The 72,089-nt window shown below is 37.6% G+C and overlaps 1 protein-coding gene and 1 non-coding gene across 5 annotated transcripts; both read right to left on the bottom strand.

Annotated features, from left to right (window-relative positions):
* Positions 1-14,576: 14,576 nt before the first annotated feature.
* On the bottom strand, positions 14,577-14,682 carry LOC114913194 (small nucleolar RNA R71). Its single transcript, XR_003799241.1, has one exon. It is a non-coding gene; the product is annotated as a small nucleolar RNA R71 (small nucleolar RNA).
* A 16,857-nt stretch (positions 14,683-31,539) lies between these two features.
* Positions 31,540-61,846, bottom strand: LOC105035150 (probable sugar phosphate/phosphate translocator At3g14410). 4 transcript variants are annotated; one of them, XM_073257934.1, is made up of 8 exons: positions 61,425-61,846; positions 58,829-58,936; positions 58,631-58,665; positions 33,716-33,828; positions 33,337-33,598; positions 33,181-33,254; positions 32,057-32,231; positions 31,540-31,973 (listed from the first exon to the last, which is right to left on the bottom strand). In XM_073257934.1, exons 1-7 carry the CDS (start codon positions 61,563-61,565, stop codon positions 32,080-32,082), a joined length of 885 nt encoding a protein of 294 aa, XP_073114035.1. In that variant the 5' UTR covers positions 61,566-61,846; the 3' UTR covers positions 31,540-31,973; positions 32,057-32,079. The 4 variants fall into 4 exon arrangements, with proteins under 4 accessions (XP_073114035.1, XP_010908893.1, XP_010908892.1 ...); XM_010910591.2 differs by having other exon boundaries at positions 31,540-31,895; positions 32,991-33,259; positions 61,425-61,845; XM_010910590.2 differs by having other exon boundaries at positions 32,991-33,259; positions 61,425-61,844.
* Positions 61,847-72,089: the final 10,243 nt, after the last annotated feature.

The following is a 72,089-nucleotide window of genomic DNA, read 5'->3' as shown; positions in this document are numbered from 1 at the left end:
ATAAGTATGTGATCGGATCACATATTCAATTTCAGCATAAATTCAGCATGTGTTCAATTTCAGCATATGAAGTAGACTCTAGTATTCTATATTTTATGCATGCATGATGTAGATTAAAAAGATATTTTAATCTTCTATTCTGGTGTATTATTCAAAAAAAAAAATTTGAAACATACAAGCATGCCCCGAAACCAAATTCCAACACTACCTTCCTAATGAACAAATGGTGTTCATGGGTCCTGAGACATTCCTTTTGGAAAAAGAGTTTCTTAGGAAAGAAATTGACGCCACTAAAGTTGAGCTTGATGAAGTTCAACAGATAGAAGAATCGACATGGATAAGTGAAAATACAGAACTAAATTTGATTAAATCAAATCTGAAGCCCATTGTAGAGGTATATTTGAGGAGATCTGATAGAGTACCATATCAGCTGGATAGATATTATGATTTTTTGATCTAAAATGGTGATCCTATTAAACTTGATGAAAATAATAAAGATTCGATCACCTATATAGATGCCATCAAAAATCTGACTTTGATAAGTTGCTTGAAGCCATAAAGTCTGAAATAGAGCTCATGAAGATTAACGATATATGGATACTCATTGATCCACCTGAAAGGATAAAATCCATCGGGTGTAAATGGTTTCAAAAGAAAAAAGAGGTGAAGATAGAAAGGTGGAGACCTATAAAGCCTGTTTGATTGCCAAGGGGTATCGTCAACATTATAACATTGACTATGACGAGATGTTTTCTCCTGTGGCAATGCTCTCGAGGTTGAAACATAGATTTTGATAAGATGATCAAAATGTATGGCTTTGTTAGAAATAGAAAAAAATCTTGTATCTATAAGTGGACTAATGGTTCTATAATTATTTTACTTATACTTAATATGGATGACATTCTCTTAATTGGGAATGACAACCCAGCTTTACAAAATGTAAAGCTATGGCTGTCGTCTCAGTTCTCCATGAAGAATTTGAAAGAAGTATCCTACAACTTAGGGATGAAGATCTATAGAGATAGATCTAAGAGATTGTTTGGATTGTCTCAATTCACGTGCATAGACACCGTGCTGAAATGGTTCAACAAGAAAAATTTTTAGAAAAGCTATCTTTCGATAGATCAAAAAATTACTCTCTCTAAAAAAGATTGTCCGATAACTTCTCAAGAGAGAGAGAATATAAGTGGAATCCCATATGCTTTGACAATAGAATCTATCATGTATGCTATGAAATATATAAGATCGGATGTGGTCTACTCACTAGAGGTAGAGAGTAGATACCAGTTTGATCCAGATGAGAATCATTGGAAGATTGTAAAAATTATTCTTAAGTATTTAAGAAATATTAAGGATCAATAGATTATTTATGTAGAATCGACTTAAAACTTATGGGATATACTGATTTCAGCTTTCAGTCAGATCAAGATGACAGTAAATGTGTGTCAAAATATATTTTTACCCTAAATAGAAGAGTGATCTATTGAAAAAATTCTAAATAGCATACTGTAGCTGATTCAGCTTGAGAGACGGAGTACATTGTCACATCTGATGCTGCAAAGAAAGCAGTTTGGTTGTGAAAGTTCATCAGTGAGCTTGGAGTGGCACCCTTCATCAATGGTCCAGTCTTACTGTATTGTGACAGCACTGAAGCCATAGCTCAGACTAGTAAACTATAGTTTTACTAGAGAATCAAACATATTCTGCATCGCTATCACCTTATACGAGAGATCATGGATTGAGATGATGTCGAGCTTCAGAAGATCGATGAAAAAGAGAACTTGGCTGACCCATTTATTAAAGCCCTCAAAATCGAGTTCGATGAATGCAAATGAAAAATAAGTATTCAATACCATTTTGATTGGCTTTAGTCCAGATAGGAGTTGTTGAAAAATATGTCTCAAAGTCAATCAGCTGGATGATTGTGCTACTAGTAATTTGTATATGAATTATAAAATAATAAAATTATTTGGTAAATTCATAATAAATTGTGCATCTTCCTTAGTGAACTCTCATATTATGATGAAGTCCTTAGAACTACTCTCTATCGATAAAAGAAGATTTATCATGTAGTTCTTAAACTTATTCACAATCAAATAATACGTTATTAACAAGGACAATAACATTTATCGAGTATAGGTTATTGTATGCCATATAGGTTGGTTGTCTTCTAAATCAAAAAGTGTGAAAACACTGGTATGGTATACAGGTGAGATATAGGAGTATATCATCACTGAATAGTGATCAAATTGTAGAGTACTTTGCTATTAAGAGTAGCTCGCGAAGGATATGGATATAAGTGTCGCTCAGATCTGAGATCACCACGGTGACTTGCAACCAACTCACTATACTTTGATATCATATTATCTGTATTTCTAATACAGTGATGGAAGACTACTGAGTACAGTCAAGTACTTATGAAGTTGGTGTGTGAGTCAAGGTGGGATTGATCCCTCTGGATTATAAGAATTAATGCATCACTATGTTTCAATTGAGCAAACCCTTGGCCAGAATAATTCTTGTGAGGAGTCACAGGATTTATGAGGTTGAAATACAATGTGGATGAACTGATTCAAGGTTGACAGTTTATCCTAAGTCATCTTGAGCAATGAGGATCAAGAGGATGAATTATACGGTAATCATATTCCATATTCTTGAATATTACTTTGCAACTATTCGACACTATCCAGACGTCGGGTGTCATTGCTATATGGTCACTTTGATTAGTATAAAAATTTATTTCTATGCTACCGACTTAGTTTTCAAATCTATAAGGTCACACATAATAAAAATTTTGGTCTGATCTGATGGCTGGTTGATGATTATGAATCTTTGAATAGTATAATCGTCAATATGATTGATGATTAACCTTGTGCAAAAGTTATAATTAATAATTTGCTAAGTGTTAGTAAATTATAAGAAGATTAATTAATAATTAGATTGTTAATTAGCTCAATTTGATTGAGCAATGAGGATTGGATCATGTCTAATTGAATTTGATTCAATTAGGTTCGATCCAATTAAGTTATTAAATAACCTAATCACTATGGGAGATTAGTTTCTAAATTGATTAGGACTTGGGTTCAATTAATTCTTGATTTGATTAGGATTTAATTGAGATGGTTTAGTACCTAATTGGATTAGGTTCACACATATATTTGGGTCTAACCAAATTGGACTTGGTTTAAGACCAAAGTTGGAAACTACCTAGACTCCAAAAGCATTGGACTTCTCCCCATGTGCCACCCTCCTTAATGCGCCAACTCCTCTCAATGCCCATCTGATTTTCACGTATGTTTTTCTCATGATGCAAATATGATTTAAAATCAAACTCAAACTAATTTTCAATTTTTCTTTGGATGCCACCTTTTATTGGATGTCTTTTTTGTGCGACAAAAAAGAGGAGGAATAACAGTGAATTGCATAAAAAAATCCTAGAAAAAAGAGAGAGGGGTGTGAGGTGCTTGGGTGTGGGTCCTTCTTCCTTGGTGCTAGAGTTTTTGGATGAAAGAAAATCAAGAGAGAAGGAGTTCTTCCTTGCCTTCTTCCACCAATCTTTTTCTCCTCCATTGATCAAGCATCAAGAGTCTCTACAAGGAACTAGAACTCCATGAAGATCGATCTGATCAGGCTTCGTGTGGATACTTGTAAAGGCCGTATGCGTGTGCAATTAGGAGAACCTGAAGTCCATGGATAACAGCTGTGGTGATCTTCGACCCATGCTCAGGTATAGAGATCCGATCTTTATCAAGTTTTCGATTAGATCTAATTATTTTAGATATTTTTTTTTCAAATTATGTATGCATGTTTAATATCATAAGATCCTAGCTTAGGCAGTTTTAGATTAGATCTAGTGTATGGTAGATTAAATAGTTTAATCAAATTTGCTTCTACTGCATGAAAATTTTTGAAAACCATGCATGAACTGCCCTAGCTTTCTTTCAGAATCCACACCATGAGACTGATCCACCATGTCAAGTGGAGTACTTTACTCCTTCAGCCTACACCTACTCCCCATGCATTCAAGTGCCTCTCGTGGAGGTGGTCCAATACAAAATCAAGTCTAGTGTAATCCAAATGCTCCCATCCTTCTATGGACTCACTAATAAGGACCCATATAAACATCTTGATGAGTTTCTTGAGATTTGCTCTACAGTAAAGATCCAAAATTTCTCTGATAATGCCCTTAGGCTAAAATTGTTTCCTTTTTTCCTTAAGGATAAGGCTAAGTATTGACTATAAAGGAAATATGCGATAGTGCAATACATGCAATTTTAAAATTTTATGCAGCAAAAATAATAGATTAAATAATTTAATCCTAACCATATGTATAAGATCCTATCGTAGACTACCACATCATGATCTTCGATATGAAAATATATACTTTAGATCTAAAAATAAAAATCATATCGATCTCATCGATGCTGAAATTCTAAATTTAACTATTAGATCTACTATAGGAATCAAAATAAGTTAGAGATCGTTATCAAAAAAATTTAATCTTGATCTTCTCTAGTCCAATGGTTGAAGAAGATGCTCTTCAAGTTACTCACAGTCGCACAGAGTCGTATGGCCTCTACAGGAAGATCTATGCGAAGACAGGCACAAATCAGGGACTTAGAGATGCTAGCCTGCAAGCAATTTCGACAGCTGATTTGTTCCTCCTTCTTCAAGTACCTTGAAAACTCCAAAGCAAGAGAGGATCAAGCGGAGGAATAGAGGAGGAGGAGAAGGGGCTCTGGAAATAAAAAACACCAAGGGAATGATCATCAGACATCCAAGAGAGAGGACCCCTTTTTATAGACTTGGAATTAGGGTTTTCCAAGGAAGGGCACCAAGAGTCAATGCCAAAACCTCCTTTTGGCATCCCAAAAATTTTTAAAAAAATTATTAAAATATGGAGAAGGATTTTAAAATCTCACACACCAAAGAATTCTCCAAGAAAGATAAGAAAGAAAATAATATGGTGCCAACAATTTTCCATATACGAAAAATCTCTTTCCTAGTTTACCTCTTATCTATAATTCGGATCGTATTAGAATTAGGCAAGAGATAATATTATGACTCATCAGCTATAGCCACCCACCCTTATTTGATCCTCTATTATGATGCCAAAAATCACAACTCAAATCCAATTAGATGTCGAGAAATTGGAATGGATCCAGGTGTGGCGCAAAAGATAAGGATAGAGTCCTAGTTGACAAGGACTCTTCATTTTCAATTCTGATTCTAATCCAAATCAAATTTGAATTGAATCTACTGATAGAAATAAATATAATCCAATTAAGAATCAAATATCTCATCAAATTTTTAACTCGATTAGAAATTAGCCGAGTCAAAATCCTGATCGAATTAGGATTAAATTTTTCTTGTAATCGGGCTCGATCATATCAAATCCAATCAGAGTCGAACTGAATATAATTCAATTAGACTTGTTCCAAAGATCTTTGCTTAATCAAATTGAGTCAATTAATAATCTAATTACTAATTAATTTTTTAAAAATAGTAGAGTCTCAGTCCCAATGGGACTCTCTCCTAGAGTCCTAGTCAGAGTAGGACTCTTCACCAGAGTCACAATCTAATTGGACTCTTCAGCCTTCTGATCTGATCAAATCTTCTAATGCGTTTGATCCCATAGGTTCAAACCTAAGTTGATAGTATAAAAATAACTTTTTATACTAATTAATGTAATCATCTAGCAATGATGACCCAACAACCAGATAGGTCGAAGTATTACAAAGCAACCTTCTAGAATCTACTAGCATATGGTTACCATATAATACATCCCTTTGACTCAAATGCTCAAGGTGACCTAGGGTTTAACTATCAATCCTAATTTAGTCGATCACATTGTATTTCAACCTTTCAAATCCATCACATGGATTATCCTGATCAAGCTTTTACTAAATTGAAATACACTGATGCATATCTCCTACTAAATCAGGGGAGTCAATTCTATCTTGACTAACACACCGACTTGATAAGTATTTGACTGCACCCAGTAGTCTTCCGACATTGAGTTAAAAACTCAGATGGTTTGGTACTAAAGTATAGTGAGTTGCTTACAAGTCACCATGGTGGTCTCAGATCGGAGGGACACTTATACCCATACCCTTCACGAGCTACTCTTGATAGTAGAGTGCTCGGCACATGATCATGTTCGATGCAAATATACTCCTACATTCTATCTGCATGCTATAACAATGTCTCCACACAACTTGATTAAGAAGACAACCAACTCATATGGCACACAATGACTTACACTTGATATCGCTATCATCCTAGTAATAGCGTATCGTTTGGTCGCGAATATTTTTAAGAACTTAACGACAAATCCTCTTTTATTGATTAATCATAGTCCTAAAGACTTTATTACAATACAAGAGTTCAAAGATAGATAATTTATAATAAAATATCAAATATTTTTATTAATAAAAATTTATATATAATTTACAAGATGAGTACAATCATCTAATGATTGACTTTGGGACACATTTCTCAATAACTTTCACTTGGACTAAAGCTAATCAGTATAGTATCGAATACCCATCTTCGACTTATGGTCATCGAACTTTTTAGTTTTGAGAGCTTTAGTAAATGGGTCGATCAAATTTTTCTTTCCATTGATCTTCTCAAAGTCGACGTCACCTCAATCCACAATCTCCCGGATAAGGTGATAGCAGTGCAGAATATATTTGGTGTGCTGATGTGATCCTGATTCCTTGGCTTGAGCAATGGCTCTAGTATTGTTGTAGTATAACATGACAGGGCCATCAATGGAGGGTGCCACTTCAAGCTCACCGATGAACTTCTGCAACCATATAGCTTCTTTCATAGCATCGGATGTCGTGATATACTTCGCTTCGCAAACAGAGTTTGCTACAGTGTACTGCTTGAAATTTTTTCAGCAGATCGATTCACCATTTAGAGTAAAAAAATAATCTGACACACTCTTACTATCATCATGGTCTGACTGAAAGCTAGAGTCAATGAACCCCACCAGTTTCAAGTCAATTTCACCATACACAAGCCACTGATTTTTAGTATTTCTCAAATACTTAAGAATGATCTTTACAACCTTCTAGTGATTTTCTCTTGGATCAGACTGGTATCTGCTCACTACCCCTAGTGAGTATGTCATATTTGATCTCATACATGTTATGACATACATAATAGAAACTACTACCGAAGTATATGAAACTCTACTCATACGCTCTCTCTCTTGAGTTGTTGGACAATCTCCTTTCGAAAGAAAAATTTATTGACCTATTGGAAGATAGCTTTTCTTGAAATTCTCCATGCTGAACCGTTTCAGTATGGTATCTATATATATGGATTGTGAGAGACCAAGCAGCCTCTTAGATCTATCCTTATAGATCTTTATCCCTAGGATGTAGGCTGCTTCTCACAGATCCTTCATAGAGAATTGTGATGACAGCCATACTTTTATTCCTTTAATGCAAGGACATCATTTTTGATTAAGAGAATATCATCCATATGACAACACAAAAAATATAATTATTGAACCATTTGTCCACTTATATATATAGGATTTCTCTCCATTCCTAATGAAGCCATATGTTCTGATCACCTTATCAAAACATATGTTCCAACTCTGAGATACTTCAATCCATAAATAGATCTTTAAAGCTTGCATACTTTGGACTCATCTGTGGATGTGAACCCTTCAGATTGTATCACATACACCTCTTCATTCAGCTCTCTATTTAGGAAAGTTATCTTCACATCCATCTACTAGACTTCATAGTTCAGGTATGCTGCTATCGCAAGCATGATCCGAATGGATTTGAAAATTACCACAGAAAAAAATATCTTATCATAGTCAATACCATAATACTGACGATAATTTTTGACAAGCAAATAGGCTTTATAGATCTCTATCTTCCCGTCTGTGCCCCTCTTCCTCTTGAAGACCCACTTATACCCTATGGGTTTAACCCCTTTAGGTGGGTCAACCAATGTCCATACATCATTGACCTTCATGGACTTCATTTCAGATTTCATAGCTTCAAGTCATTTGTCGGAGTCAGACCTCTGTATTGCATCCATGTAGATGATCGAATCGTCATTGTTCTCATCGAGTTCAACAGAATCTCCATCTCGGACTAAGAAACCTAAGTATCTGTCCAGTTGATACGGTACTCTACAGGATCGCCTTAAGAATGTTTGTATGTTGGGCTCCAGATTTGATCTCATCAAATCTAGTTCAGATTCAATCATTGTTGTCGGTTCTTCTACCTGTCGAACTTCATCAAGTTCGATTTTAGGGGCACTTATTCCTTCACTAAGAAATTTTTTTTTCAAAAAATATGCCCTACTGCTGACAAACATCTTTTGTTCAGTGGGCAAGTAAAAGTAATATCCCCTCGTTTCCTTGGGGTACCCTACGAAATTATATTTATCAGACCTAGGGCTGAGCTTGTCAGTTTGTAATCGTTTAACATAAGCCGGACATCCCCAGATCCTAAAGTAAGAGAGGTTCGGCCTACGCCCTGATCATATCTCATATGGTGCTTACTAACTGACTTGCTCGAAATATTATTGAGCACAAGACAGGCTGTTTCAAGTACATATCTCTAAAAGAAGATCGGCAAAGTTGCAAACCCCATCATGGACTGAACCATGTCCAACAGGGTTTGATTCCTCCTTTTTGAGATGTCATTATGCTGTGGTGTCTCTGGAGGGGTCCATTGGGAGATAATCCCATTCTCTCTTAGATATGTCAGAAATTTATTGGAGAGGTATTCACCTCCTCGATCAGATCAAAGAGTTTTAATATTTTTTTCAGTTTATTTCTCTACTTCATTACGGAATAATTTGAACATTTCAGATGATTCGAACTTGTGTTTCATCAAATAGATGTATCCATATCTAGATAGGTCATCTGTGAACGTAATGAAATAGCTATACCCTCCTCTGGCACATATGCTCATGGGTCCACATACATCAATATGTATCAGACCCAGCATATCACTGGCTCGTTCATCTTTTTCAATAAAAGGTGACTTGGTCATCTTTTCAAGCAAACAAGACTCACAAGTAGGTAACGATTCATAATCATTTTTATCAAGAATTTTTTTCTTGAGCTAACCTCTATTCATCCTATTTTTATTGATATGACCTAGCCTACAATGCCAAAGGTAGGCATCCATAACATCATCTATTTCTAGGATGTTTATTTGAAATGTACATTACATTAGGTCTAGATACAATATAGATACCATTGTTTAACTATCCACATAAAATTATAACACCATTCAAAATGATATCACAAAAAAAAAAATTTATTGATATTTCACAATTGGAATTGGCCAAAAGGCCTACATAAATAATATTTAATAAAAACTAAGACAATAATGACACTCATCAAAAATAATGTACTGAGACTCGAATACAAGCTTGATGATTCCTAAAGCTAGAAGTGGAACTGATCTTCCATCTCTAACATTCAGGAATCTTTCACTATCTCCAATTCTCTTAGTGATCTGAAGATCCTGCAATGAATTATAAATGTGAATAGGGCTGTCAGTATCCAATATCCAGGTCATTGTATTAAAATGAGAGAAGTTACAAGGTGTTATCACATAAGTACCTTATCCAGCAACTAATTGCTTCTTCTTTGGTCTGTTCGGATTAAGAAAAGCGATATACTGAGGATAAGTCCTCTTTCAGTGATCCTGCTTCTTGCAAAAGAAGCACTCTACCTAACTTTGATCAGTCTTGAACTTAGGTTTCTGGGACTGACTCCCAACACCAGGCACCTTCTTATTCTTCTTCTTTTTTTCTTTCTTAAAGGGACGATGACTATCTGAAGAAGATCCTCCCACTAGATTCACTGTCTTCTTATGGAGCTGATAATCTTTCTCAAAAATTTGTAGCAACCCCAACAGATCATGGTAGTTGACTACAGGTTTCATCATTCTGAAATGACTGAGGAACGTAGGTAGGACTTGGGTAGGAAGTTCAAGATCGCATCCTTCCCCAGCTGTTCATGCAAGAAAAAATCGAGTTTGCTCAATTTTTCAATATGCTTGATCATGTAACAGATGCACCCTCCCTCATCTGGATATTGAAAATGATACAACTAGTCTTGTGCCACTCAATGTCGTCAGAAGTACCAAAAGAATCCCTCAACACTTGAAGCATTTTCTCTGGTTAAGCTTTTTCAAATTTTTGACTGAACTCATCATTCATAGAGGCCCACATAATACAATGAACCGTGGTGCGATTATTAAGCCACTTCAAATAAGTGTCTCAGACCGTGCCTCGGGCATTGGAAGCAGGCTCCTCAGGTGCCGGATCTATTATAACATAAAAGATCCTCTCATGCTCCAGGATTATTTTTAATTTTTTATATCAATTATCAAAATTTGATGTGATAAGCTTCTCACTATCTAACAGTGATCAGAGCGACAAGTTTGAGGTCATATCTGCACACACAAGAAAAACACAAAACTTAATTAGTATATAAATTTGTTGATCCTAAAGACATCAATTTTAGTATAAAGGTTCTCTCACTATTTTATATGAATTGGTAGCCTCTACCTCTAATTCAAATAATTACCTTAAATTCTTAGCAGGTACTAGAATCCACACAGACTATATATAGGCTCGAGGATGGCTTGGTCAATCCATATGCACCTATAGGTAGATTCTCAACCAATTATTTCTCCAAATAACTTTTAGTATTTAATTTAGCCTTAGATTTTATTTTAGTAGGTGATGGGCCTCCACTGAAAGTTTTGATTAGGTCAAACCATTAACATGAACCTACTCAGTGATTCTACCTAATGAGTGATCAGGTCCGAGGATGGCTCGATCAACCCAACCATCATCAGATAGTTCAAAAAATCATCATATGATGAATGATAATTTTATTATTTAGAGTGAACATCAGACGGATGGCACCTGCAATATCAATCATAAATAATGGACCCATTACCATTCACCTTAATGGGAGGCTATGATTTAGTTATCACCATAACTAGCTCATTTTAGGAACCTAATAATTTAAAAAATTTAGTCAGTTTAGAGAGGAAGAGAAAAGAAAAGATCAATCAGTAGATCATAATCCTCCCACTAACTTCATCAAGTCACTGAATAGGATTAGATCATGCTGATTGAACTGGCACCTAGATCAGTCATACTGATCAACCTTAATGTCATGGACTAACTCGAATCACTTAGTGATCTAATCAAAATCTAGTTCAACAAATTGGTCAGGTAAGTGAGATCGGTGGGAGGGTCTGCTAAGCTTGCCTTAGACACCATCGAAATGATGAGGTAAGCCGCTCCCAATTAAAAATCATCAGTCAAAATACCAAACTTACTTTAGACACCAATTGGTTAACTAGTTTCAATTTGACCAACCTAAAAATTTAGATTCAACCACTGAGCCACAATCAAGGTCTATTTGGTCTAATCAAAGATATGAACTTGACCATCTACAACTATTATATTAGAGAAATCCTAATTAATCTATTTTAATATTTGGTTAGACTTAATCAATTTCTCTATTTGGTCAATTAATTTTTTGATTTTAACCTTAGGTCTAACCCAATTAAAGAGAAGGACCTAATTTAAGCTAACCTATGTCCCATATTTTATGCAATGTCATTAGATCTAAATCACAATTCTAGATTTATTGGGTTTAACACTTAATTCTTAATTAGGTTTTGCATCAACATGGGTAAAATTTTAAAAATAATTTTTTTATATAAATTTTTACATCAAATCATAAAATTTTTTAGATCAAATCTAAATTTTTATGATTTTAAATCAAAATAATTTTGATTAATCAAGATTAGATGTAACCAACCATCTTCACAACTTGCATCACATACAACAACACCTAGGAGTTTCAAGATCTAAGATTTTGTAAGCAAAAAAAAATTCTCTTTTTATTTTTTTCTTCATGGGACCTCATAGTGGCACCCCCTACACATTATGAAGAGAATCCCATTGAATGGGAGGAGAGGGTCATGAAACCCTACTTGCTCTTATGATCAGACGGCCTGGTAATTACCCAATCCGAGTACTTTGCTACTCAGAATATCTAATCTAAATAAATAATAATCAAATTTAAAAATAAACTAATTTAAATTTAATCTAAAAAATAAATAATTAGATCAAATAATAAAAAAATAGATCTAAAGTCATATTAATTCATATCAAAACAACCTAGCTCTGATACCAGTTGAAGAAAATATGCGATAGTGCAGTACATGCAAGTTTAAAATTTTATGCTGTAAAAATAATAGATTAAATAATTTAATCCTAATTATATATATAAGATCCTATCTTATACTACCATATCATAATTTTTGATATGAAAATATATACTTTAGATCTAAAAATAAAAATTGCATCGATCTCATCGATGCTGAAATTCTAGATCTAACTATTAGATCTATCATAGGAATCAAAATAAGTTAAAGATTGTTACTAAACAAATTTGATCTTGATCTCCTCTAGTCCAATAGTTATAGAAGGTATTCTTCACGTCGCTCATAGTCACACGAAGTCGTATAGCCTCTACAGGAAGATCCACACGAAGACAGGCGCAGATGAGGGACTTGGAGGTGCTAGCCTGCAAGAGACTTCGACAGCTGATTTGTTCCTCCTTCTTCAAGTACCTTGGATACTCCAAAGCAAGAGAAGATCAAGAGAAGGAATAGAAGATGAGGAGAAGAGGATTTGAAAATAAAAAATGCCAAGGAAATAATCATCAGACGTCCAAGAGAGAGGACTCCTTTTTACAAACTAGGAATTAGGGTTTTCTAAGAAAAGGCACCAAGAGTCACGCCAAAATCTCCTTTTGACATCCCAAAAAATTTCAAAAAAATTATTAGAATATGGAGAAGGATTCTAGAGTCTCATACACTAAAGGATTCTCCAAAAAAGATAAGGAAAAAAAATAATATGGTGCCAACAATATTCTATATACAAAAAATTTCTTTTCTAATTTATCTCTTATCTCTAATTCAGATCGTATTCGAATTAGGCAAGAGATAATATTATGACTCATCAGCTATAGCCACCCACCCTTATTGGATCCTCTATCATGATGCCAAAAATCACAATCAAAATCTAATTAGGCATGGAGAAATTGGCAGGGATCCAGGTGTGATGCAAAAGACAAGGATAGAGTCCTAGTTGACAAGGACTCTTCATTTTCAATTCTGATTCTAATCCAAATCAAATTTGGATTGAATCCACTGATAGAAATGAACCTAATCCAATTAGAAACTTAAATATCTGATCAAATTTCTAACCCAAGTAGGAATTAGCTGAGTCAAAATTTTGATCGAATCAGGATCAAATTTTTTTTGTAATCAGGCTCGATCATATCAAACCCAATCAGAGTCGAACTGAATTTAATTCAATTAGACTTGTTCCAAAGCTTTTTGCTCAGTAAAATTGAGTCAATTACCAATCTAATTACTAACTAATTCTTCAAAAATAATAGAGTTTCAGTCCCAATGGGACTCTCCCCCCAGAGTCCTAGTTGGAGTTGGACTCTTCACCAGAGTCACAATCCAATTGGACTCCTCAGCTATCTGATCTGACCAAATCTTCTAATGCGTGTGACCCCATAGGTTCAAACCTAATCTGATAGTATAAGAATAACTTTCGATACCAATCGATGTAACCATCTAGTAATAATGATCCGACGATCGGATAGGTCAAAGTATTGCAAAGCAACCTTCTAGAACCTACTGGCATATGGTTACCGTATAATTCATCCCTTTGACCTAAATGCTCAAGGTGACCTAGAGCTTAACTGTCAATCTTAATTTAGTTGACCATATTGTATTTTAATCTTTCAAATCCATCTCATGGATTATCCTGATAAAGCTTTTACTAAATTGAAATACATCGATGCATATCTCCTACTAATTTAGAGGGGTCAATTTCATCTTGACTCATACACCGACTTAAAAAATACTTGACTACACCCAATAGCCTTCCAACACAGTTAGAAACTCAGATGGTCCGATATTAAAGTACAGTAGTTGCTTACAGTCACCGTGGTGGTTTCAGGTTGGAAGGACACTTATATCCATACCCTTCATGAGCTACTCTTGACAGTAGAGTGCTCGGTACATGATCACGTTCAATGTAAATATACTCTTACATTCTATCTGCATGCCATAACAGTATCTCCATACTCCTTAATTAAGAGGACAACTAATTCATATGGTACACAATAACTTACACTTGATATTGCTATCGTCCTAGTAGTAGCGTATCGTTTGGTCACGAATATTTTTAAGGACTTAATGATAAATCCTCCTTTGTCAATTAATCATAGTCCTAAGGACTTCATTACAATACAGAAGTTTAAAGATGGATAATTTATAATAAAAATATCAAATAATTTTTATTAATAAAAATTCATATATAATTTATAAGATAAGCACAATCGTCTAACGATTGACTTTGGGACATATTTTTCAACAGACTAAACTCCCTAGACTCGATAACAATTTCAACCTGGGATCAATTTCAGAAAGAATTTCTCAAGAAATATTTTTTCATAAGAAAAACAAATCAGATTAGAAAAGCTATTATTAGTTTTTCCCAGATGGATAGGAAAATATTCCATGAGACTTGAAAAAGACTCAAAGATCTGATTAGAAAATGTCCACACCATGCCATGCCTAAATAGCAATTAGTTCAGTGCTTCTATGATAATCTATCAGATAAGCATCGATAAATAGTAGATGCCTCGTGCGGTAGAATATTTATGCTTAAAAATGAGCATGAAGCATGGCAGCTCTTTGAGACCTTGAGCGAAAACTTTCTACATCACATATCTACTGCCTGCAGAGATATTTCCATGTACAGACCAAAATGAGGTGGCATGTATGAAGTAAGCCATTTAGTAGACATCCATAGCAAAATAGATGAACTATCACAAAAACTCAACCGACTATTACAGGTCAGGCCCACCTCCACCCCATCCACACAAAAACAAGATGTTTGCACAATTTGTTCCAGTCCTGCTTATATGATTACTAATTGTTCGATTGCATCCCAATTTTTTGAGTTTGTACAAAAATAAGTACATCAAGCTCAAACTCAGACCAACTATCGATCTGGACACAATCCATATTCTAACATGTATAATCCAAGCTGGAGGAACCATCCAAACTTCTCTTGGAGAGCACAACCAGTGCCTCACCCAACTATATCAGAATCTAATTTTCAAGATTCGAATTATAGGAACCCTCCCTACCTGCAATATCAGAATGCCCCACAACCTCCTCCTAGCAACCATAGTTTAGCCTTTGAGGAGAAGGTGCTGTAAGTTTTGAAAGGGCTACGATGAATACCCAGATCCTCCACTCCCACACTCAGTCCATAGCTAAGCTAGAAACCCAAATCGATCAACTAGTCACTGCATTCAATAGGCGAGAGGAAGAAAAATTGCCTAGTCAACCCGTAAGTAACCCAAGGAGGCAATACATGGCTGAGAGCTCTAACACCCATGAAACTTTTTCAGAACATGCCAAATCTATTATGATCCTTAGGAATGGGAAGCTCATAGAGTAGCCTAGTAATACCACAAAGCAAGAAACTTAGAATCTGACTGGATCCAAATCATCTAAAGAGGAGGACCCAAAATTGAGGGAAGAACCAACTCCACTAGCACCTTCTTATCTGCCTAAGGCTCCGTTCCCAAGTGCCCTAAAATCTCTTATGTCTTTTAATGGAAAAGGAGGAAAGATAGATGAAATGTTGGAATTATTTAAAAAAGTTCAAATTAATCTGCATCTATTAGATGCAATCAAACATATTCCAACCTATGTCAAATTTCTGAAAGACTTGTGTACTCAGCAATGCAAATCAAACTCACAAGTTTCAAAGAAAGTCTATTTCACTAAACTAGTTAGTTCAGTTTTTCGACACACTACTCCTCCTAAGCTCAAGGACCCAGATGCCTCTATCATTATCTATGTTATAGGAGGCCTACACATTAAGAAAGCACTTTTAGATCTGGGGGCCAGTGTTAATCTCCTTCCTAGCTTGATATATAAACTCTTTGGATTTGGAGAATTGAAACCCACCTCTATCAATCTGCAGCTAGCTGATAGATCCATTACAGTATCATGTGGGATGGTTGAAGATGTTTTAGTCAAAGTTGATGAGTTTTACTTCCCTGTTGATTTTCTTGTCCTTGACATGGAACCTTGCAGCAATCCTAGCCAGATTCCCATCATCTTATATCGACCCTTCTTAGCTATAGTCAATGCATGTATCAATTGTAGGATACGAGTTATGGATGTCTCTTTTGGGAATAAGAAGCAAAGATTGAATATATTCAATGCATTATAGGGACAACAAATTGATAGTTATTTTGAAGTAGATATACTTGAAGATGTAATAGAGGAAGCTACTCCTACAATCTTTTTGGAGGACCCCTTACACATATGCCTGGCTCATTTTGGAGTGGATGACTTTGATTTAGATGGATATATCGAGAATGTGAATGCTTTATTAGAAACATCTAATTTCGAAACCACCCCACCTTGGGCTATGAAATATATGCCATTACTTGTGCCATCTAGCACTTCAATAGCTCTCTTACTAGAATTACCACCTACGCTAGAATTAAAGCCACTTCCGATCATATTGAAGTATGCATGCCTAGGACCCAATGATATCCTCTCGATAATCATTGCATCAAACTTAACCTCTGATCAGGAAGCCCAACTTGTAGGTATTCTAAAATAACACAAAGAGGCTATCGGGTGGTCTATTACCGATCTGAAAGGCATACACCCCTCCATCTGCATGCATCACATTCACTGCGAGTCTGATACAAAACTGCATAGAGACATGCAGAGTAGACTGAACTCTAATATGAGAGAGGTGGTTAAGAAAGGAGTGGGTTTGTTGCCCAGCTATGCAACCCAAGAGGAGGGGTGAATTAGGTTTTTAAAATTTTAAAATTAATTTAGAACCATGAAGATTAAATAACAATGAGCAGGATATATGTAGAAAGTGATTTAAGCAAGGTGTAGAAATTAGATGCAAGAATGCAAGAAGATAAAAAAATTTAGAAAGAGAGCAAGTAAGCACAACCCAAACAAACAAGATTTATAGTGGTTCGGTGTCCACCTTACACCTACATCCACTCCCCAAGCTCCTACTTGAGAATTTAAATCCACTAAAACATATTCAATCAAGAATATAATGTCAGTACCTCTGACTCTAGCTATCTCAAGCTAGAACACTTATTTTTCGGGTACAAGCTAACCTAATACAATCTGATTCAAGGTTCAGACCAACCTTTTCAAGTTTTAGAATCCTTCCAAAACTAAAGAATAAGACAAAACAGAGTATATGAGTTAATCACATGAAAATATAAATTTAGGTCCTTTAATGAGCAAATAAAATTTTAAATACACTTTACACAATACGAAGAAAGCTTTTCTGATTTTTCTTAAGGTGGTTGAAGACTTGAATGAGCTCTTGAGGGGTTGGTGAACTTGAATTGAAAGCTTATTTTGCTTAGGGCCGAAATGAATGCTTGAATCTCTTGCTTTTTCCCTCCTTTAAGTATCTTTATATCTTCAATGGATGATGAACAGTAATCTAGACAGGATTAGAGCCATTGGAGTGTATTAAATGAATATTAAATATGATCAAAATAAGTTGAAAAATTAACCGTTACGGAGATTTTCTATCGCAGGGGTCGACTCATAGGGTCGACCTCTGTGGCACAGAATAGAAAGTCACTATTCTATATCTTTGGCTTGCACAGTAACAGAGGTCGACTCATAGGATTATCCCCTTTGGGTGTGCCAGCCAAAAATATTGTGTCATTCAGCCCTTTTGACAAGGATCGACTCTAGGGGTCGATCTTTTTCTTTAAACTTGATTTTCTATCAAAATACATATCCAAAAAATATAAAATTACCTTCAATAGATCACAAATCTTCTGTTCTTACTATTAAGACTTTCGAATCAGAACTTGATAAAATTATGATTTTATCTCTGAAATATAATAAATCTTTTTTCAAGCCAAAATTATTAGTAACCTCCTCAAATATTTTGTAATCATCAAAATCAATTCAAGGAGCAACAATCTCTCCCTTTTTGATGATGATAAAATGTTTGAGCAAAAGCAGAATATAACATATAATATATATAAAGCATTGATTAAGAATTTTAAATTTATGAAGATGCATCACTTAAACATTATAGCCAATTATTTGAATGGTAAGCATCATGAGTAGTTTGAAGATTAGTTTTAAGATAGCTTATAAGATTATTTTCTTTTGATAAATTTACTTTGACAATTTTGCTTATTGTTCGATTTTAGATAATTTTACTTATTGCTCGATTTTAGATAATTTTACTTATTACTCGATTTTATTTCTCTACTCTCTCTTCTTGACAACATCAATTAAGATCATTACTCCCGCTTTTTAAGAAAAAAAATGAAAGAGACTCCCCCTCACTATAGCAATCATAAAGGATATTTCAATTTGCTCATATAGAAGATATTACCATTTATAATATTACATCACACATATAGGAGGCATTCTTCATATCACAGAATTAAGACATTTCAATTGAGACCATTCATAATAATAAAAAAAATCAATCCAAAGACATTCATATAAGATAAAGGCATATATATATATATATATATATATATATATATATATATATATATATATATATATATATATATATATATATATATATATATCCAAAATGTGACATATGTGTCATAATACATACAAGTCAAGTAAAAGTATATAGGCCATACAAAAATCATGGTTAACAAAAAAAATACAACTATCCATGAGTCAATCAGCCAACAATTACAAAGGCCATAAGCTAGAACCTAGACATAAAAGACTAACTATACTAGATCTAATAGATGTCATGGCTAGAGGTATCAAAAGAGTCAGAGATATGATGAGGAGACTCGAGATCAAAGCCACGGGCACGTCTTTGACCTCGTCTGCCTCAACCACAGATAGAAGTATCAGCACGAGTAGAAGGATGAGAAGATCCTGGAGCCTGGGAAGCTATGGACTGTGCTAGGAGAAAAAGTCTGATGGTGTCCAATTATTCCAAAGCTCTCATCATGGACTGCATCAAGGCACCAATCTGAGTAGAGACAGTCTCATTGGAGCTCCTGATCTCTCTCCTCAAAAAATCAAATCCACTTTGCAAAATGCCTCGAAGCCTAGCCGTCTCTACAGACAGGTGGGAGACCTCCATGATGTCCTCTTGCGGCTGGGGATAGGCTAAAACTAATATCTGCCTCTGCAAATCTAGAACTCTACTCATCAGTCTCAGAACACATCCCTCAAGCTCCTCAAGTTACACGGACTGAGCTGTAAGCATCTAAAAGATAGTAGAGATATGAGGGATCAAGGTCTGATCTGAAACAGTCTAAGATATCATCCTCTGAGCAAAGCCTGAGATGGCAAACTGCTGAGATAAAATGAAAACAACATGCTAGGACATCAACTCAATCTGATCGTCTGCAAGTCTGATCTCTGAAAGATCTACTCTGCTCCCAGAATGTGGTATAGAAACATGCCTCCTCACTAACTCTAGGGGACCAGCCTCGTGATCAGATACGAACTGAATATCAGGAGATGCCCTGTGATCACGAGGAGGTGAAGATGGTCCCTCCTCCTCTACTCTCTCCTCAGCTCTCTTTTCAACACCCTTCGACCAACCACCATCAGTCTTTGAGAAATCCATGCGGTGCAGTGTGTGGCAGTTGATGGTGTCAGAGTGTGATAACTTGGTGACTGCCTTCCCCTCAAAACAGACTCCAAACCTCCTAAAGATCAGGGTGAGTGCCATACTATAAGGCAGGTGAGCCTTAGACCTATTTAGAGTTTCTCGCATGGCCTCAAACATTAGAGTAGGAAGATTCAGGAGGGTCTCGGTGATCACATGGTACATGATGCATATGTCTCTACCAGATAAGAGGTCATGTCTGCCACTCCTAGGGACAAATAGTTTGGTTACCATATGATGTAAAAGCCTCATCTCAACTAAAAAAATTTTTGCTTCTAATTTATTCAAATTTTTCGTAAATGCCCTCCCTAAGATAGCACTTAATCCTTCTTCTTTGATTGGGAGCTCCATATGAGTATAACCTTCATAAGGCAAGTGTAAGATTTATCCCAAGTACAATGGATCAAGAACAATATTAACCCCTTTCACCAAAGATTTTACTGTTCTATTGCAGTAACTCAAATTTAAGTAGAATTCTCTGACCAAATCAATATAAATATTTTTTTTTAATAAATAGTAAATTAACTCCCATCCATGATTTTTAATCTTTGATCCAATAGAGAACCCTTCTTTTTCAAAAAACTTAAAGTCTATATTCTTCTTGGGTTTTACTTTTTGATTGGAGAGAGGTACCTTGCTTGGGCTGAGTGAGGACTGTGAAGAAGCTGCAGCCGGACCTGGAACTGGAGTTGGAGCAGAAGAGGGCTCGACTGTCATTCTTTTTCTGCGCACATCTTCCTCTAATCCTTGAACAGATTTACTTTTCTACGGTAGCTTTGATTTGAGAGCCATTTTGGATAGGAGAGACTTGCAAACAGTCTGAGAGATTTGATGAGGGGTAGAGTGGAAGGGATTTTAAGAAAAAGCAAAAATTTTAGGGAGATAGACGATCGGTTTGGAAAGGAGGGTTTGAAGCTAGGGTAAGCTCGAACTACCCAAATAAAGAAGAAAAAGAAGAGAGATTTAAATCCTAAAGGGGTGATTTAAAGGAAAAATCCGATGGGAAGAGAGATTTTAAGATGAGAGTGGAGAGGGAGGTGATCTTGTTCGGTGGAATGAGGAAGACGAATGGCAAAGGGGTCGACTCTTTGCAATCGAAGAAATCCCAATAAAATAGAGCCCGATGGGTTTTAATAAAAAATTATAAGTTTACCCTAGGGTCGACCCTGGGGATCGACTCATGGCAAGAAAAAATTAAAAAAATGATGGAAAAATTTTGAAAAAGCTTGAAACTTGAAGGAAAGGTGTCTATTTAAGAGATTGATCATATGAAGGATAGTTTTGAGCTTTTAAGAAAGGAGAGATGTGAATTTATCTCAAAAATAAATTGGTTCAATAAATTTTTGGCAAATTAAACTTGAAATCAGAAAGATACTCAAGCTGAAGGATCAAGGATTCCTAATTCTCTCCTAATTTTACAAAATATATCTTCACTTAAGGCCTTGGTAAAGATGTCAGTCAATTATTTTTCAGTACATATATAATCAAGAATTATATCTTTATTTTGGACATATTCTCTTATGAAATGATGTCTAATTTCAATATATTTTGATCAAGAGTGCTGAATTAGATTTTTAATTAGATTAATAGCACTAGTGTTATCACATCTTATGGGAGTTTCATTGAGTTTGATGCCAAAATCTTCAAGTTGTTGCTTAATCCATAGAATTTGAGCACAGCAACTTTCAGCTGTAATGTATTCAGCCTCGGTCATAGACAGTGCTACCAAATTTTGCTTCTTGCTAAATCAAGAGATTAAGTTAACTCCAAAAAATTGGCAAGTTTCACTAGTACTTTTTCTATCTAATTTACATCCAGCAAAATCGACATCTGAATATCCTATTAAGTCAATTGATGAGTCCTTAGAATACTATAATCCTAGAGTTGGTGTACCTTTTAAATATTTAAGAATTTTTTTAACTGTATTTAAATGTGATTCTTTTGGATTTGATTGAAAGCGTGCACATAAACAAACACTAAACATAATATCTGATCTACTAGCAGTTAAATACAATAAAGAACCAATCATGTTTCTATAAAGTTTTGAGTCTACATTTTTACCTCCTTCATCCTTGTCAAGCTTACATGATGGGCTCATGGGTGTACCAATTACTTTGGAGCTCTCCATTCTAAATCTTTTGAGTAGTTCTCTTGTGTACTTGCTTTGGATGACGGAGATCCCTTCCTTTGTTTATTTGATTTGGAGTCTGAGGAAGAATATAAGTTCTCCCATCATGCTCATCTCGAACTCCCCCTGCATGAGCTTAGCAAAATCTTGACAAAAAATTTTATTAGTAGATCCAAATATAATGTCATCAACATATATTTGTACAAGTAAGATATCATCATGATTTCTTTTAATGAAAAGGGTTATATCTACATTTTCTCTTGAAAAATCATTATTAAGCAAGAATTTACTTAACCTTTCATACCAAGCTCTAGGTGCTTGTTTTAAACCATATAAAATTTTGTTTAATTTGAAAACAAGATTAGAAAAAGCATGATTTTCAAAACTGGAGGGTTATTCTACATATACTTTTTCAACAATATAATCATTTAGAAAAGCACTTTTGACATGCACTTGGAATAACTTAAAGTTCATAAAGCATGCATATGCAAGTAAAAGCCTAATTGCTTCTAATCTAGCAACAGATGCAAAGGTCTCATCAAAATCAATTCTCTCTTCTTGATTATAACCCTTTGCAACCAATCTTGCTTTATTCCTAATCACATTTTCATGTTCATCCAATTTATTCTTATATATCCATTTTGTGCCAATTACAGAATAATTTTTAGGTCTTGATACTAAAGTCCATACATTATTTCTTTCGAATTGATTAAGTTCCTCTTGCATTGTATTTGTCCAATTATAATCTTTTCAGCTTCATCTATGGTTTTAGGTTCAAACTGAGAAACAAATGCAAAATGATTGTATGCATCTCTAAGTGAAGAACGAGTTCTTACTCCATGTGTAGGATCATCAATGATTAATTTTTTGGGATGATTGTGATCATACCTCCATTCTTTGGATAGATCATTTGTACCTTGAGGTTGTTCTTGTTGTTCTTCACCTTCATTCTCTTATTTATTTTCATGTTCTTCTTCATTTTGGATTGTTGAGTCTTTTAGGGTGAGCTCCTTCATCTCTTCTATAAGAGGATCTGCATCATCAATACCTTCACTCTTCCTTGAGAGAAGATCATAACTCTCATCAAAAACAACATGTATTGACTCCTCTACTATTAAAGTTCTTTTATTGAAAACTCTAAAAGCTTTGCTAGAAGAGGAGTAACCAAGAAAAATAGCTTCATCGAATTTTGCATCAAATTTTTTTAATCTCTCTTTACCATTGTTCAAAACAAAATATCGGCAACCAAAAATATAAAAAATATAATGTTTGATTTTCTTCCTTTCCAAAGCTCATAGGATGTTTTCTTTAGAATTGATCTAATTAAAGTATGGTTTAAAATGTAGCATGCCGTGTTAATTATTTTCGCTCAAAAAATTTTTGAGAGGTTGCTTTCACATAGCATGGTACGAGTCATTTCTTCAAATATTCTATTTTTTCTTTCTATTATCCCACTTTGTTAGGGTGTTCTAGGTGCTGAAAAATTATGGTCAATGCCTTTTTCATCACAAAATTTTTCAAAATCTTGATTTTCAAATTTGGTTCCATGATCACTTCGAATATTTTGAATTGAAAAATTTTTTTTATTAGTAACTCTTCGATAAAATTTTGAGAACACATTAAAAGTTTCATCCTTATGTGCAAAAAAAAAACCCATATAAAATGAGAAAAATCATCAATAATTATAAAGTCATAACATTTTCACCTAAACTAGTAGTTCTAGTGGGTCCAAATAAATTCATGTGCAATAATTCTAATGGTCTAGAAGTTGAAATAATATTTTTAGATTTGAATGAGACTTTTATTTGTTTATCCAATTAGCATGCATCACAAATTCTATCCTTTTCAAAATTTAATTTAGGTAAACCAGTAACCAATTCCTTTTTAATAAGTTTTGAAAGTAAATGCATGCTAATATGTGTAAGCCTACGGTGCCAAAGCCAACTAGTCTCATTAATTTTGGCATTCAAGGCTACTAGACATTGCATGTTTATCTTGAAAAGATCATTCAAATCTACCATATAAATATTACCATGTCTATGCCCAACAAATTTAATGCCTTCATCATTGGGACTAGTTACTATGCAAATGAAGATTCAAAAATAACTTTGTACCCTTTGTCACAAAATTGACTAATACTTAATAGATTATATTTCAAATCATCTACTAATAAAATATTTTTAATATACTTAGAGAGAGTGATACCAATGTTACCTATACCGATGATCTTTTCTTTGCCATTGTCTCCAAAGGTGATCATCCCTCCATCTTTTGCATCAAGTGTGATGAATTGAGATTTATCATCAGTTATGTATCTTGAGCACCCACTATCAAGATACCATTTTCGATTTGTTTCTTGGGATGCAAGACACATCTGCATATAAAAATTAAGTTTTGACTTTAGGTACCCAAATTTTCTTGGATCCTTTTTGGTTTGTCACAATAGTTCCTTTTGAAACCCATATTTTTTTCACATTAGAATTTTCAGATTTGCTAGAGAAACATGCATAGGATTTGTGTTCTTCTTTACCACATTTAAAGCAAGTAATATTTGAAAACTTGTTGCTTGATGAGTTCACATAGATGTTTTTTAAAAATTTTTGTTTCTTTAAAGGGTTGTAGCCAAGACCAACTTTATTATAAACGGCTTTTTGATTATCAAGTGTCATTTGAAGTTTATTTGAACTTAGAGTGAACTTTTCTACTATAGATTTTAACTTAGCAATTTTATTTTTAAGTTTTTATTTTCTTATGTCAAGATTGATTTTTCATTTGAAATAATCTCATTTTTTTTAGTAAAGATTGATTCTTTGATTTCAATTCTTTATTCTTTTCCTCTAACTTCTTTAGATCATCAACTAAATCATAAAATACTTTTTGAAGTTCTTTAAAAGAAAAGTCATTAGGAGTTTCAGTATTTACCTCATTTTCATGTGCCATAAGGCACAAGTTGGCTTGTTCATGAGACTCTTCTTCTTCGGAGCTTGACTCATCACTATCCCTCCATGTAGCCACCATAGTCTTTTTTTTATACTTCTTGGGGCCCTTCTTAAGTTGTAGACATTCGGACCTAAAGTGCCCTGGCTTCTTACATTCATAACAAATAAGGAGCTGCTCCTTATCCTTTTTCTTGCTATGCTCCCCTTTTGTAGGTGGCCTCTTCCTCATTCTTTATTTTCTTTTCTTTAAGAATCTTTTAAACTTCCTAGTGATGAGGGCCATTTCTTCATCTTGCTCTTCATTTCTGTTTCTTCGGATTTCTCATCGAGTTGAGTAGTAAACTTGAGGGTGATTGTCCTCTTCTTCTTGACATCTTCTTCTTGATGTTGTTTCATGCTTAGCTCGTGTGTCATTAGCGATCCTAGAAGCTCCTCCAAGGGTAAAACATTCAAATCTTTAACTTCTTAGATTGCGATCACTTTGGCCTCCCACATCTTTGGTAAAGATCTAAGAATCTTTCTCACAAGATCGCTATTAGAGTAAGACTTACCAAGACTTTTTAGATCATTAATAATATCCGTAAAATGAGTAAACATTTCAATTATTGATTCTTCATGCTCCATTTTAAAGAGTTCATATTTGTACACAAGCATGTTAATTTTTTATTTCTTAACTTGATTAGTGCCTTCATGCATTACTTCTAATCTATCTCATATTTTTTAGCCGACATACATGTTGAAATACGATTAAATTCATTAGCATCTAAAGCATAATATAAAATATTCATGACTTTGGCATTGAGTTGAGCCATTTTCTTCTCAACCTCATCCCATTCTCTTTCGAGTTTAGTTGATTCTACACCATCAATTATCTTAGTGGGTGTGTGTGGTCCATTAACTATGATACTCCACATATCATAGTCAAGTATTTGGATAAAGATTTTCATCCGAGCTTTCCAATAGGTGTAGTTTGACCCATTGAAAAGTAGAGGTCGGTTTGTGGACTGCCTCTCGACTAGTGAAGCACCAACTTGAGTTGCCATAGATTTTTATGGTTAAATCAAAGTAAGGCTAGAGCACTGAGCTCTGATACCACTTGTTGCCCAGCTATGCAACCCAAGAGGGGGGATGAATTGGATTTTTGAAATTTTAAAATTAATTTAGAACCACGAAGATTAAATAACAATGAGCAAGATATATGTAGAAAGTGATTTAAGTAAGGTATAGAAATTAGATGCAAGAATGCAAGAAGATAAGAAAATTTAGAAAGAGAGCAAATAAGCACAACATAAATAAACAAGATTTATAGTGGTTCGGTGCCAACCTTGCACCTACATCCACTCCCCAAGCTCCTACTTAGGAATTTAAATCTACTAAAATGTATTCAATCAAGAATACAACATCGATACCTCTGACTCTAGCCATCTCAAGCTAGAACACTTATTTTTTGGGTACAAGCCAATCCAATACAATCCGATTCAAGGTTCGGACTAATCTTTTCAAGTTTTGGAATCCTTCCAAAATTAAAGAATAAGACAAAACAGAGTATATGAGTTAATCATACGAAAATACAAATTTAGCTCCTTTAATGAGCAAATAAAATTTTAAATACACTTTACACAAAATGAAGGAAGCTTTTTTGATTTTCTTCAAGGTGGTTGAAGACTTGAATGAGCTCTTGAGGGGTTGGTGAACTTGAATTGAAAGCTTCTTTTGCTTGAAGAGGTCTTTTTGCTTAGGGCTGAAATGAATGCTTGAATCTCTTGCTTTTTTCCTCCTTTAAGTATCTTTATATCTTCAATAGATGGTGGAGAGTAATCTGGGCAGGATTAGAGCCATTGGAGTGCATTAAATGAACATTAAATATGATCAAAACGAGCTAAAAAACTAGCCGTTACAGAGATTTTTCATCGCAGGGATCGACTAATAGGGTCGACCTCTATGGCGTAGAACAGAAAGTCACTGTTCTGTATCTTTGGCTTGCACAGCAACAGAGGTCAACTCATAAGGTCGTCTCCTTTGGGTGTGCCAGCCAAAAATATCGTGCCATTCAACCCTTTTGACAGGGATCGACCCTAAGGGTCGACCCTTTTCTTTAAACTTGATTTTCTCTCAAAATACATATCCAAAAAATATGAAATTACCTCCAATAGATCACAAATCTTCTGTTCTTACTCTTGAGACTTTCGAATCAGAACTTGATAAAATTATAATTTTGCCCTTGAAATACAATAAATCTTTTTTCAAGCTAAAATTATTAGTAACCTCCTCAAATATTTTGTAATCATTAAAATCAATTCAAGGACCAACAAGATTGAAAAGATACTTTAAAAGGCATAAAGTCTCACTGAAGACTTTAAACTTAGCATCTGTTGGGAGGCAACCCAACAATCTCAATTTTTATTTTATTACAGTTGTAGGAACTTATGATGAAAGCACCAAGAATGCTCTGATCAATGAAGACATCTTCAACTACCGAAGCACAATTACCCCAGGTGCACTCTCTCTTTTTTTTATTTAATTCTTTTATTTTCTTACTCCATTGGAGACAATATTGATTAAGTTGAGAGAGAGAATAATAAATCAATAAATTTTCGAATAAGTTAGTATTTAATATTTAGGCATCCGATTGCACTCAAGAATCGAGTTGAACCAAGTATTTTTTTTAAAAAAAAATTGATGCACAGCCCAGAGAGTTTATGAGATATCGAGAGATCAAGTATTAAAAAAATTCAATGAATAGTTAAGTTTAGAATAGAAATATTTTTTTCTTGAGTATTTTTGATTTTTTCTATCAATATCAAAGAAGGATTTATTTTTTATAAACTTGTGTAGGGTAACTATATGTTTCTTCATAAAATAAACTATTTTATAGAATAAAAAAAAGTTTTCAAGAACTTCACGTTGAGTAATCAAATCTCTTTGCCTAAGTAAGTATTGAGTTTTACATTAAAATATATAAAGGATAAAGAAGCTTTATTGTAAAGCTAGTTTTAACTTGTAGCCTGTTTGATTCGAGTAGTAAATCCGAAGGATATCCTATACCTAGTGCCCTAAAGCCATCTGGTTCAGAAGTTATTGGTTGAAAACTCGCTATATAGGTCAGATAGAAAGCTTAAAGGGTGAAAACACTCAATAGTAGTACAATGTTAAAGAAATAAAAAAAATCAATAAATAAAGAACGGAAGTAACACTACACTTATCCGTATGAATGTTAGATAATTTAGAGATAAAGATAAGGGCAATTCAGAAAAAGATTCAAAAAAAATTTAGTATTCTTGGCTTAACTTTCATATCAATTAGTACTAATATCCTAATGATATAACTCACTCACACTCTACTGAACATCAATGGCCCTTTTGAGAATTGCTTAGTAAAACTCGAGACTCTAAGCTAAATGGTACTTAGCCCTAAATCCTTTCTTTACTCAAGGACGAACAAAGTTTAAGTTAAGGAGTGTGATCATTACATTGATATAACATAAGAAGTATTAAAATTTATATTAGTTAATCTTATTATTGAGTATTTGATACTTTTTATGTTCTTTTCAAAAATTATTAATCATGAAAAATTATTTACAAACCAGCCAGCAAAGTGCCCAACCAATACATATTATCGGTCCGTCATCAAGTCCAAGATGAAGTCCAAGTTAGCCTACCTCTATCAATAAATTTTCAGCACGATCCAGGCCAAAAGATAGCAATAACACAGCTCACAAAGTAAGTCAAGACGAGAAAAACAAGCAAGGCCCAAAGAAGCCCATAGAGCAACCCAACTGGCCCACAATCGTGTGGTCTACACACGGTGCACAGAAAATCAGTCGTGCGGTCTACGTGTGGCTCACCGAAATAGTAGTGCGGTCTACAGCGCAGTGCATGGACCAAGAAATGCTCAGCTCACATGCAATGTAAGGGAATAGTAAACTTTGATCTTTGTCACGGCGCATGGGGGTTCAAGCGGGTTCGAACGAGCAGGCCTTTGTGGGCGCAAGCCTGGGGCATGGTTCTTGCCTGGGATGCAGATAAGATAGACAGTGGCTAGGGCTTTGGGCACTAAAACCTAAAAAGGAAAGAGGCAAGCGTGAGGATTTGTGAAAGATTAGGAGACCTCACCCATCCTCACTTCCATTAATCCCACATTGCCTAACCAAATAAACCTGATGCCTCCTAGCATCTACAAATAAGTCCCAATGCCTCTACTTAGAATGCATCCAATAAATTCATTTTTTCCTAGCCTCTTCTTTAGTATTGCAGCGAAAAGAAAGATGAAGGGAGCGATAGCGTGCAAGAATCAACCCATGAGCGGCTAAATCCATAGTCTCAGGAGGAGAGAGGAAGTCTTATAACAACAGAGTGGTTTCATGTTCTATCCCTTCTTGTACTTCTTTTATGATATGAATCAATAAAACTTCTTTTTTATTCTGCAATTGTCTTGTATATTTTCTTTTATGCTTATGTGTTAGATCGTAGTTAGAACAACCTTTGCTCTTTAAAGGTGCGCCATGATCTATGGATACGAAGCGTGCTAAGGAGAGATAGGTTATAAACCTTGTACTTTTTGAAGATGCACCATGATCTATAGATATGGGGCGTGTCGAGAAAAGATAAGTGGTTTCTAGCTTTGATCTATTATTATTTCTTCTTTACTTATGAGATAAAGCCCTAGAATAGCTTATGCCCAAAGGGATGAGCTATAATCCAAGAATATGGGTCGTGCTCAAACGGAAATAAGCTATGTCCAAAGCCTAATTACAAGCATCTAATATCATTAAAGAAATACAACTCTATTTTGTACAAGATCGATTCATAACCCCCCAAGATAATCATTTTCTGCTTGATCCAACTTTTAATATAGTTTGTTTCTAGTTGATTTTCTTTTCTTTTCTTTGCAATGCTTTTAATCCAACAATCTTAACTCTTCTGTAACCATAACTTAGCCCACGATCTCTGTGGATACGATCCCGACTCATGGCTATCTAAATAGTTTTGAATCGATAATTAACTTTAATTATCTACGACAGCGATCAAACCCTTTTTTATTTTGAAAGCTGTTGGGATCAACTTTTTGTGCTAAGAGAAGTGAAAATCGGCTCTTTAGCCTTTTCACCTGGGCCATCCTGACCTAAAAAGATCGGTTAGCATGCTAGATCCTTAGCTTGGGGGCCAGTATCTCCATTCAAGTCATCCTAATCTAGAGAGGTTGGTTAGCTCACCGAATATTCGGTGCGAGGGTTGTATCTCCACTAGGATCATCCCAATCTGGAAAAGTCAGTTAACTCACCAAATATTCGATGCAACAGCTGGTATCTCTAGCTAGGCCGTCCTAACCTAAAGAAGTCAGTTAGCTCATCAAATCTTTAGCTTGAGGGCCAGTATCTCCACTTGAGTCTCCCAACCTACATAGGTTGGTTAGCTTGCCAAGACTTCAACGTGAGGGCCAGTATCTCCACTTAGGTCATCCCAACCTGGAGAGGCCGTTGTGAGACATGTCCAATTGGTGAGATCATTGCTAAAGGAGCTCAAATCTGGCAAAGAAGGAAAGTGGGATATGTACTTAATTCACATAAGGTTATAGGTTTAAGGTGGTTCCTCTTGTACCAATCTATTACCATTGGAAATCGGTCCAATCAGGACACAGAGCTGGTAGTTCTATTGGAGGGCTCGAATGAATAGTTGAGCAAACTAGAGAGGTCAGCTAGAGATCGCAATTTGCCTTTGAGGGAACTCATGCGATGGCTCCCAAGCTCAGATGGTGATCGTTGCATTGTGACTTACTCTCAAGATGAGGCCAAGGTGAGGAGGCCATGTTCAGATCTTCACAGCAATGCCGATCTAGCCTAAAATAATACAAAGATGAAAAAATCTTCTTACTACGAATGTCCAGAGGAGGATGCTCTAATGCCTAAATCAAACGAACTCTCAAAGAAAGGTGAAGATGTTGTGAGAATGGCAAAATAATGATGCCATGCATATGATGACTCAAAAGTACCACCTTGAGGAATCCACGAACAAAGGTTGATACCCATTGTCCAAGAATTCAGACGTGGATCCACCATTTTTGATAGTTGATCGTACATGCCGAAAGTCTTGCACACATCCTGTGCATCTCACCTCATGATTATTGGCTAAGCCATCACCAACTAGATAGAGATTTTGAAATCTCCATGCAACCCTAGATCAGCCATATGACAGACATTGATCGGTCGAACAAAGATTTGTAGCAAGCTTTGATTGATCAATGTGCCATGTCTGCTATGGTCGATTTCAAGGCATATCAATAGTCAATGGTCTTCAAGGGATAGATTGAAGAGAGAAAAGGTATATGACATTAAGATTTTATGTAGCATTATAAATTAGTTTCCAAACATGAAGATTTAGGGTTCTGATGAAACCAACAGTTCCATTGAATGGATAGCCCAGCCAAAAGAATATTTTAAGTCCTGCAGTAGCAAGTATGTGTGCTAGATAATAAAGCATTATGGAGTTCTTTTGTCATGGAGTTGGATACAAGTAATGGCTGCTCAACGGTATTGGCATCAGCGGTGACAGCATCCCACCTTTGGTGCAGCTTACACGACTCTTCTATGGGACTTGGATACATGTTAACAATCATCTATGTTTAGACATCCATCATACTTGATGCAGAAATCAACACAACAGATTCAAAACATTTAGGAAAACAAAGTAAAATTGATATAAATAATCAACAGCAGATAAAACTTTCTGTAAACGTTACAAATATTATTTTTGATCCCAGAACAATGGTATAACACAAATCTGCTGTGAAAGTACAACTGCAATCAGCTACTGGGGACAAAAGTCCTGACCTCTCACAGATGTTTGACATACATGGAAAGCCTAGAGAAATGAAAACGGGAAAATTGAATGCATCAGTTGTCTCCAGTACCACAATCAGATCTGTTCACAATGAATCTTCTATTTTCATGGGTTCATGTTCCACGAAATCTCCGCCGGCGCCTTACAGAAATGGTAGTTCAAACTTTGCAGATATTAAGCCCGCCTTGACTGCAAAGTATTTGATGATGACAGAAGTATGGTTGAGGATGAGTTGGTTGCTTAATTGTCAAATTAGAACTTGCTCTCCTTGGTTACAGTGAAACAAGCATCATTACAGCTGAGGAGGGAGAAACAGAAAAGGACGTCCATGCAACTGACTGTAATCTTACCTCAGAATCATGTAAGAATCATTCTATTTGTCTTCCTTCGGAGGTAGTAAGGCAATCTGAACTTCTTGATCTGGAGATTTTTCTACATTGTTATTGTCAACACGTACCTCCAAGCTCATTCTCTGTGCTTCCTTTCTTAGCTTGTGATTATTGTATGCTGCCACACCGACAATAGCTGCAGATTCCAATACATGTGAGCGAACAAGTTGGACCATGTACATGTTTTTTTCTTTTCATTAAATAAGCATGCACCTTTCACACATAATTACCTAAAGATAAATGGTTAAAAGGGAAGGATTTGGGGTTTGAAGGAAACAATCTAGTAGTTAAGGGCCTGTTTGGCATTGTTCTCATTTGTGTTCTTATTTCTCTGCAAATTATTGAAATATCATACAGAGATTGCATTGGAGATAGCATTTGTCCAAAATTTTTGCCATTCCTTGCCTTTTATTTTCCAACATTTAAGAAAGAAACAAACCTTTGCTACTAAAAGATCTAAAGATCTTACAAACAACTTAATAAAAGGGAAAAAGGCTTTTTATCATAGATGTTCTTCTGTCTAGATCTTTTTTTCTTCTTAGATTTCGAAAACAATAACAGAAAACAGAAGCAATACCAAGTGAGCCCTTTCTCTTTCTCCCTTCCTGAAAAGTGTTTATGCAGTTTCACAGATGAATACAATATGAGCTAGGCTTTACAAAAAAAAAAAAAAAAATGAGGACTACGAAAGATAAGATGGCAAATTAAGAAGCCAATATTCATCCCAGAAATAACCACTTTCTCTGTCTTTGACTTTGGAAGAAAATAATAATAATAATGATGATGATAATAGTCATAATAATAATCCGGTCCTTAGTAGTCTTTCCAAAGGTAACTGCTTAATAATAAATTGCAAGGAAAGTAAATTCATTGAAAGTAGGCTAAGATATCATACCTATACCATAACCAACTAGGTTTATTAATGTCAGCTTTGTATCAGAGAAAAGCAAAGCAGAAAGTAGAACTACAACCCAGTCCCTGACAACTCCAGCAACACGAATTGTCAGTGCACTTGTATGAGAGATGACAAGGAAAACTGACAGATTGAGCACAAAAGTGCAAAGGCAGTTGAGGAATAATATAACTGGTGGGAAGTTCCAAGGGCCGCTGGAATCCATCTTTGGTTTCTCTAAAAATATCCATGGAACAAAGAGACACACTGCACTGCATAGAGAAAAATGAAATATATTAGGCAAGAGAAAGGCTTCATAAACCCCAGATGCAATAACAAAATAAAATACCTGCATGGGCTAACATAATACATCATAGATATCGAATTTAGTCGAACACCCTTTTTTTTAACAAAAATTTCCATAAAGACGAGCCTCAGAGCTTCACCAACAACACCGCCCATCTGGTAAACCACTCCAACCCAACTAATGCTAACTTCACCATAAGAAGCCACAACGACTCCAAAACTGATGACCGACATTATTAAGAACATTCTACGACTCATTGCTTCAAGACCAGCTGCTGCTCCGAGAACAAACACAGCCACAGGCACTGCAAAACTCAAGAAAGCATATTCCAAAACATTCATTGTGAACCATCATACAGAAACAACTGCCATAAAAGATAGATCAGTGCAGTCAAAGAAAAATCGAGGAACTTGATACTTACTAGTAGCTTTCAACATCTGTGCAAATGCAACAGATATGTAGAGATACGCACTATTTCCCAGCCAAAGAGTCATTGCAAACATAGCACCAATTGGGACAACTGAAGTGGCATATCTGAATATTAAGGTATTCATTAAGTTTCTGACACAAAACCAATGCAATATTGCCAACTTGCACAGCAACATAATCTATGGTGTTGATGGTACCAAATAGAAGTACTAGGAAAAATAAGACCTATATTATTATGGAAATTTTCCATCATATCAGCTATAATGTTGATGATACTGGTAAGGTTCATGACTCAAATCAAGCTAAGCAAACTGATTAAATGACCCTGTTCTTATGCTGGGGGATAAGCCATGAACAACAGTCAACATCAAGGTCAAATCAGCTAACATTTTTGAAGAGAGTTATGGAGTATAGTGTGATAGACTATATGGTATCCAAACTTGCTCTCTATTTGCACAATGTAATTAATATTAAATTATGCATTTCTTACAATAGCAAAATTACCATACATGGCAAAAAGGTCATAAATAAGCATGTAGTTCATAGCAAAGCGATCATTGGAACAGTTCAAGCCAATCAGGCACCTAAGGCTAAAAAAGTACAATTATATGACGTAAAGCAACCGAACAAGATTTCTTCCAATAGGTTTTGATACATACTATTACAAAAATAAATATGTTCGAAATTTTGCCAAGATATTAGGGTGCATCATCTTTCCAGTATCACAATGTGCATAATAGTATTGTAACATGTATTAAGTTCTTCACTACACGAGTTGACACATGGAGGCTACAACATCAACTGAAAGAGGAAAAACAGCACCTGCATGCTGGCTGCTGATACATCATTACTGTACCATACAATTAATGTTTTAAATAAAATGTGATATCACTTGCAACCCCCACAACAAAGTGCCCAAAACAAGAACTTTTTCTCACACATCTAGAGCTTAAAGGGTAATGAAAATGATGAAGTCCTGTCCCCTATTTAAGTATTACTCTCCTACATTCTGGATGCATCATCAACTATGCCATCAAAGAGAAAGCTGTAAACTATGTGGCCTTTAGAAGCTTAAGCAGCTATATAATTATGGATTCCACATTTAGCTGAATTAGCACCTCCTGCTTGAGATGTATCTCAAAGTCGGCACAATTAAAAAATGCCCAACAAAAACTTACTCTTTTAAGCATGCACTGAAGCAAAGCATTGTTCACATTTAAGTTTGCACAGAGATTCATATCCAAAGTCGAAGCACCTAAAACATGGGTTTAACATGACAAAAAGCTGTTAAATTACTGGGACTAAATCCCAATACCATATCTAGTTGGTCATGGTTCTCGCTCATGCATGGAGTCTCATCTATGTGTCACTTCCTTTGGGTGTGTACAAGCAAATAAGATGGTTTGGTACAAGCAACCAGATTAAAAGAACTGGCACCTGAATAGAAATCTCTATCCGCTGTCTGGAAGATAAAGTCATTAGGATCAATTGTTCAACTGCTAAATCTCTAAATGTAGGAGTTCATATTTGTCATGCAGAATCTGCATGTCTATCCATGAAGAGAAAGATGAGTTAGGTACAATTTTATTGCTAGAATTTGAATGACGCAAATAGTACAAAACATGAGCATCCATATAAGTTGGGAAACCACAATGTTGAACAAAGTACGATGTTTAACGTCCCAGAGAGGAAGCAAAAAAATCTGTTGGTGGTCTCTAATGTGTTGAATGGCACCAAAATGGACAAAATTCAATAAAAAGAACTAGAATGTGCTCAAATTATTGTATGGAAGTATCCTAGGCCATTGGAATATGCTCAGTGCATTTAAAAATGTCCATATCTCTATCAATGTGCATGCTTTCAGTCCCACCATGCCCATGATTTTCTTTTCTTCAGTATATTACGAGAAGAAGGTGCAGAGTGTCACCTACTTTTATTAGGAGAATGTGGGGATGAATCCAGGTCTCTAGCATGAACAGTTAAAAGATTTTACCAAATCTGCCATTGGCATCTTCAAGCTCACAAATTATTTACTTTGTTTCTGGAAACCTCTTTGACTAATCAATACATAAATAAAGAGCAGATTTTGTAGCCCTCCCTCCCTTCCAGCCCACACCATCAGTCCTCTGTATGTCTCTTTTTTTCTTTGCATGGTGTAACATATATATTAACACTATCTGTAAAAAGAACAATTGTGCCTTTGCTATTTTCTTGAGTAGCTTATGCATATAGGTGAATTTCTTATAGCATCAGTGTTGCTGTGGTGGGCTGGTTAAAATTTTGAGCTGATTGGTGTGCTGCAAAGCTCGACAAAGTGCTGCATGGACAGAAGGAGTTGGCCAAACATCTCGGTGCACCTTCCTAGCTGGTGGATGATGGTTGCCGGGGCTTGGATGTGGTCGCAACTAGGTTGATCATATCTGATTAGTGGCTGAGGCATAAGAGAAAAAAATCACAATCAGACCTTTGTTCCAACATTGGGCCTAGTCCTGAAACACCATAGACAGAAAAACCCTCTTGTCGGAGAGTGTTCGATAGGGGACCTTTCGATACTTAAGCCAGATAACTCTCTGGAAAACAGTGGAGGTATTGTGTTAGTGGCAGAGAGATGAAAACTCTAGAGCACTTACAGTAGAGAGATTTCAAGTTAGAACTTGGAGCTTAGAACTTACCCCCCGTGTCTTCCTTCGTGGAGTCAAAAGTCCTTTTTCGACCTATGGCAGAGTGAAATAGCCCCCGAGTGAGAAAGAGTCCTCTTGGAGCAATTTATATAGGCGAGGATTGCCACCCAACACTAGAGAACCTTGAGACGTGCAAATCGATTGTTTTAACAACCGTTTGCATGTCTGAAAGATATCATCTGGATGATTCTCCTATGTGGCAATTCCCACGTATCTCATGGTTACTGAAACCATTTGCCATTGTAGGCCAGCAATAGCCAAATGGGGTGAGATTTGGCATCTCCACATGCCTTTGGATTGACCACGTGGTAGGAGTTGGTTAGCCAAGGTGAAAACTTCATGGCATGCTCTAGTTGGCTGGTTCTGCCATATCAGCTATGATCGATTTTGAGGCTATCACTTGCCCTATACCTCTCCGATCGAGGTTACTTGTTGGCTTGGACAAAAGAAGTAGAAGAGTCGGTGACACCAACCAACTGAGGTGTGCCGTGAATCCAAGCTGCAGAGTTGAGCCAGGAAATCGAGCCATCCCAACTATCCTTTTGGTTTCTACTGCAAGAAACTTCTAGGAACTACCATTATGAGAGATGTTCTGGTGTCCACTTTTCTCAAAAGCGACATCATAAGTGGCAGGATTTTTGATACAATAATTCGACACTTTGTCAATTGCAATCATGGTGATAGTTTGGAGGCGAATGGCTAGCTGACATGTGCTCAAGAATTGGCCTAGTAATTTTGAATGGCTACATCAATCTGAACCCTTTATGGCCCTATATAAGACCTTGTGCTTTTTCACATTTTGGCTTTTTGCTCAAGAGTGCTAAGGAAATAGAGGAAAAGTGCATCTAGACCCTTGTGGTGGTGACCAATCCACCATTTGTCTTTGCCATCCATCTCCGATGCGTCCGCCAAAATTTTGTTGGAGCCCCATCATCGTCATAGGTTCTTGGTCTTCCTTTGACCTTCTTGAGGTTTTCTTATCTTTTTTCCCCTCTTTTCTGTTTGACCATGAATTTACCCCTTGAAGAATGGTCCATGGACAATGAAAGAGTAGGTCTCCTAACCGAGCCTCCAGGGGTCAAGCCAGGCTCCATTCAAGGTTGCTTCGAACCAGGATGTTGAGAAAAGTGTTCTAATAGAAGCATACCTCGAGCGGATCCGAGCCGAGTACGACATCCCTCAAACTTTCACCTTGGAGTTGTCCAGCCCTTCTAATCAAATGACATCTCGGGAGAACTAGGTCACCTTCTATAAGGAAACTTTGAAGGCACACCCAAGACTCCCAATTGCTTCTATCATTGCTGAGCTATTGGATTAGTATCAGCTTGTTCCAGCTCATCTCGTCCTCAGTGTCAGGTGGATGATAGTTGGGTTTTGAAAATTTCAAGGTTGCTTGCTTAGTCTTTTGACCATTAGCTTATTTTGTAGAAATGAAATTCAATCTCAACGACTTCATAGGGACTCCTTGTAAAAGGAATCTTAGCAACTATGAGACTAGCCCCTTGACGAGGAGGAAAGTGAAGGAAAATGAGCCAAGTTCAAATTGCATCACTCAAATTGGATGCAGGTGCAACAAAGTGTGTCCATCTGAGGTAAAAGTGGTAGCCTCAATTTCTACTCACTTGTCTACTTCGGCGGTTTCTCAAAGGGCTCCCGAGGGTGTACCTACTACTTCGCCTGTAGATCTGACCTTAGATCCCACAGTTGCCACTAGGCTTGTAGAGGCACTAGCTATAGTTGATGAAGCTGCCTCTACCCTAAAACAAGCTTTCGGCTTGCATGAGTTTCAACGTCAGCTGCCAAGATCCTGATTGTGTCAAACTTCCAGTGGCTTCAAGTGCACCATCTTCTCAGCAACTCCCATCTTCTCGAGGGACTGAGCCAGGCATCTTTCTGCTAACATAGTGACTTAGAGTCACAAACTTTGTCCTCGATATTCCTGTGCTCATAGGTGAAATGGTGCAGAGGATGGTTCTTCCTGAGGATGTGAAGTTTCTTCAAAACTTGACGACAGATCAAGTCGTTGATTCAGCACACACTATTGTGGTCGAGGTGAGTACCGTAATTTTGAAGTTGTCATCAAACCTTAATCATCCTTGGTTGACTCCATTGTTTTATCCTGTAGACCTCTTATACAATCCATGCTTTAGCAGCCATCATTTTGGCCATTAAGAGAAAGCAATGATGGCAAAGCATAAGATTCGCAAGACCAAGCAAGCGAGAGCCTTGGTCGAGATCATGCCATTGCCCAAGATGCTATAGAGCATCAAGGAGCAAACTCATATCGCTCGAGCGAAGAGGCACAATTTCAAAAGAGCTCTTGTTGAAACACAGAAGAGGCTAGAGGAATATATGCAAAAAGATGAGAAGACAGCAAGCAAACTAAGAAAAGAGTTTGCTCATCTTCAAAGGGCTCTTCAAGTGGTGAAATACAATGCTTCAATTGCTAAAAGTAAACTAGCCCAAGCTAAAAGCCGAGCAACGTAAGCTGAAGAGGAGCTCTCCAAGTCCAAAAAGAGAGCTGCCTAAGTTGAGCAGAGAGCTGTTCGCTTAAGCCGAGAAAAAAATTGCTCGATTGAAGAGAAGATCACTCAAGCCAAAGACGAGGCTGCTCTAAATGAGGAGAGAGCCATTCAAGCCGAGAAGAGGGCAACACAAGCTAAGGAAGCAGCTCGCCAAGCTGTCGTGAAGTTCACAAGCTCCAAAAAGTTGTGGCGAGTTGCTTTATGCCACTCGAGACTCCTTCAGGAAGGGCTTTCGGTACTGCAAGGATAACGTTGCCGGTCTGATCCCAAAGGCCGACATTAACTCGATCACCCTTCCCAACTCATCCTCAGGTGGAGGCAAGGAGGAAGAAGAAGGCGAAGAGGAAGGAGAGACATAGATTAGTAGCTCATTCATCACGAGCATTATTTTGTAGCTCATTCATCACAAGCATTTTGTACTTCCTCTTTATTTGTAACTTCCTCATGAAATGAAATGACCCTTTTATATTTCATCTATTTATTGCCAAGGTTTTGTTCGAAATGGCCTAACTTGTAAGTTTAGCTCGAATTTGGGTCATCCGGAACGAGTCAGTACTTTGATCAATAGACCAAGTGTAGGCCGGCGTTCAAGCCGACATAGCTCTGCTTAGATTAGGCAATGCACTGGATTATCCGTGGCAAGTATGTAGACAAGCTGAGCTAAGCTCGAATGCGACTAAACCCCCAATCACAATGTGACCACAGTTGCATGTCTACAACTATTTCTCAATATCATCATTTTGCCTTGAGAATGTGCAAATGACGTCAGGCTTGCTCATCACGCGGTTTCTAGGAACAACTTTCAAGTTCAACACGATGCAGATTTTCCTTCAGATGTCATACTGCTTTTATGAGGGTAATAACTCAAAGTGATGGCAATCCAAAACATAAACAGCGAGGAAATTCCATGAGTGGGAATTTGAACTGTCCCTCAAAGAGCACAACATGTGGTGAGCAATCAAAAGACAGCTTGATCTCTGCCATTGGAGAGCTTTATAGAAGGAGAGGGAGGCTGCTCCTTGTGGAAACAGCAACTTCTGCCTTCTTTAGTCCTCTCTGTCCTCTCCATCTTTGTTGTCATGGATCGTTCATCGACAAAATAGTTGCCAGAGCATTTGGAAGCACTCCAAGCGACCCTCAAACAGACCATGGAGAAAGCGGCGGAGGTTAACGATGAGCTTGCCCCCCTCTGGAATAGGTTGGCAATAGAGAAGGTAGCAACCACCCACCAAAAGGTGATGGAGATGGAAGTGAAGTTGAGGGCAGCTGAGTTCCAATCGGGGGCAGATCTCAAAGTCTCCGACTTCTGAAGGAGCTACAAGCTGCCCATTAAGGGGCCACAGAAGTTGAGAGGGCCGTGCAGTCAATGGAATACGACCCTTCAACCGAATTCAAGCGGGTGATTGCTAAGCCCTCGGAGGCAGCTGCTCCACATAGGTCTCCCCCTCGATCTCCTCATCCTTCCCAAGGAAAGGTGGCATTGTTAGATTTTCTATGGTGCGCATGCATATATTTCAATTTTTTTTTTCTAAATAACACAGTGGAATTGAAGATTAAAATACTTTTTAATCTATATCATGCATGCATAAAATAAAGCATATAGGATCTAGTTCATATGCTGAAATTAACACATACTGAATTTTGTGCTGAAATTGATTATGTGATCAGATCACGTACCTGATTCGCTAATTCTTTCTTCGAATCTAGATCTGGAAGAAGAGTTGGTTCTCCCTTAACCGCACAAGTGCCCGGCCTCTACGGATATCCACTCAGGATCAGTCTGGATCAGCCCTCTTTGACGTAGATCTTTCTTCTCTAAAAACAATCATCTTGCGAATCTGAACGAAGCCTAGATCACAATCAACTCTTTGATCCTTCCTTGATCTTTTTTTTCTCTTCTTTTCTTGATCTCCTTTCCTTGATTTAGGAGCAACCAAGGTCTGAAAATCAGCAACCAAGAGGGGACGCCCAAGCTCCTTGGGTGTTGGAATATGGTGGACGCCCAACACCTTTGGGCATTGGAACCAAAAGGGAGGAGAGGGAGGCGTGGGGGACTGATAGGAGGCTTAGAGCTTGCTGATTTTCTGATGAATAAACCTCAAGGGAGAGCCCTTTAAATAGAGAAGAGGTTTGAATCCTATTCAAAACCAAATCAAACCCCTAATGGGAGTCCTACTCACATTAGGACTCCTTGTAGCTCTCTTCTCTGCCCACACCCCTCTAAGGTTCTCTCTCACATGCCATCTAGGGGAGAGGGGGCGCCTCTGCCTTGTCCATCACACCACCATTCAAAGTGGGGATGCCCACACTTGATCAAATCAAATGGCGCCCCACAAATTTCAATCAAAGAATTAATTAGGGGTTTGAACCCCTAATACATATGATCCAAAATTCTAGGCACCCAACAATTGGAGCCCTAATTCATTTAGATTCTAAGTAGGTAATTAACTTGAATTATTTCTTAAGTAATTCAAGCTTAAAGAGGAAGTTGGGTTCAACCTTGTGCTAACAAGATGACCTTGAACCCAATAGGATTTCTCCTAACCCAATTAAGACTTCATAAGCCCAATAACTTAATCCAGATTTAATCTCTTTGTTGTGTGACCCCATAAGTTCCATTCTGTCTGGTAGTAAAATATATCATAATCTCTATCATAATATCATGAAAAATTTTTTCAATAGATCGGAACGATTCCACTCTAACTCAACAAGGATTGTCGATCCTGAACAATTCTAGTAAGCTCTCACAATCCACCAGTGACATCTAGCAGTATGTAGTGGCAATCCAATAGAACCGAAAAAAACCTCAAGGTTTAGTTTCTGTGTTATTCAGTCCCTCTATCGTGAGTCCCGACTAGATAGTAGATCATGGATAAATCGTCAAACCTCATCATCAGTCATATGATAGATTCGATCAACTCAAGTCCAATCGTAATTCTCATAAAAAATTTTTTCCATCAATCACACTGTCATGGCCACAGACTTATAGACTTAGCTTCTTAAATCTCATGGGACTACTTTCTATCAAGATCAATAGATTTCATCTAGATGCGCACCCTACTACTACAGTAGATCAACTGTTGCCAACATCCACTGTAAAGACTCAACAAAACCATGTTTATGTATCAGTCAAACTCTAGCAGCCTCATTGTGAGCAACCGTGCCATCGCAGGTTAAAGGATCATTCACACAACTACAACATCAAGATGATTACTGACGATTGAATAGAAATCCACATGATCTCTCATATGGTCACGTTCAGTATTAGTTATTTTCTAATAACTACCCGCATTCATCGCTCAGTGTCTCTATACTGTAGACCAAAGGCTCATTTATCCTGAAAGAAGCGATCTGTGCATCGATCTATCCGGATCGATCATCGTCCTCATGATGATACTATGATCGGAAGTAATTTAAGAATTAATTATACATCTCTAATTCTCAACATCTTAAGAATATATATCGTAAGTATTAATTCCATAGACGATTCAAAGACACATCACACGTGAATGAAAATAAAATTTGTCCTTTTATTGATCAAATCAATATTTTAAGTACAAAATTGTCTTCAAATTATTATAATATGTCAGCCATATTGACTTCTGGGATATATATCCAACAATCTTCGATTTAGACTAAAACTAATTAGCCACTAATTTAAGTCCCATCTTCTCAAGATAGACTTCCATCTTTGGCTAGCTCAATTGCTTTGTCAGTGGATTTGCCACGTTGTCCGCGAAATCTACTCTTCGCACCTCGACATAATTCTTTTCGAGATAGTGGCATATGATATGAAACCATCGCTCAATGTGCTTCGATTTCTGATGAGACCTCGGCTCCTTAGCGAGTGCTATGACTCCATTGTTGTCACAATACAATAGTATAGCATTTGATGTCATGACCCCAAGCTCTGCGACGAACTTCTTGAACCAGAAACCTTCCTCTGTAGCATCCGAAGCAGCGACATACTCACCTATGATCGAATCCACTATGTTGAATTGCTTAAAACTCTTCCAGCTGACTGCGCCACCATTACATGCGAACATATATCCTGATGTAGACTTTCTATCATCAGGATCAAATATGAAGTCTGAATCAGTGTAACCCTCGACTCGCAACTCAGAACCTCCTCCAAAGACCAAAAACAAATCCTTAGTTCTTCTCAAGTATTTAGGATGTTCTTCGTAGCTATCCAATGCTCCTCGTCTGGATTTGACTGATACCTGCTCGTGACACTCACAGCAAGGATGATATCAAATCAAGTACATAGCATGGCATATATGAGGCTCCCTATAGTCCAGACATAAGAAATCCTACTCATGCGCTGAATTTCCTCAGATATGATCAGACACATCATCTTGGAAAGATGAATACCATGCCTAACAGGTAAAAATCCTCTTTTAGAGTTTTTCATGCTGAACTTCTTCAGCATTTTCTCTATATACAGCTTTTATGACAGACCTAACATCCTTTTAGATCTATCCCTATAGACCTTTATTCTGAGAATATAGGATGCTTCTCCTAGATTTTTCATAAAAAATTTCTTGAACAACCATCTTTTGACCAAGATCAGCATGAGAATATCATTCCCAATAAGGAGAATATCATCCACATACAATATAAAAAATATTATTACGCTTCTACTGATCCTTTTGTATACATTAGATTTTTTTTCGTTTTTTATGAAACCAAACGACTTGATTTCATCATCAAAACGAAGATTCCAACTCTGAAAAGTTTGTTTTAATCCATATATGGACCTTTGCAGCTTGCAAACTCGATGATCTCCATCACCGAATGTGAAACTCAAAGATTACTTTATATAGATATCTTCCTCAAGATATCCATTTAAGAAAGCAGTTTTTACATCTATCTGCCAAATTTCATAATCATAAAATACTGCAACAACAAGCAGAGTGCGAATAGATTTTAGCATGACTACAAACGAAAAAATTTTCTGATAGTCAATGCCTTCGCGCTGACTATAACCTTTTACCACGAGCCTAGCTTTATATGTCTCTATCTTACCATCTGTATCTTTTTTTTGTAGATCCATTTACATCCAATGGGTACTATACCCTCAGGTGGATCCACTAAGATCCATACTTGATTCGAGTGCATCGAGTCTATTTCTGACTTCATTGCATCTAACTATTTTTCGAAATCGATGTCAGACATCACCTCATCAAAGGTATTCAAATCATCTTCATCACCCTTATCTCCCATAAAGAATATTTCATCTACTTCTTTCGTAAGCATACCTATATACCTTTCAGGAGGACGGGAGACTCTACTAAATCTACAAGGTGATGGAGGAGCATCAACTACTGGCTCATGAATAATAGATTCCTGAGAATCTATAGCTCGTTGCTCTTTAGAGACCTCTTCAAAGCTCAATTAACCTCCTACTGCCTCCTTTCTTGATAAACTGATTTTCTAAGAATTTGACATGATGACTCACAATCACGTTGTGATCTTATGGAAGATAAAAGCAGTATCCTATGATTTCTTTCAGATACCCAATAAAACGAGCTATAAAAGATCTATCCTCTAATTTGTCAACCATTGATTTTCTAACATATGTTGGACATCTCCAAATCTTTAGATAACCTAAACTCGACTTCTTATAATGCCATATCTCATATGGTATGATAGGAATGAATTTTGATGAAATTTTATTCAATAAATATATTGCAGTTAATAAGACATGTCCCCAAAGATATAAGAGTAAATCAATGAAGCTCATCATGGACCTGACCATATCTAATAGGATCTTATTCTTCCTTTCGGATATCCGTTGAACTGAGGTGTTCCTGAAAAAGTCCATCGAGAGACTATGCCATTGTTCTTAAGATATCTCAAAAACTTTTGACTAAAGTATTCACCTCCTCGATCTAATCGAAGAATCTTAAGAGATTTACCTGTTTATTTATCTATTTCGTTTCTGAATTTTTTGAACTTTTCAAAGACTTCATATTTATGTCTCATTAGAAACACATATCCGTACCATCACAGATCATCTGTAAAGATGATGAAGTAGCTATAACCACCTCTGACCTGTACATCAAATAACTCATACACATTGGTGTGTACCAGGGCAAGTAGCTCAATGACCTTTTTTTCATATTCTACAAAGGGTAACTTGACTATTTTTTCTCGAAGATAAGATTCACAAGCTAAATATCACTCGGAACCAAAAAAGTCAAGGATCTCATCCTTTTTTAGTTTGTTTATCCTGTCCTCTCTAATATGACTTAGTCTATGATACCACAAGTATTTCTGATTAATTTCATCTCTGAATCTCTTTTGACCTACGACACTCATTACTTGTTTGTTTATATTCACATTCGTATCAACATGCAAATGATAAAAACTGTCAATCAAAAGAACACGTACAATCAATTTATTTCGTAAATAAATGAAACAAAAATTTTAATTGAAATTGAAATCAAAACCATCCTGTGCTAACACCGGTACGAAAATCAAATTCCGACTAGCTACAGGTACAAAATAACAATCTTTTAAATCTAATCTAAATCCCGACGATAATTGAAGAGGATAAGTGCCAATGACTTCTGCAGCTACTTTTACTCCATTGTCGATCTAAAGGATCATGTCACCTTCTCTCAATCTCTTACTTTCTATTAGATCCTGCATTGAAGTATATATATCAACACTAAAATCAAAGTCTAATATCCAACTAGAAGTAGAAGAAACCGTTAGGTTAGATTTCATTACGAGCATATTTGACATACCTTCCAAAGGTATGTCACCATTCTCGATCTTCAGGCTTTCCAGGTAGAGCAGGCAGTTTCTCCTACAATGGCCATCAGCGTCATAGTAGAAACACTTTTCTTTTGTTACAGCCTTCTTCGGAACGTCCTTCTTTGGCTTATTTTTCTTCTTCTGCTTCTTCGCCTTCCAACCAGACTTTCTCTTGGATGAAGAAGACCGCTCCACAGCGAGAACAGTGCCTCTTGAAGTTTTCAAGATTCCCTCAACAGTGACCAACATGTTGATCAATTCGGATATAGTGCAATCTAGTTTATTCATATAAAAATTTATAATAAATTGACTATATGAACTCATAAGGGATTGGAGGATCAAATCCACTTGCAATTTCATTTACATATTGAGCCCGAGCTTCTCAAGCTCCTCAAGATCCTTGATTACAGTCATACAATACTCATGAATCGACTGTCCTTTGTGCATCTTCATGTTGAAGAGTCTCTTAGATACTTCGAAATACGCAGTTCGACTCTGCTCACCATATAACTCTTGTAGATGAGTGATCATGATCCTGACAGTGGGTATATGCTCATGTTGACTTTGCAACTCATTTGACATAGAAGCTAGCACATAGCACTTAATCCAACTGTCTTCCTCCGTCCATTTATCAAATGATGTTATCTGCTCAGCACTAGGACGGTTTGGTAACACTGAAGGGTCCTAGTCAAGTCCATGTCCTAATTTTTTATAGATCAAGACAATCTTGAGGTTTCTCAACCAGTCTTTAAAGTTGGTTCCAGTCAAACGATTGAATTCAAGGATGCGGGCTAGAGGATTTGAAGCTGACATGATTTAACTGCGAGTAGAAATTCAAGTTAGATTTTTATACTTTAAATTTTATATTTATTATAGGGACTTTAAAAAGCAAACAAAACTTTGACTATTTTATCAGATCCCTACACTCTCCAGATGGAAAGCGAAAATCCTAACACGACAATTGGATCTCTAGGGGGTGCTGCAGTCCCACCAATGCCATGCACCTCACCTAACAGATATTGGTAACACGCACATCAATGGGTAGGCAACTCCTTATCCAAATGCTTCTCTAAGCATGTTGCAGCTACTTGGTCTCTAAGTTATGTGGGCTCACCTGACAGATATTCATCACTCTTTAGTTAAATCCGACCCACCGCTCACAAACATATGCAAAACCGTCATTGGATCCCTCACCTAACAAATATTGGGCGCAACCCCATCCTTGCTCTGGAGAAACTCTTTGCTAATAGAGTGGTTACGTGTTCTCGATGCAACTGAACCACTGTGATCAGTCACAAACAATCAACACCAATAGCACGCCTGCACATCTACAATGGTGGAAGACCTCTATACTGAATATCTATAGAGAAGTTTAGATTTAGGTCTCATCTAATCGGTCATCATATGATTGATCTAATTGGCATGGGCTAAACTAAACCGTCAAGCAACCATATTTAAGACTCAATTTTTCAAATTGATCAGATAAGTGAAGATCGATGGGGATCCTCCCGTTGCTTTTCTTAAATACTAATAAATTGACTAGATCAGCGAACGAAACTAATTAAATAACCACCTCTCAATTACTTGCCTTAGATACCAATAGGTCAATTGGTCCAAATAGATTAGCTCAAGCGAATCAGGCTCAATCCATCAAGCCGAATTAGGTCCTTAGGTTAATCGATTCTATATACGAGACTTAATCGATTTGATCGACAATAATTGTATAATCTAAGACTTAATTAATCTATCCCTAATCAACACTTGACTCGGTTTGATCAATTCTTAATCAAATTAGACACATTATGTTCAAATCAAAAATCTTAGATGTAATCTAATTATATGATCTAATTTTTGATTTACCCATAACCAAAACCTTTATGCACAAACACAAATTTCAGATCATAAATCTAAATTTCAAAACTAAATTCTTTGCATGAAAGATAAATTTTAAATCATGAAACTAATTTTCAGATTTAACATACAAGCATATATCTCATATATGTATGCAAAATTCAAATCTAAACAAAAATTCAAATCTTGTCATGATATCATATATCTCATACACAAATCATCAATCAAATTTAAACTAATTTTCAGACCTAAATATTCAATCATACATCTCATATATGAGTCATAAATCAGGTCTTAATAATTTTCAGATTTCATGCATCCAAACATATATCATATATATGAACAAGAAAACTATCTAGAACAATTTTCATATTTATGCATGCCTTCATATATCCCACATATGAATTGAAAATCAGATCTAAAATAAATTCCAGATTCAAATTAAACATCAATACATCTCATGTATCAAGAAAAATCAGATTTTGGAATTCTTTTCAAAAACATACATGTCAATTTCATGCATATAAAATCCGTGGCTCTGATACTACTGTTGAATTTTCGATCATGTGTATGCATGTGTTTCAAAATTTTTCTTTTCTAAACGACGCAACGAAATTGAAGATTAAAACACCTTTTAGTCTATATCATGAATGCACAAAATAAAGCACATAGGATCTAGCTCATATGTTGAAATTAACGAATACTAAATTTTGTGCTGAAATTGAATATGTGATCGGATCACATACCTAATTCACTAATCCTTTCTTCGAATCTAGATCTGGAAGAAGATTGGTTCTCTCTTAGCCGTGCAAGTGCCAGGCCTCCACGGATATCCACTCAGGATCAGTCCTCTTTGATGTAGATCTTTCTTCTCCAAGAACAATCACCCTGTGAATCTGAACAAAACCTGAATAACGATCAACTCTTTAATCCTTTCCTTGATCTTCTTTTTCTCTTCTTTTCTTGATCTCTTTTCCTTGATTTAAAAGCAACCAAGGTTTGAAAATCAACAACCAAGAGGGGATGCCCAAGCTCGTTAGGCGCCCAACACTTTTGGGTGTTGGAACCAAGAGGGAGGAGACAGGGAGGCGTGGGGGGCTGATAGGAGGCTTAAAGCTTGCTGATTTTCTGATAAATAAACCTTAAGAGAGAGCCCTTTAAATAGAAAAGAAATTTGAATCCTATTCAAAATCAAATCAGCCCCCTAATGGAGTCCTACTCGCATTAAGACTCCTTATAGCTCTCTCCTTTACCCACAACCCTTGGCACCCTCTAGGGTTCTCTCTCATATGCCATCTAGGGGAGAGGGGGCGCCTCTCCCTTGTCCATCACACCACCGTTCAAAGTGGGGACGCCCACACTTGATCAAATCAAGTGGCGCCCCACAAATTTCAATCAAGGAATTAATTAGGGGTTTGAACCCCTAATACATATGATCCAAAATCCTAGATATCCAACAATTGAAGCCCAATAAATCTAATTCATTTAGGTTCTAAGCAGATAATTAACTTGAATTATTTCTTAAGTAATTCAAGCTTAAAAAGGAAGTTGGGTTCAATTTTGTGCTAGTAAAGTTACCCTGAACCCAATAGGATCTCCTAATCCAATTAAGACTTCATAAGCCCAATTGCTTAATTCAGATTTAATCCCTTTATTGTGTGACTCCATAAGTTCAATTCTATCTGATAGTGAGATATATCATGATCTCTATCATAGTATTATTGAAACTCTTTTCAATGGGTCGGAATGATTCCACTCTAACTCAACAAGAATTGTCGATCCTGAACAATCCTAGTGAGCTCTCACAATTCACCAGTGACACCTAGTAGTATATAGCGGCAATCCAGCAGAACTGAAAAAAATCTCAAGGTGTAGTTTCTGTATGATTCAGTCCCTCTATTGTGAGTCCCGACTAGATAACAGATTATAGATAAATCATCAAATCTCATCATCAATCATATAATAGATTTAATCAGCTCAAGTCCAATTATGATTCTCATGAAAACTCCTTTTCATCAATCACACTGCTGTTGCCATAAACTTACAGACTTAGCCTCTCAAATCTCATAAAACTACTTTTTATCAAGTCGATAGATTTCATATAAATATGCACCTTGCTCCTACAGTGAACCAACTGTTGTCAACATACACTGCAAGGACTCAATGAGGCCATATTTATGTGTCAGTCAAACTCCAATAGCCTCACTGTAAGCAACCGTGCCATCGCAGGTCAAAAAATCATTCACACAACTACAGCATCGAGATGATCACTGATGATTGAATAAAAATCTACGTGATCTCTCGTATGATCATGCTCAGTACTAGTTGTTCTCTAACAACTATCCACACTCGTCACTCAGTATTTCTACATTGTAGACCAGAGACTCATCTATCTCAAAGAAAGCAATCTGTGCGTCGATCTATCCAAATCGATCACCATCCTCATGATGATATTATGACCGGAAGTAATTTAAAAATTAATTATACATACCTCTAATTCTTAACACCTTGAGAATATGTATCGTAAGTATTAATTTCATGGATGATTCAAGGACATATCACATTTGAATGAAAATAAAACTTGCCTTTTTATTGATCAAATCAATGTTTTAAGTACAAAATTGTACTTTAGAATTATTACAATGTATCAGCCATATTGACTTCTAGGACATACATCCAACAGGCACAAGGTTGGACTAGAAGAATGTAGTAGTCGACAAGAGTTCAGCCATCTTGGAGCTGCTTTCTGATGAGGATGGAGCTATGGTCGAGGCAAGGCACGGCATTTTGATCAACAGCTACTTCAGTTGATCCACCCATAGATTTAGGTTTTATCTTTTTTTGTAAACATGCTTGAATTCTGGGCTGACACTTCTGTAATAAAAAATGACAATGAATAGAAAAATCCTTTTTATCTTTCTATGCTTCTTGTCTTGATGAATATTGTGTCAACATTGATATAAGTGATTATCAGCTCGGTCGGTCCTCCGCTCGGAGCCAAGGTGTGGACTTGTTGTTGAAGTAGCATTTGGACCTTACCCGCCTAGCCTCAATCTTGCTGATCAACTATGAGGAGCTCACCAGGGACCTTGCTGCCCAACCTCAGCAAGGCATGACCGAAGTGCAAACTTGGTGTTTGCCCACAGAAGGTATTTAATCCTGGAGTTGTTAGGGCTCTCCAAGTGTTGGGCAGCTACTTTGTTAGTCTATACTATGACCTAGGTTGCTTTGGTCGGAGACCGACTCCAAATACCTTCACTTGGATGATCTTCGACCATGAAAAATCAATTAGGTCATCTAGCCTTCAGCATGAGGACCGCAATGCGTGCTTGTGCTGTCTCGATCTGAAGAAGTCAGTTAAGTCACCAAACCTTTGACATGGCGAAATGGATGCTGGGGCTATCCCGGCCTAAAGAGGCCAGTTAAGTTGTCAAGCCTTCTATGCAGGTATCGGAATGTGTGCTTGGGCTGTCTGGGTCTACAAAGGTCAATTGAGTCATCAAACCATCAACATAGGGGCTAGAATGTGTGCTTGGGCTGTCCTAGCCTAAAGAGATCGATTAAGTCACCAAGCCTCCGATGCAAAGGTCTGAATGTACGCTTGGGCTTTCCCACCTGAAGAGGTCAATAGGTCACCACGCTTTCAACATAAGGGCTAGAATGCCGGGATTGTCGGATAGCTCATCTGACAAACAGAGGTGTTGCCTCCTTGGGGCCCTGAGATGGCTCGTCCAACGAATGGAGGTGTTGCGTCCTCGGGGCCATTAGATGGCCCACTCCGTCCGCCATGCTAGAGAGCATCTATCGATAGTCATTATGAAATGTGTTGACTTATGGCTGGCTTGAAAGCCACGTACCTGATCCAAAACACCTGAGAAAATTTCTTACAAGGAGTTTCATTTATAAGTCAGGTTCATAAAATATGTAAAGATACATTTTATTGTAATATGGTTGGAGATCAATTGAGTTTTTCATCCCTTGATGGGAAACCTATCCAAGTCTTCCAAGAGGTTGGTTCCAAGGCATACGACCTCGAAAACCCTGTACCGTCCTTTTCAATTTGGTTCAAGTTTGTCGTGCTCTATTGGCTGGGCCACCTCAATCTCCCTAAGCACCAGATCTCTAGATCGAAAGAATTTAACTTTCACTCAAGAGTTATGATACCAAGATACTCATTGCTGATATTCTGCCATTTGAACCCAAGCTTGTTTCCTTCTCTTCAAGGAGATCCAAGTGGGCTTGAAGGTCTTCTAGATTCCCTTGCTGATCAAAAGAATCCATCTTATGAAAAGGCAGACCAATTTCCAAGAGAATTACTACTTCGGCGAGGTTGAAAGATGTTCCCTTGTAGGAGTCCAGTAAGCAATCCGATAAGCATAGAGATGCTGTGGAGTTCGTCTACCTCAAAGCCCTTTGGCCTAATCCAACCATGTCTTCTTTAAGAATGATTCTATTAGTTACTTCAACCTCTTCGTTGGCCTAAGAGTGTTCAACTGAAGTGAACCAATGATCAATATGCAAGTCAGCACAAAACTTTTTTAAAGTGGGCATTATCAAATTGCTTTCTATTGTCAATAATGATGACATAGAGAGTCTAAAGCGGCATATGATGAACTTCCAAATGAAATCTCAGGCATTCTTCGCAATTATCGAAGCCAAAGACTCAATCTTGAACCATTTGGTGAAAAAGTTGATGGCCACTATCAAGAATTTCCATTGCCCAGTAGCTTGTAGGAAAGATCCAAGGATGTCCATCCCCTATCAGGCTAGAAAGGCCAAGGAGCTTGATCGATATGTGGGGCTACCGGCCAACATGGGATGTTAACGTGTCGTTGGCACTGGTCACACCTCTTCACAAAGTCGGTTGCATCCCTCTATATGCTCAGCCAATGGTAACATTGCCGCAAGACCTTGTAAGCTAAGATCCTGCCCCTAGATGGTTTCCGTAGATTCCTTCATGGACTCTCAGAAGGCATATTCTGCTTCAGAAGGTCAAAGGTATCTGAGAAAGGATAGAGAAAATGACCTTTTATAGAGTCTCCCTTCTAATAGAACATAGCATGTTGCTTGGTTGTTGATTCTCCAAGCCTTCTTTCTATCCTCGAGAAGTTTCTCATCTTGAAGGTAATCCACCAGTGGGTCAATCCAATTTGGTTCAAATTCGACTTGCAAAACTAGAACTGGATCTATCTCAATGCTCGATTTATCAAGCACCTCCAAATAGGCCATCTTCAAGAGATCAAAGCATCCTTAGGTTGCTAGCTTCAAGAGCAGATCGACTCTATCATTTTCAACTTGAGTATTTGCAGAATCTCAAACTTCTCAAAGGTTGATGAGACGTCCCTTACCTTCTGGAGCTATTTTGGCATTCCGAAGGCTTTTGGCTTCACAATCTCCTTGAAGTTGCCTAACAACCAACTAGGAGTCATTGAGAGCTTTGAGACACCAAACTTTAAGTTCCTAGGCGAGCTTGAGGCTGGTGAGAAGGGCTTCATACTCAGCCCCATTGTTTTGATGATTTGAAACTGAAGGCATGCTGTACTACAACTCCTCTCCAGCTAGTACGGATTAACTCAACTCCACTTTTGCTTAGGTTGGAGGACTCATGGACAGAGGATGTCCCAAGATATCCCGATCGGAATGCTGGAACGCTAGCGAAACTGTCCTGTCCCAATACATGGGATGGTACCCCATCTCAATGTCCCACGGGACATCCCGCTGGGATCTGAATCCTTGCTCTACAATTCCGTTGATAAATCCGTTTTAACAGTTAAACTAGTTCTCTTTTTATCAATCAACACTGTGTCATCTGCTAATAACATATACCACGATACATCTTCTTGAATACTAGCACTAAGTTCATTCATAATAAGTGCATAAAGATATGAACTTAGTGCTGATCCTTGATGCAAGCCTATGGTAACTAAAAATACAATTGTACCAAAAGTCATAATATTCACCAATGACCCAACAAACATGCCCACAAATATTTCAATGTAATATTTATATACATGCTAGTTTCTTGAAGCCCACTGAGTTACTTTCCTTAGATATCTTATCATAAACTTTCTCTAAGTCAATAAAGACCATATGTAGACTTTTCCTTTTTCTCATTATTGTTCTATCAATTGTCTAAGTAAAATCTCTCATTAATGTCTTTCAGGCATAAATCCATCCAAATTGGTTATCTGAAATAGTTATTATTTTTCTTAATCTTTATCCAATTATGCTTTCCTAAAAGCATCAAGGAAATGAACATGAGAATGGGATATGTGTCTCCTCATCCACATGCCCTTTATTTCCCCATCTTTTCTCTACTGGCCCCTCTATTATGGTGTTTTAGAATGTCATAGAATTAGGATTTAGGATTTAGAATTTTTATTGTAGAAAAAAGGGTTGCCACCCATATAAACTTCATAACTCTTGATGAGTGAAAAGAAATGACCTTTCTTCTTTGGGCAACCATTGCCCTTTTCAACTCCTCTCTTTTCTTCTACTACTCTCCTCATTTCACCATTTTCCTCTCATATGTATTTGATACTTGTTTGCTGAAGAAAATTTTTTCTCTGCTATTTCAAATGTGGCTTATGCACAAAAAAAGGTTGTTTGGCTTCCCAGTTATTATAGCATAATGCTTCGGTATTATTTTCTGCATAGTTCTTTGCTTTCTGACCTAATGATTTGTTAGCTTTCTGACCTTCCAGCCAACAGATTATTTGGATTTTATAACCCTCTTCCACATCATATGAGGCCTCTGAAATTCTGGAATATGTAGATCTACTTCTCCCCACATTAAACTATGAGGATCTTCTATAGAGGGTTTTTTTCTGAACAACAACTGGAAACCTGATTAAAATCCATTTGAACCAGCTTCATAAGTGTTTTATCATATTCATTATGTTGTATTTGTGGTACTTGACCCTATAGAGATCAATGTTTTAGGGCTTGGTACTGGTATGGCCAATATAGTACAATACACCTCTGTACTAACACATAGTACAATGTTGGAGTTGGAATAGCACCTATACCATTTACCAGTACAAGGGCATACCAAGCCCCAGTACCACACCAATACCATCCAGGTCAATATTGTATGCCCTATCCCACCCATCCCGACTAGTATAGTTGGTACGTAAAACCATGACACAGATCAATATCACACTTAACAGTACATCCATGAACAAGTTAGAATAGGGGAAAAAAAAACTTAAGAAAGCATCCTTTCAAGGATATAGTGGCAACACAGGATTTCTCCATAAGACTTTCTCTATTGCCTTTCCTTTTTGAAATTACCTATTACTAAAATAGTGTATTTGTGTGACTGTATCACATATTTCTTTAATGTAATCTTTATATTGTGCATTTTATATTAAACCCTATATCCCTTGTCATATAAATGAAACATTTTCCAGAAGAAATTTACAAGGAACATGTATTAATTAAGCAATCAGTCTTCAACAACAAACACAACTTGTTATGAAAGGTAAAAGTAGAAAAGTTTTATCATCATATAAAAGAACAAAAAATTATTGCAAAAAAGTCTTTGTAGTATTCAGATCAAAATAAAAGCTAAGGCCATCCAACTAAACATGCGATATGGACATCCATGCAAGAATCCTACCAAACCTGTATGTGTGCATACTACCTTATACAAAGTGTCAGATAAAGAGATCAGGTGCTTCATCTGATCCCCAACCAAGGAAGTGGGGGCACTTTGTAGATGTAGGGCCAGAAAAGTGCTTCATTTGATCCCCAACCAAGGAAGTGGGGGCACTTTGTAGATGTGGGGCCAGTAAATCTATCGTTCATATAGCCTTTCCAACTCTAACAAGAACTTGGCAAGATTGATATAGGTTTTCAAGCATGGTGCCACTAAGATCCTCAGACTGTAACAATTCTTATGGACTGCAATAGGACTAACCAAAAAGGAATATAGAAGGGTTTTATTCCAGGTCCGCAGAACCAAAATCGAGATCCATGCCGACTAGCTGGCGGTACGAGTCAGTACGGGTCCGTATCAGATCGGACCGGCATGAAACCGACATAGAAGAGAAGAAACGAACTAGGGAGGAGGAAAAGAGAGAAAGAGGGGAGGGGGAGGGAAGGGGAGGGAGAAGGAGGAAGAGTGTGGCCGAAGGAGACGCTGATGGTGGCCTCATGCAAGCAACAGGCGCGCTCGGAGAGCCGCCAAGGCGTCCACTTCCTATGGCAAATCTCAATCAAGAGAGAGATATAGAGAGAGGAGAGGAGGGAAAGAAAAGGAGGGAGGAAAGCCAGCGGAGAGGCCACCAGAGAGCCTACGATTGGCCGTCATGGCCATCGGATGGCGAAATGACGGGCTGCGATTCCATGAGCATGAAACAGGGACAATCACCCCTATTTTATGGGGCCTTTTTAAAAAATCTTAACCTCAATAAAGCCTACAATGGGTTCCCTATTCATCATCATTTTTAAAAAAATGCGATAAACAAGAGTGGTCGCCCTGTGCCGTGGCCGACCGCGGCCCGCCCATGCGTTTCCACTGTCCGATGGCCATGCAGCCACCCAACACCCCCTGACAACCTCTCCACCGGCTATGCCTCCCTCTGGTACCATCATTCTCCCTCTCTCTCTATATATTTCGATTAAACGTCTTATCGGATGACACTGAGCCGTGGAGGCCTCCACGGCCCTCTAGCAGCCTCGACGGGCCACTGTTGGCCCTCTAACGGTGGCGGCCCCTCTTTCCCTCCCCTCCTCTCTCTCTCTCTTCCTCTCTTTCCCTCTCTCTCTCATCCGGTGTTCTAATTTGACCAATCGAACCGTCCCAATTTGCAGCCGGTATGGCATGGAACGCCCTGAACCACCCGGCTCAAGATGGTTCAGCGAATGCTGGTTTCATTAGAATCCAACAGTAAGTCCCCAGCAGTTACATTAATATAAAGACAATGTGTCAGAGTCTCTTCTAGATCTCCAGCATGACATCAGCATCAAGGAAGGATCCACTTAAGAATATGGGGCACAAACATGGCCTCCATATGCTCCAGCCAATCTCCATGGTGACATTATCATTTGAAAAATGCTAAAGTAACAAATGACTCTTGCAGTCCACCCAATTCATACTAGGTTAAGTAGTCATGCTTAGACAGAAATTTCTGGTGATCCTACATATTTCTGTCATGGTCGTTCATCAGTTTAGAATTCTTGTTCTTGTTATTCAGAATTGTAAGTTCAGGTTTAGGTTTCTTACTGTCTGATTTCCCGTGGTTTATTTAACTTGCGTGACATCTATTATGCATGCAAATGAATCAAAAAAGACGATTATGCATCATAAATGATTTTGATTCCATTGAATGTGATACATGCAAATGATACAAGGGGAACAAAAATATGATTGATTGGCTCTAATCCCATCAATCTGCAAAATGTTTGGCTCATATATTTACTAATTTAAGATGGCTAGTGTAAACGGCCTGGACTGTGGCACAAGTGTAACAGATGTTAGTTCAAGTGGTAGAGCATTTGATTCATAAGTTGGATCTAAAAGATATGGATTTTTTGTATTTACTTATAGCCAAGGGGGCTTCATTCCACTGAGTAGACCACTCCTCAATGCATTCACTATGAGATATTTTCATTTTAAACCTTGGAGGTGGCCCTCATGCTGTATTCTTTTTTATAAAAAAAGTTTTAAACTATATTTTAAATTTACGAAATTGACAAGTACACATTTTTATAATCCCCTCTAAAAGCATTATCACATGGATTGAAAAACCATCAGAATGGGATGATATATTGGTATCATACCATTCTGATGCAAAGCAGACGCTGATACAGGTATTGGGATGTCGAAAAACTATGTACTGGTATGTACAATCCATACAAATCTGCACTGGTGCATAGTGGTTCATACCAATGACCGTTCATGCCAGTGGATACCAACAATTTTTCTTTATGTCTTGAACCTTTCAGCTTCAATACGTACCATGGTACCAATACCCTACTGCTTTGACGGAAAAATGGTATGGTGCTCAGTACATACTTTTGAAGCCTTGCATTATCATACTTGAAGGTTAGTGAATTGTTTCCACAAAGAGATAACCATAGGACATTCATATCACCTTTTTGACATACTAAATGGTTTATCTGTATGAGTTGCATGACCCATTATTTTGTAGAGTTAAGCAATGATGGAACACAATTAAAAGTGCATCACGTCTGCATTCTATTGATATACTGAAAGATTAGTTTTGCGTTGATGATTTCATGCATTCGTTGTTCATAACGAAACCAATATTCCAGTTTAATGCACATGTGACATGCAAATTTTACCAGGAAATAGATAAGAAAATAAATCAGAAGTTTAAGGATTTATGGTTGAATTTATTTTCAGTTGTAGGATTCTATTTTCTAATTGCATCCTACTTTCATACTATTTTTCAGGTTAGTTTCAAAGATTTTTAGAAGTTCTATTTCTATTCAAACTAAGGTTTGATCTGTCCATATATCATTAGGATTTAGTCAGCAGCTTTTATGCCTATTGAGGAGTGACTTAGGCTGTTAAGTCTCTAGCTAGTCATTAAATGGAAGGATTTCATTCCCAGATTATTGGGATTTATTTCTATTTTCTTAAATCCCTATCCGAAAAAGGAAAAGGTGTCAGTAGCATTATTTAAGAGGTCTCTTTGGCTTGCTGTTACATGATCATGGAAATGGTACAAAGAATTTAATTGAGGCTAAAAGATGGCTGCAGGCCTCCTTGTCCCATCCCTTTCTTTAACCTTTCTTTTCTCCCCACTCTTCTTCTTCCCACTACTTTACCTCACTTCTATCATTAATTCTTCTGCAGTGATAAGATAGTATTGCTGCTCTACCACAGCACATGTTCTTTGATTTTCAGACCTGAATACTGAAACAGATACTTTGTTTAGATTAATCTAGGCCTGAAACAAACAAGCTAGCACCTGTTCTTTTGTAGCTGCGAAATCAGCAGCAGGGTTGCATCAATAAACAATTCAAGAACACTTTATCTGTTCTACAAAGCTGTACAATATTCTAGGTCAAAGAACTAGAATCTAAAGAAGCAAGGTATAACTCAATACTCACATTTCTGGAGTCACTCCTCCCTCAATCTTTATAACCTGAGAAAAAAATGAAAAATAAGAAATGCTGGAAAAATCTGAAAGCTAGACATAACTTAAGAACAACACCTTTTAACAAATTTGCATATGACCAACAATCACCAAAATGTAACAAAAATGTTTTCAAAAGATTTTCTAACATAATTATATGAAGATTAATTACCTTGAAGACTTTTGTGAGAACAAAGCATAATACAGAAGAGAAGAGCATGTGCAGTAAAGTTAATCCCACTGGATAGGGGAAGTTGATCTGTTTAGAGGACAGAACCCACTGCAGCCATAAAAAAGAAAATTGCTAAGCAAAATTAGAACATGTCTATAACAAATATGTACCATGTATATCAGAATAGAACTACAAAGACACAAAAGAATTAAACATGAAGAAAATTGTGCTTAAAGGTTACAGTGCAGGACATCAAGCTTATAATTAATCTGTTTGATTAAATCCAATTCATATGCCCTCCAGATTGGAAGGAGTTTCATAGTGTAACCATAGATCATGAAAGGCATAATGTCTAGTAATGTTTTGACTTTTGAACTAAGGTACTCTCTTTTTGTGCTACCCTCTCTGTGAAACCTTAAGAACTCTGGTAGTTTGTCACATTCATCTTACGTGCACATGGACTTGCCATTTTGTTGTAGGAAAATCCATCATTCAAGTTACTTAAGACATATTTATAGTCATTAAGCTATCAGCCAATAATGTTCACATGTTCAGATTTATCGCCAAGCCCATATACCATCAAAATGAAAGTCTGATAGTAAAAGATGAATGAACAATAACATCTAGTTCATCACAAACCCATCGCACTATTCAGACAAATACATAGGCTGCTTTTACCCCAATAATTGCCGTGATAAGTTTGACTTATATTGCAAATAACTCTACTCACATAAACGCATATTCATGTGGACTTCACACTTATGGTACTTATACATAGTCCATGTTATAGATAACTTAAAGTCTGTTTAGTGCTCCAAAATCTACCTCACTATTTCCAGTACAGTTAATTTAAGATACTCCAAACCTCATTCTCATCGAAACAAAATGACCCATCCATCTAATTCTGGCCAGCTCCTACTAATCCTTGTCATCCTATAGGACCCGTCAACAGCCTCATGCTCCTCTGTCAAGCATCCTTGTCTGGGATGAAGGCCATTTTTTTCCCTAAGTATCTGTATCTTACAGCTGGAAACCATCAGCTGCACAGGTTTCTTAGTTTTGTGATATCATTATTTGTAAACAAAATTTTGCATTCTATTTATATATCTGTCTAGGTAAATCAATGTTCACCATGACTAAGGCTTATGTAAGATCATGAAGTTCCATTTTTACTTTCTGCCTTAGGTAAATTAGAGCTAGAGCCATTAACTCTTTTATGATTTATTTAATACTATGTATATCATGCTCAATATGCTTGATGTCATATCCTAGCACCAATCACATCAAAGTCGATGTTCTCTGAATAGCCATCATTAGCTCTCTAAACATATCATGCTAAGACTGAGTAACTAATCTACATTTTAAGACAAGGTGCTTGTTGATGATTTTTACAGACAATTTGGCTTGGCTTAATAAAGCTATACTTACAGCTGATGCCTATACTCAGGGATTCCTTAATTCATGTTCAGCATAGAAGAGAGACTAATAATTCATTGTCTCAACAGATGCAAATTCATAAAGACCATGGCAGAGCCAAGATCTTCCCTGAGATTGGGTGGGGGAAACCAACCTGCTCTCACTTTGTTTTTCTCTTATTTTTGAAATCTTAGAATTGCAATACTATGTCTATCATGAAATACACACATAGCAAACCAAGGAAGAAAAAAGGAAAAGCCACTAAATGTCCTTGTTGTTGATGAAAGTTGTCTACATGTAGGTCTCGCACTCCTCGCAAACAAAGCAATCCTGTCTTTTCCGAATAAAAAGCAAGTTTTAGTTTAGCATCTCTTCTTAAATAATGAAGTCAGGATACATCACAATGTGCTTGCCGCCAAATTCAAGAAAACAAAAAAAGACAAATTAGAAAATCGCAAATATTCGAGGAGGTTAATTTTGGTAAATCAAAAAGAAAGAATAAGAAATGAAAAATGTAATACCTAGTTTATGGTTATGCTTTTCCCACTAACTTATTCAACAAAAAAAAGTTAAGATAAAAGCAGTAACATAACAGTCAAAAAACAAAAACTAAATAGTACATAATAGTTTTCCTTCCTCCTGCTCCTCCTTCATCTTCTACTAAATAGATTTTATAAAACAAGTATGATGTGCAGAAATTCAATTTAAGAAAAAAATGGAAACAAGTTTAAATATCATAAATATTTAAAGAACTACTTAAACAGGAAACCTCAAACATAAATAGAGAAAGAAAAAGGAAAGACATAAACAAGGAGAAAAGGAATTAGAAAAGTTGTGCTAGACAACCAATATATCGCATTTGGGAGCTATGGTGTCATCATCATCTTTTCCTTTTTTTTTTTTCAGTTGGCTGACCAAATCTTATCTCTATTAACCTTTCTCAATAAGGATTACACCACCTTTTAAGATGGATTTCCTCCATGAGTAGGCAATCCCGTGAATTCCACAAAGCCTACACCTCTACCCGGACTTCTAGCAGAGCAATAATCCCTGACGATGGGATTAAAAAACAAATTTAAAAAAAAAAGTCCTTCAAACCCAAATATATCTAAGCATAACATAAAGATCAATTCAGCTGACGCGAAGCAAGAAAATGATAGAGCGGGATCTGGCGACTAGCCTTGTTGAAGAAGATCTGGCCGCTGGATAAGGCAATGTAGAGAAGGATGTAGGCGTAGGTGAGGCCACCTTCTCTCCATCTTCGGTTCCGATCCGCCAACGCCACCGTTTTCCCTCCTTGGGAAGGACCGGATCTATCCATGCCCTCGCCGCTCTCAGAGGGGGTTTGTGTACGAGAGTGAGAGCAGGTTGACTGGGGAGGGCTCCCGTGCTGCTGGAGACGAGGTATTCGTGTTTGTAAGAACGCTCCCCGAAATCAGTGCACTCACAGCATTTCTTTCCTGTATGCCTGTTTGTCTTCACCTTCTGTTTTCTTTTTCCTTCTAATTTCAGCAGCAGCAGCCAGAGGCGACCTTCTTGCCTCCGAGACTCGGCTGACTTCCGCAGCGTGGTGGGAGACAGATGTGAATTCAATGAAATGGTGATGAGATATGTACCGTGTGCTGGTAGGCGATCATATGCAAAATATCCCCATCATGCGGGAGAGAAATAAAAAATAAAATATAAAATTATAAAATTAAATTTAGATTGAGAAGGAGAGACTTAAGCTTTAGCACCAAAAATGTCTTCTTATAATTTTATTGATTAAATTAATTATCAAATCAAGTTAAGATGGGATTCTATGTTTTATTGATTTAGATTATAGGACTGAAGAAAAATTCTTTGTGCACCACGGACGGTATAGAAAATTCGACGTCGAGTGCATCACCTTATCCAATTAGTCCATGTAGTCACCGCTTTTCAATACATATTTAATATCTGCAGCTTTATTTTTTCATTTAAAATTTTGAATGATGAAAATATTCCTATTTTTTGAAAAAATTATGATATCCTATATCCATATTATAATATCCTGTATTTAGAAAATCATAATTTTATTCCACAGGATGTCATAATATAATGCAAGATATCAAAATATGCACAGAATGTCATAATTTTTTTCAAATAACCGGGGTATTTTCATCATTCAAAATTTTCAAATGAAAAAGTAAAACTGCAAACATTAAATACACGTTGGAGAGTGGTTGAACAAAAATATCCCTTCTATATTATGATATCCTGGACCATATTATGACATCCTGCATGCAGGAAGTCATAATTTGACGTAAAATATCATAATATACACAGGATATCACGATTTTTTAGATCATATTATGACATCCTGCACATAGAAAGTCATAATATGCCATAAAATTGCTAGAAATCGATAGTTTCATGCATGTAATTCAAAAATTTTTCAAATAAATGCACAACGGAACAGATCTAGATTAAACTTTTTAATCTAGCATGCATCAGATCTAATCTGAAAACTACCTAAGTATGGATCTTATGACATAACAAAACATGCATAATCTGAAATCTAAAACTATAGATCGTATCTATGCTGTAGATCACATCTACGATAAAACTGAGATCAGATTTCAATACCTGAGCGCAGATCGATCTTCATTGCTAGAAAACATGATGGTTTTATGCATATATTTTTAAAATTTTTACAATAGAACATACATAGAATAAATAATTTAATCTACAATACATGCATAGATCAAATCTAAAACTATCTCCTAGGGTCTATGACATGAACTAATATGCATGTATGTAAATCTGAAATCTAAAATTTAACAAACATAGATCTTATCTATATTTATTTAGATCATATCTAAAATATGAATTGAGTTTAAAACTTGATACCTGAGTGCGGGTAGCAGATCAAAGCATCCAAAATTCGTAGTAGTTGATTCTTCATAATGCTCAGTAGCTGTACACGCGTCCGGCCTGTACGAATATCCACACGAAGCTCTTGTGCTGATCAGTCTTCTCGAGAGTGCTAGCTCGCAAAGACACCTTTTGTTGGCTGATCTAAGAGAAATATGAAGAAAATGAAGAATAAGGAGACCCTCTCCTTTTCTTCCTGGATCCATGCATCAGATCTCTACGATAGAGATCAAGAGAAGAACCATTTTTTCTCAATTCTACCATGCACAAGAGAGAATCTTTCTCTCTTCCTTTCACGTCTTTAAGAAGAACTTTTTTTCTCTGATTTTTTATGATAAAAATCAGATCTAATCTAATTTCTCATGCAAAAAATAATATGCAATGCTAAGCCCTAGAAGAACCCAAGAAAGATCCAAGAGAAGAATCATTTTTCTCTTTTCTTTATGATCTAGAGCTTTAGGAAGTCCCCAACATCCAACCAAATTTTTTTGATATTTTTTCTCTAATTTTTTATGTAAAAATTAGATCCAATTTGATATTCATACTAAAAAAAATAAAAAAAAATTAAAGAGAAGAACTCCTTCTTCAAGGCTGCGTACTAGAAAGAAGATCTTTCTTCTTCCTTTTCTCTTTGATCTAGAGCCCTAGGAAGCCCCCAACCTCCAACTAGATTTTTTTGATATTTTTTCTCTAAATCTTCATGTTAAAAATTAAATTTGATCTGATTTTCATACTAAAAAAAAATAAAAAGAAATCTAGGAGAAGAACCCTTTCTTCTCTAAGGGCTGCACACTAGAAAGAAGATGTTTCTTCTTCCTTCTCTTCCTCTCATTAGGAAGAACTTTTCTTCCTTATTTTTTTGCTGTAAAATTAGCAAAGGAGACCCTCTTTGACCCCTAAGAATCAGCAAGCAAAGCCATGAAAAATTCCTTCCAAAGGAGCTTGAATTAGGGGCTTTATGTAGGAGGATATGGGGTTGGATTGGACGCCCTCCTCCTAAAAACTTGGCGACAAAAAGAGGGAGGGTGGCTTTATTTCTTCATGAAAGAGAGGGGGCGTGGCTCTTCTTTTGGATGTGGATATCTTACGGGATCACAAAGGGGGCACGGCATCTTCTTTGGGCATGGGTTCTCACTGTGAAAGGAGAGGAGGCGTGGGGAAATTAATGCCATATGGGGTTGTTAAGAATTGGTTAAGTCCTACTCCAAATAAGATGCATGATTCTTAATCCAACTCCAACTAATTTTTGAACCCAATCCTAACTAACTTATGAATTAGTTATAATAAACTAATTAATTAGGTCCTAGCCCAATTAGAAAATCAATTAGGCCCTAATCTAATTAGAAAATTAGTTAGATTAAAACCTCATCTATGGAAAGTATTTTTTATTCAATAGGACTTGATCCAATCAAGCCTAAATCAAATTAAATTGAATCCTATTCAACTCAAAATTTGATTTGCATCCCTAAGATCAATTGGAACAAGTTTTGTTATCATTAGGGCTGGATCCAATCAATCCAAAGCAAACCTAATTGAATCCCATTCAATTAGATCTGATCCAATCCCCATTGCTCAATCAAATTGAGCTAATTAATAATCAAATTGTTAATTAATTATTTTTCTAATTTACTAACCATTAGTATATAATTTATTATAATTTTTATACAGGATTAATCATCAATCATATTGATAATTAAACTCTTCAATGATTCATAATCGTTGATCAGTCATTTGATCAAACAGGTATTTCTATGTGTGTGACCTCATAGGTTCGAACCTAAGTCGGTAACATAAGAATAATTTTTGTACTAATCGATGTAACCATCTAGCAATAGGATCCGACATCTAGATAGGCTGAATGTATGCTCAGCAACACTCAAAAATCTACGTGGATATAATTATCGTATAATTCTTCTCTTTGACTCTCAATGCTCAAAGACGACTTAGGATTAAACTGTCAATCCTAGATGAGTGATCTACATTGTATCTCAACCTCAAAAGATCCTATGACTTCTCATTAGGACTACTCTGATCAAAGTTTTGCTAAATTGAAATACAGTGATGCATCATCTTTAATTTACTTGAAGCAGTCAATCGTATCTTGACTCGTACTCAGACTTCATAAAACTTGACTGTACTCAAAAATCTTTCATCATCAAATTAAAAATTCGGATAGTCCGACATCAAAGCACAGTGAGTTGCTTGCAAGTCATTGAGACAGTCTCAGGTCAGAGGGATACTTATACCCATATCCCATCAGAGCAATCTTTGACAGCAGAGTACTCCGAAGTTGGTCACGCTCAGTGAAACATACTCCTACATTTCATCCATATGCCATATCCATGTCTTTACATGCCTTGGTTAAGAGGACAACCAACTAATATAGAATATAACGACCTACACTTGATACAATTATCATCCTAGTAACAATTGTATCTTTTGGTCGTGAGTAGGATTTAAGAACTACACAATAAATCCTCCTTTATCATTTTAAAAGTAGCTCTAAGGACTTCATCATAATACATGAGTTCTATTTAGAAAGATGTATTCCGTATAATGAATCTGTCAGATAATATTTATTAATTTATAATTCATATACATGTATGGAGCATAATTATCTATAACTTAGATGATTGATTTTAGGATACATTTTCTAACAACTCTTACTTGGATTAAAACCAATTAGATTGGTATCAAATACCCATCTTCTATTTGTGATCATCGAACTCCTTAGATCCGATTGCTCTAGTCAATGGGTTAGCCAAGTTCTCCTTTTAGTCGATCTTTCTAAGGTCGACTTTACCTCAATCTTTTCAGATAAGGTGATTGCAATGCAGAAAGTATTTAGTTTTCAGATGGAACATCAGTTCTTTAGCTTGAGCTATGGCTCCAATACTGCTGTCAATACAGAAGGACTGGACCATCAATGAAAGAAATCACTTCAAGTTTGCTAATGAACTTTCATAGCCAAATTACTTCTTTACCAACATTAAATGCTGCAAAGAACTCTGCATTACATATAAAACTGGCTACTAAATACTGTATGGAACCTTTCCAGCATGTCGCTCTTCCTTTTAGGATAAAAATATAATCTGACACAATTTTATCATTTCAATCTGACTAGAAACTAAAATCAATATTCTACAGATTTTAAGTCAGATTCTTCATAAATGAGCTATTGGTCCTTAGTATTTCACAAATACTTAAGGATGATTCTCATAATCTTCTAAACTTTTATGGAGAACAGAGATAACAATCAAGCTTTTATTTCCTATAATGTAGGGATGTCATTTTCGATTAAGAGAATTTTATCCACATACAATACAAAAAATAATATTACAGAACTATCAGTCCATTTGTACATACAGAATTCTTCTTCATTCTTAACGAAATCAAACGTTCAAAATATATGTTTCAACTTCAAGAAGTTTAATTCAATCCAAATGGACTTGAGGATTGCCATAAGAAAAATATCTCGTCATAGTCAACACTATAACTTTGATGAAATCTCTTAGCAACCAAATGAGATTTTATAGGTCTTCATCTTTTCGTTTGTACCTCTTATCCATTTGAAAATCTACCTACACCCTATGGGTCTTATCCCTTCAAGTGAATCAATGAATATCCATACATTATCGATCTTCATAGACTTTATTTCAGATTTAATGACTTCAAGTCACTTTTGAAAGTTAGATTCCTGTATGACATCAATATGGAAGATCAAATCCCTATTTCGAACCTACAAATCGAAGTATCTGTCCAACTGATATGGTACTATATTGTATCTCCTCAAGGATGCCTTTATATCGGGCTCTAGATTTGATCTAATCAAATTTGGTTCTGTTAGTTTATGTGTCAGAGTCGGTTATTCTACCTATCAAGCTTCATCAAGCTTATTCTTAATGACATCAGTTCCTTTACTAAGAAACTTTTTTTTAAAAAGAATGTCTTAAGATTCATAAATATCTAATATCCACTAAGAAGATAGAAGAAATATTCTTAATTTCTTTGAGATATCCTAAAATAATATTTATTAGACCAAAATCCAAGCTAGTCGGTTTGAGAATATTTCACATAAGTTCGATACCCCAAATCCTAAGATAAGAGAGCATCGAATTATCCAAATCTATATCTCATATGAAAATTTGGTGATCGATTTACTCAGAACATTCTTGAGCACATATCAAGTAATCTCTATTGCATAACCTTAGACAGACCAGCAAACCTATAGTGGATCGAATCATGTCTAATAAAGTTCGATTCCTCCTTTTAGACATTCTTTAAAATTGTGGTGTCCCAAGAGAGGTCTATTGAGAGAGAATCTAATTCTCTCATAATATATCTAAAACTTACTGTAAGGATATTCACTTCATCAGTCAAACTAATGAGTTCTAATACTCTTTGCAATTTATTTTTCTACTTTATCATAGAATCGTTTGAATATTTCAATTAATTCAAATTTATACTTCATAAGCAAGGTGCACCCTTACCAAGATAGGTTGTCTAAGATTTTAATGTAGTAAAGCCCTCTTCTGGCACTTATGTTCATGAGTGCAAATACATCAATATGTATCAAACTCAGAATATTACTTGCTCATTCATCTTTTTCAATAAAAGATGACTAAGTCAACTGTTGGTGCAAAAATCCACCTGCGTCGGAGAAGCTGGAGTCGAGGGAGTCGCGGTTGCCGTCGGGACCTGCGAAAGAAGTCTAAACCGGAGTTGGGGTTGCTCCGGCAAGACCCTCCGACGCTCAAGTCAGTTCTCTACCTCAACAAGAATGAAGTGCTCGAATGGAAATTTTAGCAGAGTTTTGAGATAAAAATTAGGACTTAGAGATTAACATATATGGGGTCCCCCTTTTATAGGTGGAGGGTGCAACAGATTAATAGCGACGTTTGTAACCGTCTGGCAGTGAACTATTCGGGGCCAGAAGGAGCTTATTATGAAGAGTAGTGGAGTGGAATCGTGGTCATCACCGTGACCTGCCACATGGAGTCTGTTGCGGAGAGTGGAGCGACGTCCGTTGTCATGACTTGTCAGAGAGTGGAGGAGCCGCGCGGTATCCATCGCAGAAAGTGGAGCAGAGTCGTGGCCATTATTGTGGTCTGCCAGGGAGTGATGGAGCCGTGCGAAATCTGTCGCAAGAAGTGGAGCAGAGTCGTGACCATTATTGTGGTCTGCCAGAGAGTGATGGAGCCATGCGGAATCCATCGCAGGAAGTGGAGCAGAGTCATGGCCATTATTGTGGTCTGCCAGGGGGTCCAGACCTGTCAGTCGAAGTTCGGTTGGAGTTCAATCTCCGTAGAAGCCCGGATGGGGATCATTTGTCGAGGAATCTCGGCCAAGACCTGCAACAGGAGTTCAGGGTGGAAGTCCGACTCCTGTGGGAGCCCGGATGAAGTCTACCTGCAGTTGGAGTCGGGGATGAAGTCCGGCTCCTGTAGGAGTCCAGATGAAGTCTTTCTGTAATTGAAGTCAGGGACGAAGTCCGGCTCCCGTAGGAGTTCGGATGAAGTCTTCCTACAGTTAAAGTCGGGGATGAAGTCGGGCTCCCGTAGGAGTCTGGACGAAGTCTACCTGCAGTTGAAGTCAGGGACGAAGTCCGGCTCCCATAGGAGTCCGGACGAAGTCTACCTGCAGTTGAAGTCAGGGACGAAGTCTGGCTCCTGCAGGAGTCCGGACGAAGTCTTCCTGCAGTTGAAGTCGGGGATGAAGTCCGACTCCCGTAGGAGTCCGGACGAAGTCTACCTGCAGTTGAAGTCGGGGATGAAGTCCGACTCCCGTAGGAGTCCGGATGAGGTCTTCCTGCAGTTGAAGTCGGGGACGAAGTCCGGCTCCCGTAGGAGTCTGGACGAAGTCTACCTGCAGTTGAAGTCGGGGACGAAGTCTGGCTCCCGCAGGAGTCCGGACGAAGTCTTCCTGCAGTTGAAGTCGGAGATGAAGTCCGACTCCCGTAGGAGTCCGGACGACAAAGTTCGACTCCCGTAGGAGTCCGGACAAAGTCTACCTGCAATTGAAGTCGGGGATGAAGTCCGGCTCCCGTAGGAGTCCGGACGAAGTCTTCCTGCAGTTGAAGTCGGGGACGAAGTCTGGCTCCCGTAGGAGTCCGGACGAAGTCTACCTACAGTTGAAGTCGGGGACTAAGTCTGGCTCCCGTAGGAGTCCGGACGAAGTCTACCTGCAGTTGAAGTCGGGGATGAAGTCCGGCTCCCGTAGGAGTCCGGATGAAGTCTTCCTGCAGCTGAAGTCGGAGATGAAGTCCGGCTCCCGTAGGAGTCCGGACGAAGTCTTCCTGCAGTTGAAGTCAGGGATGAAGTCCGGCTTTCGTAGGAGTCCGGACGAAGTCTACTTGCAGTTGAAGTCGGGGATGAAGTCCGGCTCCCGTAGGAGTCCGGATGAAGTCTACCTGCAGTTGAAATCGGGGACGAAGTCTGGCTCCCGTAGGAGTCCGGACGAAGTCTTCCTGCAGTTGAAGTTGGGGGCGAAGTCCGGCTCCCGTAGGAGTCCGGACGAGGTCTTCCTGCAGTTGAAATCGGGGATGAAGTCCGGCTCTCGTAGGAGTCCAGATGAAGTCTACTTGCAGTTGAAGTCGGAGATGAAGTCTGGCTCCCGCAGGAGTCCGGACGAAGTCTTCCTGCAGTTGAAGTTGGGGACGAAGTCCGGCTCCCGCAGGAGTCCAGACGAAGTCTTCCTATAGTTGACGTCGGGGATGAAGTCCGGCTCTCGTAGGAGTCCGGAGAAAGTCTACCTGCAGTTGAAGTCGGAGATGAAGTCCGGCTCTCGTAGGAGTCCGGACGAAGTCTTCCTGTAGTTGAAGTCAGAGACGAAGTCCGGCTCCCGTAGGAGTCCGGACAAAGTCTACTTACAGTTGAAGTCGGGGACGAAGTCCGGCTCCCTCAAGAGTCCGAACGAAGTCTTCCTGCAGTTGAAGTCGGGGACGAAGTCCGGCTCCCGTAGGAGTCCAAACGAAGTCTACCTGCAGTTGAAGTCGGGGACGAAGTCTACCTGCAGTTGAAGTCGGGGATGAAGTCTGACTCCCGTAGGAGTTCGGATGAAGTCTTCCTGCAATTAAAATCGGGGACGAAGTCTGGCTCCCATAGGAGTCCGGACGAAGTCTTCCTGCAGTTGAAGTCGGGGTTGAAGTCTGGCTCCCATAGGAGTCCGGACGAAGTCTACCTGCAGTTGAAGTCGGGGATGAAGTCCGGCTCTCGTAGGAGTCCGGACGAAGTCTTCCTACAGTTGAAGTCGGGGACGAAGTCCGGCTCCCGCAGGAGTCTGGATGAAGTCTTCCTGCAGTTGAAGTTGGGGACGAAGTCCGGCTCCCGTAGGAGTCCGGACGAAGTCTACCTGCAGTTGAAGTCGGAGACGAAGTCCGGCTCCCGTAGGAGTCCGGACAAGGTCTTCCTGCAGTTGAAGTCGGGGACGAAGTCTGGCTCCCATAGGAGTCTGGACGAAGTCTACCTGCAGTTGAAGTCGGGGACGAAGTCCGGCTCCCGTAGGAGTCTGAACGACGTCTTCCTGCAGTTGAAGTCGGAGACGAAGTCTGGCTCCCGTAGGAGTCCGGGCGAAGTCTACCTGCAGTTGAAGTCGGGGATGAAGTCCGGCTCCCGTAGGAGTCCAGACGAAGTCTTCCTGCAGTTAATGTCGGGGACGAAGTCCGGCTCCCGTAGGAGTCCGGGCAAAGTCTACCTGCAGTTGAAGTCGGGGACGAAGTCCGGCTCCCGCAGGAGTCCGAACGAAGTCTTCCTGCAGTTGAAGTCAGGGACGAAGTCCAGCTCCCGTAGGAGTCCGAACGAAGTCTACCTGCAGTTGAAGTCGGGGATGAAGTCCGGCTCCCGTAGGAGTCCGGACGAAGTCTACCTGCAGTTGAAGTCAGGGACGAAGTCCGGCTCCTGTAGGAGTCCGGATGAAGTCTTCCTGCAGTTGAAGTCAGGGACGAAGTCTTCCTACAGTTGAAGTCGGGGACGAAGTCCGGCTCCCGTAGGAGTCCGGACGAAGTCTACCTGCAGTTGATGTCGGGGACGAAGTCCGGCTCTCGTAGGAGTCCGGACGAAGTCTAGCAGGTAGAAACTTGGGTGGAGTCCGTCCGTCGTGAAGAATCCGGTCGACGCTGGTGGGAGTTTATCCGTCGGCAGAACTTGGGAATGTTGTAGAGGCTCGACCGTCGGAGAGGTTCGAAAAGGTGTCGCCGAAGGTCGGACGTCGGTAGAACCCTTGGAGGGTCACTCCTGACAAGAACTTCGGTTGGGGGGAGATTTTATACCCAACACCAGTCCCCCCACTTTCGAGTTCGAGTTTCGAATGAAGGAAGTACAGAGAAATTTTCACAGCCGAAGTTATCCCCTTGAATCCTATGCACGATCGCCCTCAGATATTCTGGTATTTAATGCGCATGTGCCGGAGTCTTTTCAAATCGAGGCGATCCGAAGGGACCTTTCGGAATTTTCGCTGGAGCGTTGGCCCAGGTACGGTGCAGTAATGGCTCTGTCAGCTGTCAGCTGCTTTTAGCCGCCTGCTGTGGCGAGTGGGACACGTGGCGAGCGTGGGTCAGCCTGGGGAGATCCGCGATCATTATAGCACCGGATCCTAGGGTCTATTTAAACCCGCCTTTCCACCTTCAGGAGCCTCATTCCGCCTGAGAGTTCTGTCGGTGTCTGCCTTCTCTTCGAGAGCTCTGACCCTCCTTGGCGTCTACCTTGGCCCTAAGCATTCTTCGAGTCATCCCTGTCCTCGCACCTCTGCATCCTTCGGAGCGACTTAGGTTAGTCCCGAAACTTTCGTTTCTTTTCTTACCATTTAGGTGCCCCTTCTCCTCCATTTTTCTTCTGTCGCATTCCTCTATTTTGGTCCCCCGCAAACCTTTCGCCTGATTTCTTCGGAATTTTTAGGATCCTTGTTTGAAATGTCTTCCGGCACCTCCGCCTCTAGTGGTTCCAGGAGTTCGTCC

This window comes from Elaeis guineensis, chromosome 5 (genome assembly GCF_000442705.2).
Source record: "Elaeis guineensis isolate ETL-2024a chromosome 5, EG11, whole genome shotgun sequence".
Lineage (NCBI taxonomy): Eukaryota > Viridiplantae > Streptophyta > Magnoliopsida > Arecales > Arecaceae > Elaeis > Elaeis guineensis.
This window is presented reverse-complemented; position numbering and strand designations above follow the sequence as displayed.

What these genes read in the sequence shown, in the direction of transcription:
- LOC105035150 (XM_010910591.2), bottom strand. Translation starts at nt 61,565, where the DNA reads ATGGATAGATCCGGTCCTTCCCAAGGAGGGAAAACGGTGGCGTTGGCG. An exon ending in TTCTCACAAAAGTCTTCAAG is followed by an intron (nt 58,666 to 58,828) that starts GTAATTAATCTT and finishes TTTTTTTCTCAG; the next exon opens with GTTATAAAGATTGAGGGAGG. An exon ending in ACAGATGTTGAAAGCTACTA is followed by an intron (nt 33,599 to 33,715) that starts GTAAGTATCAAG and finishes TGAGTTTTGCAG; the next exon opens with TGCCTGTGGCTGTGTTTGTT.